Below are 72089 nucleotides of genomic sequence, written 5' to 3'. Positions count from 1 at the left end.
CATGGCATGTTCAAGTCTTGTGTAGAGGAAATTCTTTCAGGATGAACCGTGAGTGTTGGTTGACCTAACAAATCCCATAATTCGTCGAGGGTCATGAGATTGTGTTCTCATGTTGGATAAAGTTGTGCTTGAGTTGTGATTTTATTGAAAAGTTCCAATCTAACTAGAATCCTAAGGATCTTTTTAGTAAGATATGTTGGAAGTTCCAGCTTCTCTAAGGTCTCTTCCTCCCATAATAGCAATTGTACAATGCTTGCAGGAGTGTTCAAGGCGACTATTTGCATGGATTCATCAATTGAATACAACGAGTCACGTATCCATGTTCGACATCATACTCAAGGAAATCTAGGATAATATGGAATGTAAATTCCACATCTCCATCGATTGTTTGAGTAGCATAGCTAAAGTAACGCGAGAACTTCAATGTTTTGTCCATTGGCTCCTCTTGCAATACCATTGTCTATAGGGATGAGTTTAGGTTGTCCCAATGACACCCAAGTGTCTATTGTCATCATGATGTTATGACTAGCTCAAGGGCTAATCAATGCGCATTTGCGCTTAACATCATTGCGTGTAGGGAAATCCAACCATATCATGATAGAATCTTCAAGAGGAACCATGGATGTTTCAGTTTCTGTTTCAGCTTCTTCAGAGCTCATTTCGATTTCATATTGCCATTCACTTTCGTGCTCTTTTTGGCTCTCAGCTTTTTCAAGAGTACTCAATGTGTACAATGGCACACTTGGTCCTCTGACAATTCTAAATGAGGTCTCTTTGGAAACTTGTGAATTCTCACAGTCTTGTTCTATGGAGCTCTTTGTGTCTTGGTATAACTCATGTTGAGCCCTCAAAGGTGCAAGTGCTGATGTTATGTTGGCTTCACCATGAGAGAAAAGCATTTCTCCAAATGAGGTTTTGAGAGACTGCTTTAATTTCATAAGGGATTCATCGAATTCCTAACATGCTTTCTCAACTGCATAATTCATGCAATCTATCTCTAATGACTCTTCTGTAGAGAGTATGTCTTCCTCTTAAAAGGAAAAGCGGTACTCCTCTGGGTTGCTCTTGAAAGGGAAAGTGGCATTATTAGGTGCAATCACAACCGCCGGTGATCTTGTAAGACACTCAACCATGCTCTCCTAAGTTTACTTTTTGCATTCCACATATGTTATATGATCATGATTTTCAATTTGGGGTGGTTGGGTGGGTTCTAGCTTCTGCATTGGTATGAGAAGTGCAATGAGTGAAGAATCAGAGTTTGTTTCATCCTCACTTAGCGACGTACTAGAACTTGTTTCATCTTTTGACTTTCTTTGAATCGTCAGTTTTTCATTATGTTTGCCCATATGCGACGAGATCGAATTCTCTTTTAGGCTTTTGTATCTTGTGTTGCCGCACATATGGGTCTTGTGGTTTGTGTGTGGTGGCTTTTGAGGTGGATACTTATGCATCATGTGTAGCTTTTGGCTCTTTTAGGTTTATGTCCCCTTTTAGGTTTATGTCCCCTTTTGGATTTATGTCTTCCACACAGGCTCCTTTTCCCTATCCCCTTTTTCAACCTTGGTTCCGATAGTTTGTTGTCCCTTGTTTTTCTTCAGTTTAAAGGGTCTTGTTTTTTATTTTGGTTTCCAGTTTAAGGCATGTTCTTTTACCCATTTCGAAATGTTATCTTTTGTATTATTTGTTACTATCTCTCATGCCTTGGCTTGTAAGCATGTAAGCACATTCAAGGACATTGTGGACAATTGCACATTTTGTACACTTAAGATTTGTAGAGTTGTATTTTGTGACACAAGTTGCATTGAAGCAACTCATCTTGGGCAATCTTGGAACATGTGATCAATGCCACATCGTTCACACCGCCGCGTTACACTACGGTTACTCGTCCCTCCTCTCATCTCACATCACTCACACAAACTCACTAGCATGCATTAGGGAGAGAGATTAGCAAGAGCAAGACTCTATTTCACAATGCGAGAGTATGTTGTATTATGAGAGAAATTCACTTATATACATGGCCATAAGTGTTCATACTCACTTAAACTATGGTTGGCTGGGCACTTTAGGCTCAGAAGAGGCCTAATACTATTACAATGACTACTCTCATAATATATCCATGAAGTACATCACTTGGGACTTCATCCTAAGTTGCTACCACACCTTCTTGAAGAGAGAATCGCCATAAATACTCTGTCACACCATTACGGGCCTGTCCAAGTTGTAGCTTTGGACACCATTGCTTCATATCTTCAATGTATGACCCTTTGGTGTATCTACCTTGACTCCTTGATGTAAGATAATGGTGGTAGTTCTTGTTAGCCCTAGGAATGGGTTAACATTTTCCCCCTCATGAGATGGCGATCGCATCCTCGTGATCGCGTTGAACACCTTTGTGTGGGGAGAATGGACAAACTTTGTCGATCGCTTTGATGTTGAGTGACCTTCAATGGTCTTTGTTTCTCCGGAAGGAATAAGAAGGGCTAGTTAGTAAATAAAAAGGTAAGTACTTTATTGGGGAACCATTTTCGGGCACCTGTCCAAGTTGTAGCTTTGGACACCATTGCTTCATATCTTCAATGTATGACCCTTTGGTGTATCTACCTCGACTCCTTAATGTAAGATAATGGTGGTAGTTCTTGTTAGCCCTAGGAATGGGTTAACATTCCCCCCCTTCCTGATGGCGATCGCATCCTCATGATCACGTTGAACACCTTGTTGTTGTGGGGAGAATGGACAAACTTTATCGACGGATTTGATGTTGAGTGACCTTCAATGGTCTTTGTTTCTCCGGAAGGAATAAGAAGGGCTAGTTAGTAAATGAAAAGGTTAGTAGTTTATTGGGAATTCCTAACGGAGTGGGGGATGGGGTTTTTTGCGAATGATTGCATTTTTATATTTGTGTGAGCATGTTTTTTTGTGAATGATTGCATTTTTATATTTGTGTGAGCATGTTTTTTTTTGCCTACTTATTTTTAGCAATCATAAGCAAGGTTACATGTGATTTGTGTTAGTGGGGATGCTGAGAGATATTAATAATGGGAGAGAAGATAGGGAAGGATCTGGAGAAACCTAGACATAATTATCAGAATGAGATGGTGATTCTTAGTTCCTCATTTGATTTATTGAAGCGACATTCATCATTTGAAGAAATTGGTCTTCGATGAAGAAATTGGTCTTCGATGATGTCCATTTGTGTGGGAAGATTCTTGTCATATGTTGTTGAGTAGGACTTGTTCCTGCATGCTTCTTCCCATGTGCTTTTTATGTTTTTATGTATATTTGAGTGCTCTTATGAAGCACATATACATGAAGTACAAGAATTGAGTCAAATAGACTCTTATTAAGGTGTTGCTTTTAGTTGAAGTAGCCACTCGTTGGCAAGGATTGAAAGAATTACGTCGACTTGCGAGGCTAATATAGATATCTTCATTAAGGATTGAAGATTGTTGATTTGTGAAGATGGTAGAGTCATTCGGAGAGGTTTGTAATTTGAAGAAAAATTCTAGGCGACGGGTTGTATCATTGACCAAGCTTTCGCCCACCATGGCCCCCCATCCAGAGATGTACCTGGATGTTATCGATGGTGAGGTTTTGGTGTAAATGTCCTCTAGTGCATGAGTATGTATATGTACTCATGGAGCAGCCTGCTAATATAGCCAAAAGAATAGTAAGCGATAAGCTTAACAAGAATAGTGCATGAGTATGTATATGTACTCATGGAGCAGCTGCTAATATAGCCAAAAGAATAGTAAGCGATAAGCTTAACAAGATATTGAAGATCCTTGTGAGTTGCCATATACGTTACTTCCTTGTTTTTGTGTGTTTTTTTTTAACTACCACCTTGCCAACAAAACAGGTTCTTGTGGCTACTCTCCTTTTTAAGAGAAAAGATTATTATGTCTGCCACATAGCTTCTGCACTTACCCTTCACATCCAGAGGGGTGAAAAGAGTATCGTGAGTTTGTCTTTGATGTGCTCATAAGTGTCCATTACATACGTGGGAATTGAGTCTTGAATTTTTGGCCCAAATGTTGTCGAGGCAGTAGGTAAGATTGCTGGTTGGTTACCATTGGGGTTGCTTGAACACACAAGCTCTTGTGTAGGTGCTGAATGCACGAGAGTGGTTGAGTGACTTGTTTGGGTTTCCATTCTTGTCAAACTTTAGGTGAAGCTGTTGGGGTTAAAGTCGATGGTGGGACTTTCTTCACGTTGTTCGACTTTGGCAACCATATGATGGTATTACCTTCATAATATCCTTGTTGTTAAAGCATGTGCATAGGCACCCATCTTTGATGAACATTATAAATTGGTGGTGGCTGATGCTTTTGGTGATGAGGTTTCCTTCTTTGTGCAGGCTTAGGGGACTTTTTGATGTGCTTGGGAATCCAAGCTTTGGTATTATATTGGTAGTACTCGTGCTGGTAGTAATTTTTTTAGTACCCACTTGTTTACTTGGTGGAGTTCTTTGAGGAACTCGCATAAGCTTTTGTGGACGGTGTTGTGTACTTTTATTTTTCCTTGGCCTGTGAGAGTGCTGCGTTGAGGAAGAGGCTTTAACTGTCATGGCACCCAATTATCATTGGCGTCTTCATAGTAGCCTTGAGCTACAAGTAGCTCTTTCTCCACCCACATCTTGATACCATTAAGATACCTTATTTTTGGTTGTCTTGGTGGAGTTTTCTTTTTGGTGGAATTGGAAGGTTTTGGGACCTCCTTCACATTGGTTGGCGCTGAGGCTGCAGGTTTGAGACTCATGTGCATTCTTGATGATGATGAGGCTAAAGTATCTTATGGAGTGGCTATTGATGAGATGAGGCTGTCAAGCATGCGGTTGTCTCCTTTGGTGAGGTTTGTCGATGAAGAGGCGTAGGCTCCGAAGCTTTTCCTTTGAGTTTCTTAAATGGTTGCACGGGGGGTTTCTTTAGGAATTGCTATTGATCGAGGTTTTGGCATCAAACTTCATTAGTGAGGATGGGATTGAATGAGCAGATGCTTTACTGGAGACGGTCGTTGTTGACACATATGGTAGGTAATGGTGTAGAGGGGTTTTTGTGGAAGAGGCTTGTAACTTTTTGCATTTAGCATCATAATACTTCGTCACACCATTACGGGCGCCCATCCAAGTTGTAGCTTTGGACACCATTGCTTCATATCTTGAATGTATGACCCTTTGGTGTATCTACCTTGACTCCCTAATGTAAGATAATGGTGGCAGTTCTTGTTAGCCCTAGGAATAGGTTAGCATTCCCCCCTTCTTGATGGTGATCACGTCCTCGTGATCATGTTGAAAACCTTTGTGTGGGGAGAATGGACAAACTTTGTCGATGGCTTTGATGTTGAGTGACCTTCAATGGTCTTTGTTCCTCCGGAAGGAATAAGAAGGGCTAGTTAGTAAATGAAAAGGTTAGTGGTTTATGGGGAATTCTTAACGGGGTGGGGGGTGGGGTTTTTTGCGAATGATTGCATTTTTATATTTGTGTGAGCATGTTTTTTTTTTCTTGCTCACGTATTTTTGGCAATCATAAGCAAGGTTACTTGTGATTTGTGTTAGTGGGGATACTAAGAGACGTTAGTAATGGGAGAGAAGATAGGGAAGAAATCGGAGGAATGCAAAAATAATCATCAAAACAAGATGGTGATTCTCAGTTCCTCATTTGATTCATTGAAGCGACATTCATCATTTGAAGAAATTGGCCTTCGATGATGTCCCTGTGTGGGAAGATTCTTATCAAATGTTGTTAAGTAGGACCTATTCCAGCATGCTTCTTTCCATGTGCTTTTTATGTTTTTATGTATATTTGAGTGCTCTTATGAAGCACATATACATGAAGTACAAGAATTGAGTTAAATAGACTCTTATTAAGGTGTTGCTTTTAGTTGAAGTAGCCACTTATTGGCAAGGATTGAAAGAATTATATTGACTTGTGAGGCTAATATAGATATCTTCACTAAGGATTGAAGATCATTGATTTGTGAAGATGGTAGCATCGTTTGGAGAGGTTTGTAATTTGAAAGAAAATTCTAGGTGATAGGTTGTACCATTGACTAGGCTTTCACCCACCATGGCCCCCCCATCCAAAGATGTACGTGGAAGTTGTCGATAGTGAGTTTTTAGTGCAAATGTCCTTTAGTACATGAGTATGGATATGTACTCATGGAGCAGCTGCTACATTAATATAGCCAAAAGAATAGTAAGTGATAAGCTTAATAAGATAATAAAGATCCTTGGGAGTTGCCATATGCGTTACTCCCTTGTTTTTGTGTTTTTTTTTAACTACCACCTTGCAAGCAAACAGGTTCTTGTGGCTACCACCTTGCAAGCAAACAGGTTCTTGTGGCTACTTTCCTTTTTGAGAGAAAAGGTTCTTATGTTTGTTGCCTAGCTTTTGCACTTACCCTTCACATCTAGAGGGGGAAAAGAGTATTGTAAGTTTGTCTTTGATGCGCTCATAAGTCTCCGTTTGCAGATGTGGGAATTGATTCTTGAATTTTGGCTCAAATGAATTTTTTGTCGAACTTTAGGTGAAGCTGGGGTTGAAGTCGGTGGTGAGGCTTTCTTCACGTTGTTCGACTTTGGCAACCATATGATGGTATTACCTTCATAATATCCTTGTTGTTAAAGCATGTGCATAGGCACCCATCTTTGATAAACATTATAAATTGGTGGTGGCTGATGCTTTTGGTGTCGAGGTTTATTTCTTTGTGCAGGCTTAGGGGACTTTTTGATATGCTTGGGAATCTAAGCTTTGGTATTATCTTGGTAGCACCCTTGTGCTTGTAGTAATGTTTTTTGTACCCACACTTGTCCTCGACAGGCGGAGCCAAAAATGTTATAGTTCACCCTAACCCCTCTTGAAACACATATAACAAGAGATTACCTCATAAACCGTAACTGTCGTGATGATGAGGATCTTTCCAATGGTCGAGCTCGTAACCCTTGAGGACTCCAAGCTCTACAATTCCTTGGCTTCATCATAGATCGGGGCTTGATGAAGTCTCCCTAAGCTGCATTCTTCGGTTCCATGTCCGTGATTCCAACACCTCGAGCACCAAGTGCCTTATCGGACTTTGGGAGGGGACTTTGCTACTTCACTAGTCAACTCAGCCATGGCTGCAGCTAGCTCCTTGGTTGTTTTTCCTACCTTCTTGCTCTGTAACCTTGATTTTGCGATATTCCTCCTCTTCCTTCTTTGATTCCTCACTTGAAGTTGAGTCATCGGAATCATCATTATCCTCCTCCTCCTCCTCCTCCTCCGTTGAAGAGTCGGAAGTGGACCTTTTTTACTTCCACTTGCTTTTGCTCTTGATAGACCCCACCGATACTCTCTCGGCCCTGAGAGCTTAATCAACCACCTCCTTCATAATCATTGTTGCAAGATCGGGCATTAATCACTGTCCCTTTCAATTGCTTACCCGATCCCTTCATGAAGTAGGAATTGAGGATTTGTTCTGCTAGCTGCATTCACTCGTCGTCAAGAAGCTTCCGAAACTTGGCGGTATAGTCTACGACCATGGGTTCATCCGGCATAGCTTATCAAGCACATGCACGGGTGTTTTATCTTCTTGGAATCTTTGAAGAAAGGCATCTCTAATTGCATCGTATGTTGGAAAATGAGCATACTCATACTGAGCAACCCAAAGAGTTGCACCCTTTTGTTGTAAAGTTGGTACAAAACTTGTTTTCTTGAGGTTCTGATCAACATGCCCAGGGACATTCACCCACATGCACTGTCAAAGAGAAGGATGTGGGCATCTGAATCCTCCGAGGATTTTTGAAAGAATTTTGGATACTTCACTGTGACAGCTGCTTGTTGCTGAAGTAAGTTGTAATTGGGGAGGGAGTGGTGGTATGAACAGTGGTTGTTGTGAAGTTACCAGTTCTTCATCTTGTGATGATTCTGAGCCGGAGACAGCAAACTAAAGTTCCCAAGCTTCTAGTTGCGCAGTTCATGTGTAAACATGAATGATTGACTCAAACACAAAGGAAATCAAACAACAAGTGAAATAGGCAACAATAAGATGCATTATGGTCGCTAAAGTGTTGTCGGGTGACCGCTACTGGATAATCTACTGAGTTTCTCTGGTTATGTGCATAGCAATACATCAAATTGATACAGAAAACATAATCGGCTTACAAGAAATGCAAAAATAAAACGATTACGCAAGACATATCAACCCGTATGTACTGCCCGACTAGGAAAAAAAGAAGACTTAAGAGATGGATATACAGAATGGTAGATTTCCATTACAAGTTTATACTGCTTAATGTGCTATTATGAAATATAGGAGATGGCATCGTGCTATGAGCACGACTGAGCTACATCCATGATGGCCTATTAACCAGCTAGGCTGTTATCTGTTACCCGACTGAGGCACGACTATGGTGTTAAATGTGCCTAATTGGGCCACGACTTTGGCATTCCAGATTGTCGAGTGTACGCCCCCAACAATGTGTGCCAAAGTGCATTTGATAAACTTAAAACACCATCAATGCCTTATTTGTCAAAAGATTAAAGATGCAAGAGTTAAATTACCTAGGAAATTGCATCTCTTGGATATTCCAATGATAAAATGGGAGTGCATTAATATGGATTTCATTACCAAGTTGCCTTCTAGTTTTGGATATGACTCCATATTCATAGTGGTTGATAAAATGGGAGTGCATTAATATGGATTTCATTACCAAGTTGCCTTCTAGTTTTGGATATGACTCCATATTCATAGTGGTTGATAAACTTACCAAGGTTGCACATCCTATACCACTTAAGAAGACCTTTACTGCCTGAGATATTTCCAGGATATTCTTGCAAAACATATTGCCAAGGTATTCTTGCAAAAGATATTTCCAAGATATTCTTGCAAAAGATCTTTCGCTTACATGGATTACCTCACAGGATTATGAGCGATAGAGATGCAAAATTTATTTGTCGATTTTGAACATTGTTCCTCGAAGTAGTTGGAACTTCCCTTGAGCTTAGCACAAATTATCATCTTGATGAGTGCGATGGTTAAGAGTTAATTAAGGTATCGAAGACACCCTTAGAGCTTTCTGGGACGTGAGTGAAGAAGATGGTTGAACTACTTACATCTGGTATAATTATCATCAAAGTATTGATATGAGTCCTTTCATAATCAAGTACAAAACCCTAAACTCTCCCTTTATGAGCATGAAAAATAATGTACCTTTGAATAGCAATAACTCAATGATGCCCAAGAGATTTGCCCAATGTGATGAAGGGGCATGTAATAGCAATATATTGGCATGATTTTAACCCCCATAAACCATGATTAATTATTCTTTATCATTGATTAATCAAAAAAATCAAAAAACAAATTTCAAACTTTACCCCAGGCGTGAAATCAAGTTTTGGCGTTGTTTTTTTGCTGAATCTGAGTGCATAGGCATGTTGGGAAGGTTGCGAGGCAAGTTTGAAGCCGACTGCTGTGCCGTATTTGGCCTTGAGCTGCTCGATGCAGAGGAGGGGACGCAGACGAAAGCGAAGGCCAAGTCTTCAGAAGGGCCCGGCCTAGGGGCAAGGGCCTCACCATGGCTTTCATAGGAGAGTGTTGGATAAGGTGAGAGGAGAGGGCCTTCATGAGCTCTAAGGAAGGATGAAGCTAGATGTTAGCCATCACGTGCTCCTAGTCTACGTCTTGCTTTTTCCCATGCTGCCTCTCTCTTCTCGCCACCAGCCACACACCAAGGAGATGGCATTGCTTGTCCTCTTCTTCTGTAGTTCTTGATACGCTCCCATGCAGTGGTCGTTTTATCCCACATGACGTTTTCAAGGTCTTGCGCAAGACGTATAAGGGAGAAACGCGGGCCTCTTCATAATTGTCTCTTCAAGAGACATCCACACTTCGCTAGGTTGCCGTGTGTTGTGTCGTTCATTATCGGTCAGTCATATTTTTGGTGGCAGGTTTTATGGTCTTGTGTTGGCCCTTGTTTGCTGGTCGGCTGTGGTGTTGTGTGGTTGGTTCCTTGTTGTTGTCGGCTTGTTCCCGCAATGACGGTGCATTCGCTGATGCTCTGTGAGATAATCGTTGTCCACGCTGGTTACTTGGGATTTGTGTTATTGTTCTTCAGGTCCTGGGCTGTCTGAGTGTCCAAATCATAAACTTTTTTGGCATAGCGTACCCTGGGCGCTCTGATACCGTTGAAATGGGAAAACTCGAGACCTTGGGAAGCGCACACACATAAAAATATAGAAACAAAATAGAGCACCAAATTGGGTCCCAACTTCCCCCACAAGCGTGTGCCAAAAGCATCCCCGCTTGAGTATTTTTATAATATTTTATTCCATTAAAAATAGATTACATGGCTATTTTTATCTCAAGCTTGCTCTACAAGATTTCTTTTTACAAAAAATTGGATAATAAAATATTTCAAAAATCTCACTCCCGTGACAACTATGGGTAGTGTGGCCAAGGAGAAATCAATAGTTCCTTTGGGTGGTGAGACTTGGTTACAATGACACTCTTAAACTCTAGTTCCTCTAAACTAATCATCTCAACTATAGTAGTGAAGATGCTAGGGTATGTAGGGAGGCTAAGTGTATGGGCCAACTCATCCAAGTCATCATAGGTTTTTCTTCTCTTTCTTGATAAAGTCGATACTAATCCATCAATTCTTTTTCCAAAAAGTGACTTATACCTTTGATATCTTCACCACGCATAGCCAAAGAATTGAAACAATTCTACAAAGGCGCACTTCCAAGCCAAAGGCGCACTTCCAAGCCAAAGGGGTCCCATGCTTCTCTCTAAGGTGATATCTCTCCATGCATAGCTAGTAGAAATTCATCACTTGGCTTGGAGGGGTCTACATCATGTAGGTTGCTCCAAGGTGATATCTCTCCATGCATAGCTAGTAGAAATTCATCACTTGGCTTGGAGGGGTCTACATCATGTAGGTTGCTCCTTCAATACCTTCATTAGCCCCTTTTTTTAGTGGGAGGAGCACAATCCAGTCATCGAAAGTCATCCAAAGGCATCAAAGACACTCCCTTTTTCTAGTGGGAGGAGCACCATCCAATCATCCAAAGCCATCAAGAGGCACCAATAGATTGTATTGAACCCAACCATTAACCACTTTAGGGACTTGTAGAGTTGAGGTTGACCAATCACCATCTTATATGCCCCTTGGGTAGGGGGAAAGTCTAGAACCATAAAATTAATAAAAATGTTATTCTAAAAATTGTAATAGGAACATGGCTTACTAGGCCAATAGGTGCATTACCTTCATTTGGTCAACTCAGATGTCAAGGGGAGATGGATCTATGATGCAAAGGCCGAGGATACGTATATTCATCTTTGACATGATATTGAAACCAGAGCCATCATCTATTATGAAATTGAATTTTTGGGTACACTCCACATAGAAAATCACCCTAGGACTTTATCGACATGAAGCACACTCAATCTTAATGAGAGGAGAGGGGGGGCTAGAGGCTTGCCAAACTACTAGGTACACTCCCACCTTAGACTCCAATATCCCACAAGCTTATGAAGCTCCTATACAACTTGGGGCTATGAACACACAAATGAGAGAGGGGGACTTGACGGTTTTCCATCCCAACTTATCAAGGTGGAGGGAGGTGATGCAAGCTAGAAGGGTCAGCTATACAATTGGTGTATTAGAGATCATTACAAGATGTGAAGAGAAATGGTTGATGGGCTTCATGGGTGGGATATGTCTCAACTTAATAGTTCATGCATTGCATCTCAATAAGCTTGTATTTATAGGGGAATCTAAGGGGTCTCAGAAGAAGGTTTTCATGCACCTTGTGATCATAGGGGAATCTAAGGGGTCTCAGAAGAAGGTTTTCATGCACCTTGTGATCATAGGGGAATATAAGGGGTCTCAGAAGAAGGTTTTCGTACACCTTGTGATGATAGAGGAATGTAAGGGGTCTCAAAAGAAGAAGGTCTTCGTGCACCTTGTGATCATAGGGGAATGTAAGAGGTCTTAGAAGAAGGTTTTTATGCACCTTGTGTGGTCAAGTCATCACTACCACCATAGGCACTTTATTATTTGATGGGGGAATCACCCCCATAAAGTTGGGGCTACTAGAGCCAAATGGATCTCAAGGCCTCCTCATGGATGGATTACCATCATGTGAATTTCACACCAAGAATTGGTACCAACCTATAAGCTTGTCATTCTACTAGTCTAGATTTAAACTCATATAAGGTTATGAGCCCATAAAGTTGGGGCTACTAGAGCCAAATGGATCTCAAGGCCTCCTCATGTATGGATTACCATCATGTGAATTTCACATCAAGAATTGGTACCAACCTATAAGCTTGTCATTCTACTAGTCTAGATTTAAACTCATATAAGGTTAACTCAATGCATCAAGTTATGAGCCCACCCCTTTCTTATATAGGACTAGGGTGCTATTTTTATCCATTCATGTATGGGATTATTATCTAGCACTCTCAATAGCAAATTGTTTATTTATTTTCATACTCCCTTGGCCCATAGGGTATCAGCCATACTAACAGGCACACAGTGTGTAGGGTGCAAGGCTCACCATTTTAGTGGATTTGGACTCTAGAGTCGTGGCATGTGTGGATGGTTAAGTTGCTTGTGGATAAACTGGCTAAGCATAAGAGAGAAAGAGAGTTGCAAGACATGCTTGAAGATCATTGAGAAGTATTAAAACCTTTTTTAACCAATCAAAATAAGGATAATTCATAGCATTAATTGGTTTTTACTATGCAAATGTTTTATAACTCAAATTGATTCCTTAAAATAATTGCTATGAAAATCCTTGGATTGTTCTCTAATTCTAGATAGTAAAGTACACTATAATCCCATTTTTTCTCTCCTAGCACTACTAGGAAGGCAACAAAGGCAATAGAATATTGCCATTATGGCACTATGGCATAGGTGGATATTGATAAAGGTTGATGTTGTGGTCTAACTCATAGAGCAAGATGTCAAGTACAAGGCACATCAAAGTTGGTTGGTGTGCCTTTTTAAAAACACCATTTGAGAGTAAGTAGCAAGTATTGACTTACCTTTATAATCCTTTAAGGAGTACCACACAAGTTTGTGAATGTGTACGAATGGTAGGTTGACTCTCTCTCTCTCTCTCTCTCTCTCTCTCTCTCTCTCTCTCTCTCAACAATGCCAAGAAAATAATATATATCAAAACTAATATTATTAACACACACACACAATAAAGATACATATACACATATATATACTTACTATAATTATTTAAAAAAGTTACAATATATATGTATATATTCACACACATGTGTACGCACATACAAACATACATATATACATACATACATACGTATGCACATATGTATATACACACATACATATGTATGTACATACATACATACATACATACATATGTATGTACATACATATGTACATACACACGAACACTCATGTGCGCAAATGCGCACACATATAAATAGTTAGAAAGAGAGAGAGGTTAAGAAAACTAGAGAATATTAACAAGCTAGAGAGAGATTATTATTTTTAAATCATTTTATGACCTGCCCACTTAGACTTGCTCCCCAAAACTAGATAGATAGAGAGAGAGAGAGAGAGAGAGAGAGAGGCTTAGAAAACTAGATAGATAGATAGATAGAGAGAGAGAGAGAGAGAGAGAGAGAGAGAGAGAGAGAGAGAGAGAGAGAGAGAGAGAGAGAGAGAGAGGCTTAGAAAACTAGAGAGATATTAACAAGTGAGAGAGATAAAAAATTTTGGTTGTCATTTTATAATCAGCCCACTTAGACTTGCTCACCAAAAAAAATTCCACATAGGAAATTAATTTTTTGAATCACGAAGAAATTTAAATCAATTAAGGTACACATTTCAAATTACTCCCATTAAGTGTGCTTATTTGAAACATATGATACACAAAGATGTCACTTTCATTAATACTAAGAATAATGTACCCCATACTAAAGAATGTCCAAGAAAGTCAATCCTTTTTTTTTCTTAAAAGAAAATGCTTCATGACATTAGAGCTAGATCTTATTACGTACCATTTTCACTAATGTGGGGTAAAGTCACTAGTATCAAGACATTACAAAATATTAATAGTTTTGAGGTGCTTGACTTGGCCCACATGTCGCTATGAAATCTGTGTGTTCCACTAAAATTGAATCTAGTCTCATTTGATTGGCCTAATCCCCTAGGTTGATAACCTTTTATATAGAAGCATTACAATACTAGCATCGCAAACTCACCACCACTACCTTGATTGCATAAACCATGGACAAGTGCATTTTGGGTGGCGTTAATGAGTTCCTTAAGCACATGGTCCATGCCATCAATTTCCCCTTATTAGTGAGCTGTCATCTCATTGATGACATTGTGAAGGGCTTCACCTATAGTTTTGAGTGGAATTATCACATCTAATACTTCGTTTAGCAAAAGCAACATGATGTACTTTGATTTAGTCTCTTCCCAAAGTCTCTCTCCCATGACTTCGACCTTCAAAAGTTATTTCACGTAATTCCATGAGTCCTCCAAATGGAACAAGTGGAAAATAGGATACTTGTTTGGAAACACCATTAAAGCAAAATTCATAGGAATACATAGAAAGACTTAGAATAACATGATCATGACCTTACAAAATTTCATAAGAACAATACCATTAAAGAAAAATTCATAGGAATACATAGAAAGAATAACATGATCATGATCTTACAAAAATAGACTTATCTTTAATTCATGTATTAAACTCAATCTGATGTACGGGCAGGGTAATCAACAAGGTGGAACCTCATTGTAGCTTCATTTCACCATGAAATACTATGTTGTTGCAAAATAACCCAAACTTTGTAGTAGGCTAGGGTGCTACAATCATGCACCACTCTTGTCCATATATCAATGGATCTTCAAGAAATAGGAGTAATATCGTGCACCACTCTTGTCCCTATACCTACTGATGGATCTTCAAGAAATAGGAGTTAATACTTGAATATTTTACTTTTAGCTTGATTTACATATCACAAAACACTTTAATAGAATCTTTAACAAAGACTTTAGAACATCACCCTCATAACCACATTTGCTATGGAAGCGTATATTGTAAAGTTATTTTTAAGCAATTTGTTGTAAATGAACTTAAAGCCAAAAAGGGTGCATAACCATGTTTTCAAATTTTCAAAGAGCACCATGATTGTGCCCGACGACAATTTACATCCATGATTAAGATAAAAGTTAAGAAGCTTTATTAGATTTATGTGAAATGTTAGGTGATAATGTATATAATTTGCTTGTTCTAATGAATTTCCCATGGTGAATAAGTTCTCGTGGACATATTTGAAAGTAAAACTACATGAGCTCCATATGAATGCTTTTTGTGCCGCTTTATGTTTGTATTAGTTAGTTGCGGCATCAACCTTACATTTTGCCTCTATAAAAATTTCAAATGTAATTAACAACTTTCTTATGTGTACTTTGGAAAGTTTTGGATTAAAAATGTGTAATTGTTAAAAAACTTTTCTATTTATATATATATATATATATTAAAAACGTTAACTAACATTAAAACAAACACGAGAAGTGCACATATGAAAGCTGTTTTTACCTTTTTACTAAAATAAGCCCTAATCTTAATCCATATATAATGACTTTCCTTATTTGGTTTATTTGCACATGACAATGTGTGTATAACATCTTCCTTGCAGTACGGTATTGTCAACTTTATCGTTGACCATCATGATGACCCTATCGCTGGCAAAGCACAGTGGTGCTTGGGTAGCAATAGTCCATTTATGCCCCAAGATCACATCTGCTTCCAACACATACTCAACCCACAAAAAACTTACAAGTAAGGGGGGTTAGATTTTATATACGTTGTATGTTCAAAGTACCCCAAACATGGCATGTTTATGTCTTTTGTGAAAGGAATTTTCTCAGGATGAGCGTTGAGTATTGGTTGACCTAACAAATCCCATAGCCCGATGGTCATCAGATTGTGTTCTCGTTGTGGATAAAGCTGTGCTTGGAGTGTGGTGATTTTATTGTGAAGTTCAAATCCAGCCATAACCCTTAGGATATTCTAAGTAAGATATGTTGGAAGTTCCATCCAAGGTCTCTTCCTCCTGTAAAATAGCAATTTCATAATGCTTGCAGGAGTGTTCAAGGTGACTGTTTGATTTGCCAATTGAATACCACGAGTTTTGTTTTCGCTTCTGTTCCCGTTTTGGTTTCATATTCCCATTCACTTTCATCCTCTTCTTGGCTTTCAGTTTTTTCAAGAGTGCCCAATGTCTACAATTTCACACTTGGTCCTTTGACAACTTTAACTGAGGTCTGTTTGGAAGCTTGCTAATGCGTACGTAGAGTCCTGTTCTATGTAGCTCTTGATATCTTGGTATAATGCATGGTTAGCCATTAAAGGTGCAAGGGCGGAAGCTATGCGAGCTTCACCATGAGAGAAGATCACTCCTCCCAACAATGAGGATTTGAGAGATTGCTTAAATTTCGTAAGGGATTCATCGAATTCCTCACATGCTTTTTCAACTGCACCATTCTTGCAATCTTCCTCTGATGACCCTCCTTGGTTTGATGAGTTCGTGTCTGTAGAGAGCATGTCTTTCTCTTGAAAGGGGAAGCGATACTCCTCCGGTTTTATATTGTGGTTGTTTTTTTGGGTTTGACATTATGAGGTTCAATAACAACCGATGATCCTGTATGACACTCAACAATGCTAAGTAAAGCATGCTCTCCTGAGCTTACTTTTTGTGTTTCACATATGTCATGTGATCATAGTTTTCAATTTGGGGTGGTTGGGCGGGTTCTAGTTTCTTGATTGGATTGTGAGGTGCACTGAATGACGATTCAGAACTTGTTTCGTCCTCACTAAGTGATGTACTAGAACTTGTTTCATCCTCTGGATCGTCACGTTTTCATCATCTTTGCCCATGCAATGAGAATGAACTTTCTTTCGAGATTTTGTATCATGTGTCGCACATGTGGGTTTTGTGGTTTGAGTGGTAGTCTTTGAGGTGGATGCATTAGCAACATATGTAGCTTTTGGCTCTTTATTTCAACCTTGGTTTCTACAATTTGTTGGCCCTTGCTTTTCTTGGGTTTAGAAGATTTTGCATCCTCTTTTTGGATCTGTTTTAAAACATGCTCCTCTACCCATTTCTAAGTGTATTCTTTTGCATTCTTTTTAACTGTTTCTTATGCCTTGGCTTGTAAGCGTGTAAGCACATTCAAGGGTACCATGGACACACATCGTTCACATATGGGTTGCAAAGTGTCAGTGACTGTGGGCATGGAAGTATTCCAAATTGTGCAGCCTGCCACTTTGTGCAGTCCATGACAATAGAAACACTGAAGTGTTTGCTTAACTACTTCCTGAGCAATTTTTCTACCCTTTGGACTATTTCTGTCTGGGGAATGGGAGATTGAGGTTTTGAGGTAACTGTAGGTGAATTAGGACATTACGGTGTGTCGTGACCAAAGGCTTTGCAATGTATGTAGTACAGAAAGATAGGTCTATTGAATGTTTCCGCATTGGATACAATAATCAAGTTGTGAAAGCTGTTTTGCTTTATGCCCATCATGAAACGTCTTTTCAATTGCGCATTGTTTAGTTTCTTCCATGGCTCACATCGTGAGTAAATCTCTAATGGTTTCGTTTTGTTTTCGCTCAATCAAATAGAGTTCTCTTGCTGCACTCCACCGATCACCTTGTCTTAAAAAGCCGTGGATAAAGGCTGTTTTCAAGGTCCTGAAGTTTGTCTTAATCATCGGCATCAATGTGATGAACCATCGACTAGTCTTTCCCATTAAGCAAAGATTCAATGCATGTACCTTGGTGGAGCAGTTTGGATTTCCAAAGGCTTCGCATCTTTGTTCAAACATTTGTATGAATTGAATAGGATCAGTCGTTCCATCGTACTTGCCCATGGTTTTGGCAATTTGTACGGCCGCGTTGTTGGATGAGTCATTGAGGCCGTGTGTGGATGCTAATGTGGTTAGGACCTCATTTAGTCCTTGGACAGCCCCCTTCCTAGATTAGTTAATATGTCCAAGGTCTGCTGACATCTAGGGGTTGCAAAGGGTTGGTATCTAGCACTTCTAAAGGTTTAGATCTTGTGGTAGTGCTAGGCAAGGGACCAAATCCTAGAGGAATTGATGTGACAGGGGATGTAAAACCCAATGTCACGCTTGTTGTCGACATGGCTAATGGTATTAGGAGTCACATTTGGGGCATGGATCTCAATGGATCTCAATGTCACGCTTGTTGTCGACATGGCTAATGGTATTAGGAGTCACATTTGGGGCATGGATCTCAATGGCTCGAAGATTTCAGCCATTAGGTTTAGTCTGGGTGTGGGCCTACGTAATTCCTCGATCATTACCATATTCTAATGTTGCCAATTGTCCCTTAATGAGCAAGCACACGTGTTTTTTTTTTGCTTTTTAGGTTTTCTTACAGCCCGTTTACAGCCTCAAGAGGCCTAGCGTACCCTTCTCTGGGTCAAAAGAGTGTCTATTTATGCGCTAAGCGCACGTGAACGACCTCTTAAGGATATTTTTTTAAAAAAGTATGTGCCACTGGTGTCCCAGATGAAAGCCAAGGTCTCAAAAGCACGTCAATGCCCTTAGGATGAACTTTTCCAAAAAAAGTGCAAGCCAGCAGCATCCCACATAAAAGAAGTCATCTCAAAACCTATTTTCCATCACTGTCTTAAGATGAAATGTTTTTCTGAAAAGATTTTTCCTGTTTCGCAGCCCATTTTAGAATGTGTTCCAAAAGGAATTTGGAAAAATACTGTACGCGAGAGTAGTTGTATTTTTGGAGTACTACAACTTTGTCTGTCTGAATTTTTCTTGATTTCATTGTTTAGACACTCAAAAAGTAGTATGAATATGCTATGCAATATTTTCATGCTATTTTGGTCGATTTTGTGTTTATAAGGCCCTTTTTGCCTTGAGTTCCGGGTCGAATTTTGAACACTACTGATCACAGGCCAAAATGATGAATTTTTTCCTCGGACACTCGAGACCAATTTCGAAGACCTCGATGCCAACTTTTCGAGCACTAGAACGTGTTCATCGGACTCACGATCTAGGAGATATGAGCCTCCAAACAGGGCTATTTTCCATACTTTTTTTTTGTGCGTGCGGACTTGTTTCACGACGTGAACTAGCAGGTGCATTTCACAATGTGAAATAGGTGCTTCACGAGATTTTTTTTACGCGGGCTTGTTTCACGACATGAACTAGAATTGTTTCACAACATGAACTGGGTGTTTCACGGATTTTTTTTTCACGCGAGCTTGTTTCACGACATGAACTAGACTTGTTTCACGACATAAACTAGACTTGTTTCATGATGTGAATTGGGTGTTTCATGGATTTTTTTTTGCACGTGGACCTATTTCATGACATGAACTAGTAGGTGCATTTCACGACGTGAAATAGGTGTTTCACAAATTTTTTAAATGCAGGCCTATTACATGACATGAACTAGACCTATTTCACGACGTAAACTGCGTGTTTCACATTTTTTTTTTCACGTGGGCCTATTTCACGACATGAACTAGGCCTGTTTCACAACGTGAACCAGGTGTTTCATAGATTTTTTTATTATCACGCGAGCCTATTTCACGACGTGAACTAGACCTGTTTCACGACATGAACTAGGTGTTTCATGGAATTATTAATATTTTTTTTCCCGTGGACTTGTTGCACGACATGAACTAGGTTAGTTCATGGATTTTTTTACTTTTTTTTTTGAAGTTTAGTGGGAAATTTGAGTTTCCTTGTGTGGAGGGAGTATTTTTTGAATTTTAAATTGGAAAGATATGAGCATTTTCCCAAAAAGGTAAGTGAGAATAAAAAAGTCAACACTTTTACGACGCCCTCTTTCACCCTTCATAAATGACTCCCAAAATGGACAAATTGACAACTCATTGGTATCTTTTCATTTAATGCTCATTAGCCTTAATAGTTATGGAAAAAGGTGCTTAAAAATTAGTATAAAAATTAATCCTTCCACTAATCTTTTCCTCTTTTGGACTAATCAAGTCACTAATTAATTCACATCATTGGATAGGACATGAAATTGCTAAGCTATGTGTATCAACTAATGTGTAAATGAATTCATAATTAGAGATTAATTAAACTCTTAATTCTAGTCTCTTCTCTTTATGCAAAATTAAGTAAAAGATAGCAAAATTCCTCCAATTGACAAAGAAATTGATGTAATTAGGTATTTTGATGCACCTATATGCTTTTAAAACTCTTAAAAATGCTAATTTCGACCTCTTACATGATCAATTTTGACTTCAAAAAATACATTTTCTAGTTTTTTTGCTTCTTGAACTGGATTAATCACCCCTTAATGACAAAAACCAATCAATTAAGAAAGATCAGTCGATTTCAAGGGTTTTTAAGAGTTTTTGTGAAATTTTTTAAAGGATTAAGCTACTACTAATACTTGCTAACACAAAACACATTTTCTAGTTTTTTTGGCTTCTTGAACTAGATTAATCACCCCTTAATGACAAAAACTAGTCAATTAAGAAAGATTAATTGATTTCAAGGGTTTTTAAGAGTTTTTGTGAAATTTTTTAAAGGATTAAGCTACTCCTAATACTTGCTAACACTCTAATGCATACAAATCAAACAAAAAACACAAAAATCAAGCAAAAATTAATGATTCTAGTTCTATGTTTAACTCTAAAGAGAGCTAAACTCACTAAAAATTACATTCTATTGCATTTTTTGATGCAATGGAAGCAAACAAAGCCTAATACACTTTATGTGCACATCCTGGGAACATTAAAAACTAAATTAATAATAACAAATAACAATTTAAGCTAATAATTAAGCAAAATAGCATTCTTTACAAAACAAAAAAGAGAGCTATTCTTTACAAAATAGCATTCTTTACAAAACAAAAAAGAGAGCTATTCTTCACGAAATCACACACAAATCTCCATCAAAAGCACATCCTTTTCGTGGAAAATAACTAATCAAGAAAATGGGCAATGGGTAATGTGTAGATTGGAGAAAAACGATGGAAAAAGCCAAGGGATGATTCCCGACAACGGCACCCCCTTTGAAACATCCAACAAGAAGATTACCGGGTGAACCGCAACTATCGTGTGAGGATTTTTCCACTAGTCAAGCTCATAACCCTTGAGGTCTCCAAGCTCCACAACTCCTTGAGAAGTAATTCAACCGTGTCTCCTCCCAACGTTGTCACACCGCCACGTTGCACTACGTGTACTCGTCCCTCCTCTCACCTTGCTTCACTCATACACACACACTAGTATGGATTAGAGAGAGATTAGCAAGAGCAAAAATCTATTACACAATGGGAGAGCGTATTATGAGAGATATTCATACTCACTTAAACTGTGGTGGCTGGTCGGGAACTTTAGGCTCATAAGAGGCCTAATGCTATTACAATGACTACTATCATAATATATCCATGAAGTACATCACTTGGGACTTCATCCTAACTTACTGCCACATGCTCTTGAAGCGAAAATCACCATAAGTATTTCGTCGGACCATTACAGGGGTGCCCGTCTAAGTTGTAGATTTAGACACCATTGCTTCATATCTTGAATTTATGACCTTTTGGTGTATCTACCTTGACTCCTTGATGTAAGATAATGGCAGTAGCTCTTGTTAACCCTAGAAATGGGTTAACATCGTGTTCGTCTAGTGACGACATAACCTGTAAGGTAAACTCAAAGGTCTGAACATGGCTTAGAGGCTGATCAGGCAAGGCTCAGAGGTTCTTATGGACATGGAATACCATAAACAGACTCAAAGGTTCAGTGATCGAGCATGGCTGAGAGGCACAAAGGCATGGCTTAGAGGCTTACGTGAATATGAACTGCATCAATAAAACTCATAATGTGGCACCTAAATCGGTGACCCTCACACTCATCATCAAATCACAAATAATAATACAAAATAATAATAATCGGAGATGATATGATATAGATAAGATCCTCCATGTGCCACACGTGCACTGCTCATCACCTATCTCACAAACGTAAACACATTAGTTGTTCCAATTAATTGTCTTCTCTATAATTAATCCCAATATGAAATGTTAATAGGCATAAACACAACATACACTCACCACTTGTTACACTACAATGAGAGTATCATTATGCACCATCTCGCATGGTGTGTATTGCCACTTGTTACACTTCAATTAGCATGGCATGTCAATTTCATAAACCACTTGTTACACTTTAACCATGTTCAGTTGTCTAGCATAGTCTACTTGTTTCACTTTGACTATAATACAATTGTCAAGCATGGCACTACTTGTTACACCTCAACAACATACACCCGTCTCAACAAGCATGTTCTCAAGCTATACCAATAACACTAGGTAACTAGTATTTAATGTGGGGTCACCCACGATACCAATTCACTAAGATGGCACACTAGCATCTGGGTGTCCCTATTCAGCTATAGGGTGGACATTATGTAACATCGCTCCTACATGGATAAATAACACAATTGTGTGTTTACTTATGAGATCATTGTCTTATCATATACAAATTCTAATATCTTCTCTAATTATATGACAGATAGATATTGTATCAAGGACTTTTATGTGTAATAAATTATAGTGTCCCATAATATCACCAAAAATTATCGCACATATAAGTATGCATCGAAATCCTTCACACACGATTAATCTTTGTCCCATACCACAAGACTAATACATAGTGAAAAATTCATAAAGCATAGTTCAAGATGGACGGGTCAATTCCTCCAAGAAGTCTTTTGATGCATAAAAACTCTCCTTGTTGAAATTTATAAAAAGTCTTGAATAAAATTTATTATAAAAATAATCAAATGAAATGAATATTCTACCTCAAGAGTCAGAGTACTTGTCGTAGTAGAAGTCTTCTTCATCACATCAAATTTTAGTACTTTTTTATTTTAAATTAATTTTTAAGATGGTAATTTAGAATTTATAAAAGTAACAAACTTATCTGATTTTGGAGTGACTGAATGTGCTTTTAAATGGTAGGGGGTAGAGGATTCATGATAAAATATGTGGAAAGATAAAGGTTGTAAATTTTAAATGTAGAAAAGAAATTTTGCTGAAATAATAATACTTAGCTCATCTAAAGCGTGATCGAGTCATAAAGTGTCGCCGATGTGCTTGAATTTGTGAGGAGTTGGCAAAATATGCGAAGTAGACTTTGAATGTCAAAAGATAAGTAGCAGAAAGAATTTTATTGATGCTGAATAATCAACAAATTTTATTGAATGGCCGCCAGCACTTCTATATTTTTTCGCCGAATCCCTTGTCGGCTGGCCGTCGCGTGGAGAGAAGCGAAGAAATAAATAATTTGAAGTCTTGATTTTCTCTCTTAAAAGAGATTAAATTTTCCCGCCATGCCTTGAGAGTTACTTTACTCCAAGATTAATTATACTCTAAAAGCCAATAAGTGCTTTTTCTTCAAATTGAGTTATGGACTAATCTCCACTTTCCCTTCTAGGTTTTTGCGGTTTAGTAATATGAAAATTGGGCTTAAGCCTCCTACAATAGGTGATTCAATCCATCTGGTCGCGGATCCTCGAGAGGCTAGGAATTGAGAAAAACCACTTTTGATCAAGAAGGGTGGTTTTGGGCTTTTCATAAGTGGTTTTTAAGGAAAAGGTCACAATCTCTCTTATGCCCTTGATTCCAATCTTGATAAGATGGCTTTGAAATTTCTCATAAGCTTTGTCCAAGAGTTCTTGAGCATTTGTCTTCTTTATCCTTTGGATTCTTCTCCCTATTCTTCAAGTCCAAGTACCCATGGCTCTGATTCCAATGTCACAAAACCTCATGTACTTCTTGAAGAATTAATCAAAACTCACATATACATCAAGGATTAAAGCATAGACTTGAATTAAAAGCATAAAATAAAAACATGAGATAGAGTAGACATCAACACACTATTAGGTGCAATCTCTCTCCCCTCCCCCCCCTCATTCATGTAGGTCCACTTCCACTACATGAGTATTTAAGTGTAAATAACCATATGTGCTAATAATATAGCAACGCCACGTACAAGCATGCATAAATAATTTGTACAATCTTTTGGCACGTGGCCAACAAAAATAAATCATAAAATAACCTTGTGCACACTCACTCATAAAATAACCTTGTGACATTCCATTTATTAAGCTCATTTCTACACACAATTAATCAAGCATATTGATTATTGTGCATAAAAAATGTAATAAAATATATACCTATAAATATCTTTTGTTTTTCAAATCTCAACCCATGACTTGAACTAGGTCAGAACAGACCAAGTTATAACATCTCAAGCATATCAGAGTAAGAACAAAACCAGTGTGGGTAAACCAAAAAGCTGAATTATCAGTAGGTTTAAACCAAGTGGACCTGCAAAGACTAAAACAGAAAAGACATGAGAGCTGACCCATTAAATCAAAAGGACCAGCTCATGACCATTACAATAAATACACAAGAAAAAAAAACATCAAAATCCAACCAGTTAGAAGAGAGAAGAGCTGAATCCTTAAATCAAAAGGACCAGCTCAGTAAATACATGGAAAAAAACATCAAAACCCAACCAGTTATTAGCAGGGGTCTTCCTGTCCCAAACAAAGCTTCTTCTATGCACACCAAGCTGCTCTGAAACACAGCCAATAGTGGATTAGGCCAGCAAGTGGACAAGCCTAAAACAGGAACTGAATTAACAAAGAAGTTGCACCAATAAAACCTAACTAGTCATCAGGTTCTTCTAAGCATAACAAAGTTTTTTCTGAGCATATCTAAAATTCTCCAAAATACCAATAAGCAGGTAGACCAGCTCAAACCAAGGACAACAACATTAAATGGGCTGAACTTTTAAGTCAGTAAATAGTCCAAACAAAAGTCTAACCATCACAATAACGTCAATCTTCAATAGGGTCTCTAAGCATAAACATATATTCCAAAAACACCACCAACAATGGATTGAGCTAGCAAATGGACCAATCCAAAACCAGAACAATCAAATGAGCAAAGGTATTAAACTTGACATAACCATCCAAAAATCTAAAAGAGTATACCAACCCAACAAACCATAACCAGTAGAGTACTTGTGTAGCATGGTATAGGTATCAACACCACACAAAACTACAATCGGACTAAGTGAGTTAGAAAACTCACCTGAATATAGGAGATATATAGCTTGCAGATGTGCCATAGTAGATACGATCCCTCCATGCAAACACATGTTCCTAGCAATAAATCCCCATAGTAGAGGTCATCTACCTCACAGTTAGTTAGCCAAACCCGAAAACAAGAAGAGAGTGAAGGCGATTAATAACTCTGCTTAGTAGAGGTCGCAGTTTTCAAAGTCAGGCAAGTAGACCCAAAAATAGAAATATTGAAGGAGGCCACCAACCATATAACCAAAATATGAGTGGTTACAACTCAGTATAAAGCTATCAAATGAATATTTTATTACATTATAAGTTTTTAGCCTAAACCTTTTGTAGTTCATATAATTTACAAAATAAAGCTTTAGTTTTATGCAAAAACTAGAAAAGCTTAGAAGATCAAAGTATCACCCAAGAAGTAAGTGTAAATATATACATAAGTTAATTCAAGTGTATTAGTCCAAGATGTATTAAAAAAAGGGCTAAAAAACTATTCAATTAAAACCAATTTTGAAAGTAACAAGTAACACACGATGTGTGTGTGTGTGTGTGTGTGTGTGTGAGAGAGAGAGAGAGAGAGAGAGAGAGAGAGAGAGAGAGAGAGAGAGAGAGAGGAGTGGTACAGAAATAGATATTCGTGGAGCATAACATTAAAAGATACCATAACAGGGGGAGATTTAAGATGATTAGCAATGAGCATGCAAGTATTCTAAACGTTGCAACCAAAATGATTCTAAGAGTTTTGTTGTGTGAAGGGTTTTTACAAACAAACTGGTTGGGGATGGGGTGTAACATGTGCAAGATTACATGTTTTTACAAAATGGTTGGGGATTAAACATGTGCAAGGTTACATGGCCATAGTGATTTGATGATGGTCTTTGGAAATGGTAACAAGGGTGGGTAAAGCCCCAAAGAGCTAAACATCGAGATAGTTGTTCTATTATTGTGCTTTTATTTTTGCGAGGATTGGGTATCGAAGGACTTCTTTGATCGGGCGGGGTGAGAACCCGGGCCTCTCAACTCGAGAGCCAATGGGATACACCAACTCGCCCTGACGGAGGCACCTTACAATTATGCTTTTCTAGAGGCACCCTACTACCCTCTCATTCTTTTCTTTCAAGTGTGCAAAAGTGGGAAGAGCTTGAAAGATAATATACTGATGGGGCAAAAGTTATTATTTCTTTCATTTTTTTTTTGAGTTTCCAGGCGGGAGAAACGCTCTTCTAACGGTTCTCTCACTCTCTCTCTCTCTCTCTCTCTCACACGCGCGACACACGAACGGCACGCGCACACACACGTGTGGGATGTATATTTTAGACCTCAATTTAGCAGGTTACTTGGATATTTTTAAAGAAAAAAACCCACAAATTAAGCCTCACTTTTTTGCTCTCCTAATGAGATATCGCATCATGGGATTCCTTGTGTTCCTGCCTTTTTTCTTTAAAAAGTTCCAAAAAAATTAGAGGCACGCGGGTAAAGTTTCTCTCAAAATTACGCAATAGAATAAACGTTTCTTATTGATACCTTAAAAAGAAACAAAAATTCAATTGAGTGGTTCTTTTTTTCAAAATTTTGCCAAATTATTATTTACTGCATTTTTTTTTGGCGAAAATACAATTTTTATTTGGTTCTTTTTTTTTCCAAAATTTGCCAAATTATTATTTGCTGTATTTTTTCTGGCGAAAAATACAACTTATAAAATTTTTACTTTGGTGGCAAAAATTCATTGTTTTTAATTTTTTGGTAAATTATTATTTGCTTTTTTTTTTGGCGAAAAATCATTTGGGTAATTCCTTTTATTTATTGACAAATGCTTTGTCTTTTTCTGTGGGTGGTTAGGTGTGGCAACAGTTCTGGTTTATTTTTGGCTTTTTCCTTCTGCCAATCTCCAAATAAAAAAACTCATCAATCGATATAATTATTTATTTTACATATTCTGCAGACGTTCTGAATTTCTGATAAGATTGGTTTTAACTATTTCCCCCAAATCTGAGTTCAAATTTTTTAATCTGTACAAAAAAAACATTGAAATAATTTAATTTGAAAAAATCCGTGTGTCTTTTATTATTCTTGGCCAATAGGAATTGATTATTAGACAATATATATATGAATTTTAAATAACTAATTTGTACTATTACAGAATCAAATTAATTACTCAACAAACATATGGAATTTTAATTAAGCCAAAGAAAACACCCAAGAATAGCCATTTCTTCACCCAACTGCAAGAGGTGTGCTGCAGCCATGGCCAGCCTTCTTGTTCTACAATTGCTGCAGCAGCAGCAAAAAGCTCAAGAGGCTGCTTACAAGTCGCCCTCTATCATCTAGCGTTTCCTTCAAAAATGGCCCAAGCCTGCGGGGGCAAGGTTAAACCCTGAAAGTAGCATTAATAGGAGCTAGGGTTCATTGGCAAAGGCAGGGTTTCCAGGCCAAAATTAGGGTGCCATCATGCTCTCTCAGAGCCATCCTGATGAAACCCTAGAGGTGGCCCTCTGCAGATCCTTCATCTTCTTTTCTTTTTGCTCTGCTTTGCTTGAACAGTTTACTTCTTCTTCTGATTGCAAAGTGTGTTTTCCAGGAAGCAAGTTTCTGTCTAAAGAGCGTAACTGGTTTCTCAAACTTTCTGTGTGTCTTTGCAGTGATGGTCGATCATGCAGAAGGGGCATGTGAAGTTCTTTCACAGACAGCAAGCCCAGTAGCTATGCCCTGGGCCAGGTCAGATCAAGTAAGGCATTCTTTCTTAATTCTTGCTAATCAAGTGTTTGTTACTCATCTTGCAATAGTTGATATAATTTCTAGGAGTGGGAAAATTCCATTAGCATAATTAGACATACCATGGCTTAGTGAATAATGGGCTAAATTTCCTACCTTTAGTCTCTTCTATAAAGATTGAATCCCAAAGATATCCCCAGGAGATTGTGCATTTTCCATATACACATGGGGAATGGTTCCCCCCCGCTTTCTTCTGAACTTATTAATTTGCAGGTGCAAGGGATTCACACAGCAGTAGCAGAATCGACACCGAACATCGCCCCTCATACCCCGATGCAGTCGTCTGTTGCATGGCAGAAGCCTCAAACTCATGAAACACCGGAGTCTACCCACTCTTTGCCTTCTCTCTCTCTGGGTAGAGGTTCTTCAGAGAGAAAAAAGGTGGCGATGTCCATGCCAAACTCACAGCAGTCCCCTGTGCAGCAGCAGATACCACTAAGGTCTGGACAAGCTGGGGCACTGGCACCTTTCAAGAACTACAGCAGGATTCAACTAGAAGTTCAGAGAGAGGGACCCGAGCTCCACAAGGAGAATCTCTCATTTCTCTCATTATCGAAGCATGAAAAGCGATATCGAGACAGGCAAAAGCCAGACCCAGCCATGGCTCTGGGCCATCATCCATCTCTGCACAGCATACCTGCAACGCCAGGGTTTTCAAAGGTGTTACCTGCTGAAATGCTCACCTCTCCACAGGGATCCATCATACAATCACCTCAACATAAAGAGGCTCTCCACAGTAGATTTACAGTGTTACCTGATAAGAGTCTTCTGCTGTCACCAAACCATGTTGAGAAATCCTCTGGTTTACCAGCATTATCAGGGAGCTGCGAGTCTGGGTCCAATGACTCAAAGTTGACTTCTGAGCTGGAAAGTTCTACCCTTTACTCTCCAGTCCCAGGTGAGGAAGCTAATAATGCTTATAGGCTTTATTCGGAGATGTTCCCACCAACATGCACTGCTATAAGTGTGTGTACATTATCATCCTTGCAAGTGGAGCAAGGCTTGGATCTGCCCAATCCAATGCTGGCAGAGCATGTGGATTTCATGCAGTTGCTCCCTGGTGCCATTTACCAGCAGCACTCAGTAGCCAGTGGCAAAGGCAATCACGTCGATGATCGGATTGACAGAGGGAAGAGGCTCAAGTATACTTCAGTTAAGGAGGAGAACACATCCAATAGTCTTATGGAACAAGCTCCTTCCTCTGTAGTGGATGCCACAAACACCTGTGCAGCTCAAAACTCCCTAAGCCACATGGATACATGTCACATGTGCTCGTTGAACTCCACATGGAAAGAGTGCATGGAGCTAGATGGTGAAACCTCATACGCAGATTGCACTGCTTCAAAGCCCTCTCCAGACCAACCACAGAGTTGTTCAACAATGCTATGCTCACCCAAACCGAGCAAAGGGAATAGCGACTCGTGTGCTCCTGTTGTTGCTGGATACTCAGCTTGTGTTCTGTCCGGTACAGCAGAGATAGTGAATGCACAGCCAGTTGTTGGACTGAAGCTTTTCACCACCTCTGCATATGCCCAGATGCCCAAGGCTTTGTTAACTTTCTCTGCAGGAGAGCCTTCCCTCCCTTTTTGCTTAGAATCTTCTCCAAGGCTGCCAAACATTGGATCTGGGAAAACCCCTGTCCAGGGAAGTTCTTCTACTGATGCAGATTGGGGTAAATTTCTTGCCCTCTCAGCTACACCTGTGGGGAACACTGCAGAAACTGCTGCTGCTAGTATGTTGCCGTTTCAACAACGTTTCAAGCAGCTGCAAGCCTTCCTAAAGCAGTGCGATGAGGCTGATCAAAATGAGTGCATGCAAGGTAAGAAAACCATGTCTTGTGGAGAGCCCTTCTTCTTCATATTCTCATCACAAGAAATTCATTGTGGAAATATTTATTGGCAACAGCATTGAGGTCGCTTTCAGCAGCAGCAAGGAGTGGTTATGCGGTGGAGCTTGAAACGAGGGCCATAAGGCTATCTTTAGAAGAAGGTACCACACTTCCTGCAGCAAATGTGTTCTCTTGCCACACATGCAACTGATGTGGTAGAGAGGCTTTGAAACTTGATACTAGCTACTACCGTTAATCAGTGTGGAATTGAGGTGACTTCTTATTTTGCAGGTAAAGAAATGAAGAGGATGAGATTACTCAATGTGCTGGGCAGAATTTCAGAGAGGAGTGTTGCTGATGCAGGTGTGACACCGCATGGACCAAGGCTGCCTGCTCCTGGAGCTACTTCGAAGCTCAAACATGTACCCTGAAAGTGGCGGGGCATCTTTTCCCGCTTCTTTCTGTTATGCACAAGCAAGTTTTAACTCTCTTATCCTTCAGAAAAGCTAGGGCATTGGAAGAACTCCCCTGCCTTACAAATTGGGTTGGAACACCTGTGTTACTGGGGACTATGGAGCATTCTAAATTGAGCTGTTGTAGTATATCTGTCTAATCTTTGAGCTCTCCAGGAATGACTTTGTTTGCCAAAGGGTAGCCGGTGTTTATTGACTTGTGTTGACACTCTTCAAGTGCCATCTTCTTTTGTTAGTTGAAAATTTTATTCAATTTTCTTGATAAGGGTTAACCCCAAGTGGAAGGGTGTTTGCAATTGCAACCTTTTCAACTTTCAAGGTATCATTTAGAGGGAAGGCTTCCTTATTGGAAGCTCCCACTTAACCTAGTTCACTGGATACCAAAGGTATGACTCAGTCCAGCATGTTGGCATTGTAGTTGTGGTGGGCTCTCCATCCGTCTTGGTGTTCGTCTTATTAGCTAACATGGGTTCTTGCTCTGCGGGCTACTCGCCCCCGAGTTGCTCCGTGCTTTGAGCAAACCAAAATATTGGTTTTTTTACAAAAAAACAAAATTCAATGCTTAGACTGTTTATCCTTTTCATCTTTTTGGGCTTGCCATTTCAAAGGCAAGACTTAGTGATGTATTGGAATTTTGGCCATTTTGACTTACTGTAAGCTTTGTTTAGAAATTAAAAAAAAAAGCATTTTTAGCATCTTCTTCTGCCTTGGCTCTTCTTCATTTCTTCCCATTTAGTAACCAAGGCAACAAGCCAGTCATCGAAAATTCCCAAATCAAGTGCATTGTATTTTAACCCCTCGATGAGTAGTGCCTTTTTCAGAAAGGAAAGGCCGGATGATTTTGGCAGTAGTTGAGGATCAAGGGAAGCTCAGAAGGAGAAGGATGGGGCAGGCTCTTGTTGGAGAAGCAATTGAACGAAGAGGAAGAGGGGGAGGAGTAACTTGAACAAGTTTTCATCTCTACACTCAGGCTTCTTTGTAGATGGTTTCCGGAATGTGTCAGCTCTTATCAATACGTGCAAACTCTGTTCTTGCAAAAGTCTTCTCTGTGCTTCTTGCTAATGCTAAGGCAATCAAGGTCTCCTGTTTTCAGCAGCAATCTTGCATGTGGGTGTTGCATGTACACCTAGACCCACAGATGTTTGGTGTGCGATGAGATTGCTTCCCCCCCCTTCTTCTTCTTCTTCTTCTTCTCTCTCTCTCTCTCTCTCTCTCTCTCTCTCTCTCTCTGTGTGTGTGTGTGTGTGTGTGTGTGTGTGTGTCGCACGCCCACGAGACAAATACCTTTCTCTCTCTCTCTCTCTCTCTCTCTCTCTCACAGAATGGGGTCCCTTTGTCTCGATCAGTAAGGAGGCAGAGCCTGATGGTCCCTTTCTCTCTCTCTCTCTCTGTGTGTAACTCTCGATTAGAATGAGCACAGCCCCACGGGCCTAAACCTGCAGCTCTCTAGGCTTTGTCCTTGAACCGTAATCAGCCTAATTTCTCTATCTTTAATTGCCTGTGCTTGCATGACGAGTCTTGTGCTTGCTAGATCGGGCAAACAAACGGGTGTTGAAGAGAGAGGATAGGAGGGTGTCTATTGTTAGAAGTCATCTCCTGTCCAGTTTTATACACCAGGGCCTTTGTTGTGGGTGTGCCCGCCCTTATGAGGTGTTTTCCCATTTTTCCCCACTCTCCGTATTTTTTCCCCCATTTTTTCCCATTTTTCTGAGGCTTGGGAGGGCTGCCAGATGATGCCAGGAGCACTCTGAAGCTGGCCGACTGGATCTACATCAGTCGTGGGCTGTCAGAGTGCTGGCCGACTGCTATTTTCAGCAGTCGTGGACATTTTTCTCAGTCGTGGGCTTTCTTTATGCTGGCCGACTGCCCTTCCAGGGAGGTATATATTGGTCCTCAGCCCCCATACCTCATTTGTATCATATCTCGGGATCTTCTTCTGTATATAGAGCAGAGTTACACGCCTACATCTGTCTCTCTCTTGTGCTGTTTTTCTGCCTGCGTTTTTTGCTCTTGTGTTCCCAGATTTGGTCATCATCTCCGCTGCATATTCTGACATGGTATCAGAGCCTAGGCTCTAGATAGGTCTTGGGATTTGTGTGAGCAAGAGGGGGCTGTTTTGTGGCTGATTGGTGGACTGTTCTGGATTGTTCGAGAAGAGGAGAAGCAAGAGGAAGGCGGGCTGATATGCTGGACAGCCACTTGTTGCAGGTATCAGTTCTTCTTTGTTCCCACCCAGCCACCCTTTTCAGAGTACATCCCCGCGATGGCAGATCTGTATGAGATGGCCGAGAGACATATGAAGATCCCGACACTCCCCACGTTCCCGATGGACCGTCAGTTGGACGGGAGCAACTACGGCATATGGAAGGTGATGATGGAATCTGTTTTGGAGTCTTACGACCTCGCCGATTTCGTCGTCGTTGGTGTTCCACGGCCGAAAGTAGAGGAAGGGAAGTTACCGTCAACCCGAAAGGACCAGGAGGCCCAGACACTGATGTGGGATCGTGTCAACGCCAGGGTCCGTTCGTTTATTTTCCCCAACTGCACACCACAGGTAATCAATCATATAAAGCATATGACGCTGGCCAGAGGTATTTGGCAGCATTTGGCCTCACTTTACAACAGGGTATCGCCCATGAAGAGGATTTCCTTGGAAGTACAGATGCGGGTTATGAGCCCTGCAAAGTCGTCGACGATGCGGGAGCATATTAACAAGCTGCAGGCTCTTCAGCAGGAGGTTCTTCAGGCTGGGAAGAAGATATCGTCAGAGGACATGGCCATCACGTTGCTGTCACATTTGCCCTCTTCGTACTCAGCATTCTACTCGTCGTTGATTACCAGTGTGGCAGGCTCAGCACCATCACGTGGGAGGAGCTTGTGCCCATGGTCTTGGACCAGGAGGAACGATTCACGAACCCTCCTCAGGGTGGAGGTTCGGAGGCCTTTACTGGCCAATGGTCGAAAGGCCGTAACTCGGGCAAGGGGAAGGCTTCATCGGAGAAGTCTTCTGAGAAGATGTCTGACGCTGACCGCGAGAAACTGAAGGCAGAGAGGACCTGTAATGATTGTGGCGAGAAAGGCCACTACTGGAGGCAGTGTCCCAAGCGGAAGACCGAGAAGGGTGAAGACTCCTCATCAGCAATCACGAAGACTCCGGCTTTTGTGCACCTGGAGGTGATGGACACAGATGCTTCATTTTCTTCAGGCAGGGAGGAGATTGGAGGACTCTCCGCAACGGATACTCGGGAGTGGATTCTCGATAGTGGTGCTTCCAGGCACATGACTCCTTCCCGTTCCGGTTTACAGGATCTCTGCAGGTGTTCTGGTCATATTCTTACTGGGGATACGTCCACTATCCCAGTTCACAGTGAGGGCAGGATGGAGATAGTTTCCGATGGCAGAGGGGGGAAGCATTCCTCCCAGGTGTTGTATGTTCCGGCACTCGGTTTTCATCTGTTGTCAGTGCATCAGGTTTGCAAGACTGGCGTACGGGTGGAGTTTGATGAGCATTTTGTTGCTCTCCGGGACAAAGCAACAGGCCAAGTGGTTTGGGAAGGTGGATTGGAGAATGGAGTCTACAGGCTTTCAGCACTCTCTCTCCCAGGTCCTCAAGATTGTGATGAGTGGCAGTGTGGTAATAGCTACTCAGGTGTGGATACGCTGCAGGTACAGGCTTTCCGAGACCAGGTGGTGGATAGCTTACCAGTAGATGGCAGCAGTTGGCAGGAACTTTCCAGTACTGATGTTGGTAGTTCTTGTGTTCGTGAGTCAGAGGAAGCTGAACAGGTCACTTATGCTCTGATGTCTCGTCGTGTTCGGGACATAGAACTTCCAGTAGTTGAGGATGTTCTTTCCACCGGGACCTTTCGGAAAGCCAGGCAGGTGGCAGGTGCTTACTTGCAGAAGGAGATGGTTTCTCCAGGCTTTGTGGTTCCGGATTCAGAGGGGGTGGTTGACAGGTTTCATCAGGTTTCCAGGACTTGCTTGTGCACCGTAACAGGTGTTGATCCTTGTGAGCAGTGTGATGTCTCTGTGACTCAGAAGCTGGATGGTTCATTGATCTGGTTGATGGACACCGGATTGGACGGGAGCTTCCTGATGAGGCAGTTGAGCTCTTGGTTGCAGATGTCTCTTTGTGAGGCAGGATTGCGTTTCCTGTGGTTTCTGCGGCATGCGAAGGATCATGGACTCTTGTACACAGGAGGGGGATTGTTGGATGGAGTCCGACTCCGCAGTTGGAGTGACTCGGTTTGGGGAGGAGATTCGGACACGAGGGGATCTACTTATGGCCCAGGAGCAGTTTTACGGAGCAGGAGGAGGTTACATGGCAGGTTTGGGCTTCCACTGGAGGAACCCATGGTCATCCAGAGGCACTTTGTTCGTGAACAGATCGTTGCTGATGACATCTTGCTGGAGTTCTGTTCGACGGAGGACAGTACGGTGGACCTCTTCACTCACGAAGTCGCTCTCAGGATTTGCTCAGGCGGCGCCCCAGCTCCCAGTGGTTGGTCACACAGCCAGGAGCTGAGAGGGGGTGTTAGAAGTCATCTGCTGTCCAGTTTTATACACCAGGGCCTTTGTTGTGGGTGTGCCCGCCCTTATGAGGTGTTTTCCCATTTTTCCCCACTCTCCGTATTTTTTCCCCCATTTTTTTCCATTTTTCTGAGGCTTGGGAGGGCTGCCAGATGATGCCAGGAGCACTCTGAAGCTGGCCGACTGGATCTACATCAGTCGTGGGCTGTCAGAGTGCTGGCCGACTTGTTCTGACTAGGCGTAGGCATTTGTAGCTGGCCGACTGCTATTTTCAGCAGTCGTGGACATTTTTCTCAGTCGTGGGCTTTCTTTATGCTGGCCGATTGCCCTTCCAGGGAGGTATATATTGGTCCTCAGCCCCCATACCTCATTTGTATCATATCTCGGGATCTTCTTGTGTATATAGAGCAGAGTTACACGCCTACATCTGTCTCTCTCTTGTGCTGTTTTTCTGCCTGCGTTTTTTGCTCGTGTTCCCAGATTTGGTCATCATCTCCGCTGCATATTCTGACATGGTATCAGAGCCTAGGCTCTAGATAGGTCTTGGGATTTGTGTGAGCAAGAGGGGGCTGTTTTGTGGCTGATTGGTGGACTGTTCTGGACTGTTCGGGAAGAGGAGAAGCAAGAGGAAGGCGGGCTGATTTGCTGGATAGCCACTTGCAGGTATCAGTTCTTCTTTGTTCCCACCCAGCCACCCTTTTCAGAGTACATCCCCGCGATGGCAGATCTGTATGAGATGGCCGAGAGACATGTGAAGATCCCGACACTCCCCACGTTCCCGGTGGACCGTCAGTTGGACGGGAGAAACTACGGCATATGGAAGGTGATGATGGAATCCGTTTTGGAGTCTTACGACCTCGCCGATTTCGTCGTTGTTGGTGTTCCACGGCCGGAAGTAGAGGAAGGGGAGTTACCGTCAACCCGAAAGGACCGGGAGGCCCAGACACAGATGTGGGATCGTGTCAACGCCAGGGTCCGTTCGTTTATTTTCCTCAACTGCACACCACAGGTAATCAATCATATAAAGCATATGACGCTGGCCAGAGGTATTTGGCAGCATTTGGCCTCACTTTACAACAGGGTATCGCCCATGAAGAGGATTTCCTTGGAAGTACAGATGCGGGTTATGAGCCCTGCAAAGTCGTCGACGATGCGGGAGCATATTAACAAGCTGCAGGCTCTTCAGCAGGAGGTTCTTCAGGCTGGGAAGGAGATATCGTCAGAGGACATGGCCATCACGTTGCTGTCACATTTGCCCTCTTCGTACTCAGCATTCTACTCGTCGTTGATTATCAGTGGCAGGCTCAGCACCATCACGTGGGAGGAGCTTGTGCCCATGGTCTTGGACCAGGAGGAACGATTCACGAACCCTCCTCAGGGTGGAGGTTCGGAGGCCTTTACTGGCCAACGGTCGAAAGGCCGTAACTCGGGCAAGGGGAAGGCTTCATCGGAGAAGTCTTCTGAGAAGATGTCCGACGCTGACCACGAGAAACTGAAGGCAGAGAGGACCTGTAATGATTGTGGCGAGAAAGGCCACTACTGGAGGCAGTGTCCCAAGCGGAAGACTGAGAAGGGTGAAGACTCCTCATCAGCAATCACGAAGACTCCGGCTTTTGTGCACCTGGAGGTGATGGACACAGATGCTTCATTTTCTTCAGGCAGGGAGGAGATTGGAGGACTCTCCGCAACGGATACTCGGGAGTGGATTCTCAATAGTGGTGCTTCCAGGCACATGACTCCTTCCCGTTCCGGTTTACAGGACCTCTGCTGCAGGTGTTCTGGTCATATTCTTATTGGGGATACGTCCACTATCCCAGTTCACAGTGAGGGCAGGATGGAGATAGTTCCCGATGGCAGAGGGGGGAAGCATTCCTCCCAGGTGTTGTATGTTCCGGCACTCGGTTTTCATCTGTTGTCAGTGCATCAGGTTTGCAAGACAGACTGGCGTACGGGTGGAGTTTGATGAGCATTTTGTTGCTCTCCGGGACAAAGCAACAGGCCAAGTGGTTTGGGAGGTGGAGTGGAGAATGGAGTCTACAGGCTTTCAGCACTCTCTCCCAGGTCCTCAAGATTGTGATGAGTGGCAGTGTGGTAATAGCTACTCAAGTGTGGATACGCTGCAGGTACAGGCTTTCCGAGACCAGGTGGTGGATAGCTTACCAGTAGATGGCAGCAGTTGGCAAGAACTTTCCAGTACTGATGTTGGTAGTTCTTGTGTTCGTGAGTCAGAGGAAGCTGAACAGGTCACTTATGCTCTGATGTCTCGTCGTGTTCGGGACATAGAACTTCCAGTAGTTGAGGATGTTCTTTCCACGGGGACCTTTCGGAAAGCCAGGCAGGTGGCAGGTGCTTACTTGCAGAAGGAGATGGTTTCTCCAGGCTTTGTGGTTCCGGATTCAGAGGGGGTGGTTGACAGGTTTCATCAGGTTTCCAGCACTTGCTTGTGCACCGTAACAGGTGTTGATCCTTGTGAGCAGTGTGATGTCTCTGTGACTCAGAAGCTGGATGGTTCATTGATCTGGTTGATGGACACCGGATTGGACGGGAGCTTCCTGATGAGGCAGTTGAGCTCTTGGTTGCAGATGTCTCTTTGTGAGGCAGGATTGCGTTTCCTGTGGTTTCTGCGGCATGCGAAGGATCATGGACTCTTGTACACAGGAGGGGGATTGTTGGATGGAGTCCGACTCCACGGTTGGAGTGACTCGGTTTGGGCAGGAGATTCGGACACGAGGGGATCTACTTATGGCCCAGGAGCAGTTTTACGGAGCAGGAGGAGGTTACATGGCAGGTTTGGGCTTCCACTGGAGGAACCCATGGTCATCCAGAGGCACTTTGTTCGTGAACAGATCGTTGCTGATGACATCTTGCTGGAGTTCTGTTCGACGGAGGACAGTGTGGTGGACCTCTTCACGAAGTCGCTCTCAGGATTTGCTCAGGCGGCACCCCAGCTCCCAGTGGTTGGTCACACAGCCAGGAGTTGAGAGGGGGTGTTAGAAGTCATTTGCTGTCCAGTTTTATACACCAGGGCCTTTGTTGTGGGTGTGCCCGCCCTTATGAGGTGTTTTCCCATTTTTCCCCACTCTCCGTATTTTTTCCCCCATTTTTTTCCATTTTTCTGAGGCTTGGGAGGGCTGCCAGATGATGCCAGGAGCACTCTGAAGCTGGCCGACTGGATCTACATCAGTCATGGGCTGTCAGAGTGCTGGCCGACTTGTTCTGACTAGGCGTAGGCATCTGTTGCTGGCCGACTGCTATTTTCAGCAGTCGTGGACATTTTTCTCAGTCGTGGGCTTTCTTTATGCTGGCCGACTGCCCTTCCAGGGAGGTATATATTGGTCCTCAGCCCCCATACCTCATTTGTATCATATGTCGGGATCTTCTTGTGTATATAGAGCAGAGTTACACGCCTACATCTGTCTCTCTCTTGTGCTGTTTTTCTGCCTGCGCTTTTTGCTCTTGTGTTCCCAGATTTGGTCATCATCTCCGTTGCATATTCTGACATCAATAGGAGAGAGAGAGACTCGTGGGCTCTCCACATAAGTGACAGGTGCCCCCCAAGGTGAGGAAGAGCAACAAGTGTACTGAGGTATACAACTAAGGTATCTTAATTAAATCGTTCGATCTAATTAATGTGTCCAAAATAAACTTTGAGTGATATATATGAATAAGTAAGGACCCAATTTGATTTTTTTTTTCCCTTGGGGGCCCATTGATCCGGATCCAAAATCGAGACCTTAAGTTTTTTTAAGAGAAAGTTGACCTCAAATCTTCTTTTTTGAGAAGGTTTTAAACCTTAATTCAAATATTGTTGGGAAAGATTTTATGGGATTTGTTTATCTATACTCTTACCATACACAAGCTATTCCCCTTTCCACGTGGCCCTTTTCACGTGGCCAAAGAAGAGGAGGGAGAGGCTAAGGGAGAAAGGGAGCGATTCACGATGCCCCTTTCTCAAGTTTGAATATTTTCATCTCAATTTTGATTTTTTAAAAGAAGAGTTATCCCTTCTTAGACATCTCTCTTTCTCTCTCTCTCATTGTAAAGAAAAGACAAAAGACATGTAAGTGTAGGTGTCTCTCTCATTGTTGTAAAGAAAAGACAAAAGACATTACATGTAATTATTATTATTTGGAGGTGAGCACACCTCACCACTCATCCCCACCTAATTAAATTTAATCTAATTTTAAATTAAATTAATTAAAATGATGTGTATGTGTTGTGTGACAGATAGTCCAATTCAGGCCGCCCAAGGCTCTCATTATATTACCTCAAAAACCTTTTCTGTCTGGTTGGTTTTTGGTTTGTGCTGCCCGACTTCTTGCGGTATATAATCGAGTCCCTCAGCGCATCAACCAAGACTCCAACGAGGCGGCGCTATAGCATGCGCATGCACACAAGCAGCTACTCAGCAATCATCAACTTTGATCAACCAATGTGATCAGCGCACACAAGCAGTCGTTGGCTCCAGCACTGCAGCAGTCGCCTTCATCAAAGCGGCCATCATTGCATACACGTCAACACGTCAACCAACTAGCCGGTGGTACAGCTTCCGCAACACACACTGCACCAACGACCAACTCAACGCATCCAGCGCATCAATAGACTGCAGGTTGAACCTTCTTCAACGCATCGAGCAGCGTTTTCAGCCTTGCGCATCACTTTCAGCCGGCTCCACCATAGCAGAAGGCTGGCTGATCTACGTGCACATCTTCATCATCCGCTCTACTCCTACAGCGTTTCTGGCATCACTATTCAGCAGCACACCTGCATCTACTATAGTCCTGAGGTTGCAGTCTTGTACCTCTACTTCCTGATGGTGCCACCGCTATTCTCGACACGAGCCTTTGTCACCGACAGACCTCACTTCATCTTTGCTTTTCGTCGGTCTACCACTTAGAGTCACCTCACATCAGAGGGACTCTTGTACTGGATTACTTCATCATTATACACACACTTATTCATCCATTTCATGCTGTGTTGATTTGCTCTGATCTCTGGCATATATGGTCCTTTCGTCCTTTTGCCCTCACATGGTATCAGAGCTACCATGAGCAAAGGGATTGAAGACCTTGAGAGCACACATCATGGATCGTCTATCCATGATTCCGGAGGACCAGCCTTTGTCACCAAAAGTTGATTCTCCTTACTCAGATTTGGACCACATGGAGGATGTGACTTCTTACTCATTGGAGAGCCCCATTCGAGGTCTTACGTTAGGAGACGAGCAGCCTATCTATACCTACTCACCCTCTACACCTTTGGCATCTTGACCTTCCTCTCCGAGCTTATCAAACTTTGCTTCCAAAGGGGAATACATGCCTACAAACAGTGTGGACCCCGATATCCAGCCTCATATGGAGAGCCCTGTTTCACAGCCTAGCCGACAGCCTGGACTTCAGTTTGGGACATTCTCATTCTCTCAAGGAGGACATGTACCATCATGGTCGTCTGGAGATCCATCATCATCAACTCAGCCGAAGACTATGTCAGGTTTGTATGTACCATTAAGTGCTTATGTGCCTAACACTACTTGGGTGTCTTCGTCTCTGTAGCACAGGTTCAACATATGGTACCAATGACTACCCTTGATCCCTATGTCAGGTTTGTATGTACCATTAAGTGCTTATGTGCCTAACACTACTTGGGTGTCTTCGTCTCTGTAGCACAGGTTCAACATATGGTACCAATGACTACCCTTGATCCCTAGAGTAATGCGAACCCGAATAGAGGAGGGTGTAGGAGCAGAGTACACTCCTAGACTATTGGTGTACAAGGAGATAACATTGTTTTGTCTTCTGGTTCACCTTCTATTTTCCTGCTCCTAATGTGTTTTGGAATACTGCACAACCACAAGTACAAAACCCTCCCACCCAACCCATGTTTCTTCCTATTGTTGGCGTTGGCATATCCATGCAGCCATTATCGGCCACACCTCCACAGGGACTTGCGTATGGGTTTTACCCAACATAGGGATCTCTCAGTACTATGCCTACCAGAACTCTCGCTACCCAGCATTCTGGGGTATTAGGTAGTTTACCAATCCAGCACAAGCACTACACTAGTACCAGCTTATGCGCCTACTCAAGGATTTGTGCCTCAGCCAAGTATTCCACATGTGCAAGTGCCCAACCTTATATCCCTTCTTATGGAGTACCCTCACTAGGTCCTACACATGTGCCGGGTATTAGTGGTTATTCTGGAGTACCACCTAACCCTCTACACTCGGGATATGGGTACCAGCCATCCTAGACCCCACCATCTCCTTCCCTCTATGTTTCTATGTCCAAAAATGCTTTCACGGAAAAGACTTGTTTCAATGGGTCTAATTACATCACTTGGACTAACCTTATGGAACATGTTTTCACTTCCCAAGGTTCTTGGAACCTGGTGAAGGCACTTGAACCAAAACCCCACCCCTCACTAGCACCTCATGAAGTCATCCACTATTGGGAAGCTACAAATGTCCTTGCCATAGTGGAGCTCATGTAAGGCCTTCTACCGGAGTTTCATTCACAACTTCAACAATTCCCCTATGTCTCTCACATATGGGCACACCTTGCAGAGAGATATGCAGCATGTGATCGCACGCATCGCATTGATCTCGAGCATCAAATCCAAAAATTGTCTATTAAAGAGGGGGATGACCTGAAAGTCAAGGGGCCTTAACGCGGAGCACGCCACCACTAGCTCCACCAAGTCATCACATTATTAAACAAGTTGCCACCTAGTTTCTTTAAATTTGTCACAAAAACCAATAGTTTAGAACCTATGCCTAACCTGTATGAGTGTGAGTACCAACTCCTGCACTTTGCTCGGCTGCATGACCAGTTTCACCCCAAGAGGGGGACCTTGTTTCCAATACCACCTCTACCCACAAAGGGCAGCAAGGGAAGGGGAACAACAACCCCCCAAGTAATCAAAGCAAACCTCAAGGCAACAACAATGATCCCAAAAACCCTACCTCAACACCACTCACTCCCTACTAGTAGAATATTCCTAAAATGAATAGATACTGCTCTCATTGTTAGATGTTTGGACATGTTGATGATCAGTGTGGCATATTAAAGCCAGGGAAAATAGAGGTAACAACCCTAGCACCAACAACTTGAATCACCAAAACAACCAAAGTGGCAGCAATGGCCCAAATTGGTGGTCGAGAGGGGGTAATGCTCTAGCACCTACTCTACAGGGTCCCCCACCAACAAGGAACAAACAACAAGGCACTAGTACGAATTGGCCTCGATTATCTCCGTGGCGCACCACTGGTTAGGATGTCTAATTGGTCATCACTTACACCTCATCCCGACCCCTTGGCCAATGTCGCTCAGGCCACATCTAAGTTAGACTCTGGCCACTCTTCCGAAAGGAAGAAGAAACCGGGCTAGACGAGGTAATAGGCGTATGGAAGCTTCTTCCCTCAATCAAATCTATCAGTTACCTGTATACCAATCATCAAAGCCCACCCAACTCTTCCATGTGGCCATTCGGTCACTTGGATAGTCGACAGTGAAGCTACACACCATATATCACGCAATGTCAAAAAAATTTCATCTCTCAGTGTCTTGCTAAGGGTGAAGTTTGATGTGGCAACAATACACTAATTCCCATCAAATTTTTTGGCAATGTTTTATTTGACACCACCACAAGCCCCAACCAGGCAACCTTGGACAATGTCTATCTTGTTTCTAACTTGGGCCTTAACTTACTTTCTATATCCTAGCTCACCCAACCCGATTGTGGAGTTTACTTCAACAAGCGAGTTGTTGAGGTGATTAATGAGACTACCAGTCTCATTGTTGCCTGAGGTTAAGCACATAAGGATGGCTTATACTGGATGTCTACCTTTCTATATGATCTTCTGAGGGTTCTAAGTTTCACTGCGTTCATGGCTATGTGACCAGAGCTCCTTCGAACACTGAACGACTATGGCACTATCGCTATGGTCACCTTCCCTATTACATGCTCTATGCGTTTTCTAGGGGGACTAGTTGGTTGAAGGCATACCCCATCTCAAACTGACCAAGGATGTCTGCCAGCCATGTCAAATGGGTAAGCAGCATCGTACACCATTCCCACAACATGCTACTCATCGTGCTCAAGGTATCCTCAAGTTGATTCACATCGACTTGAGTGGGCAATGCTCAACCCCCTTGTTGAACGGGTCACTCTACTACATGCTAATTGTAGATGACTATTCGAGGTACATTTGGGTGTATTTCTTGAAGTTTAAATCAAATGCCTTCCAATACTTCACCATGTGGGTTCGGTTAGTCATTAACCAAATGGGCATCTTGATTGGGATTGAGCACTCACAGTGACAATGGTGGTGAGTTTATCTCCCATTGATTTTTCGAGTTCTTGCAAGAGCAAGGCATTCAATGCTAGCTCACCTCCACCAACTCTCCCTCACAAAATGGAGTGGTCGAGCACAAGAACCATACCATTATGGATATGGCGTGCTCCATGCTCTTTGTTGCAGCAGAGCTGCCTGAATACCTTTGGTCAGAAGCGAGCAACACTGCGGTGTACCTTCTAAACCGTTTCCCTATGGTTGCTGTCCCTCATAGGACCCTATTTGAGGCATTTTATGGTGAGAAACTGACTGTTTCCCATCTCCATGTCTTTGGGTGTCGTGGTTACACACACACTCCGAATGACACGAGGGGCAAGCTTGAGCCAAGGAGTGAGTTGCTCCTTTTTTGTGGGCTACTCTTTTGAATCAAAGGCCTACAGAGTCTTTGATCCAAGATTGAACAAAGTCTTCGTTCGTCCAAAGATTGTCTTTGATGAGCGAGACTTACTTCGACTCCCACTGCCCATATCACCCAAACAAGAATCTCCGACTGTGTGATGAGGCTTGTTCGCTATCTAGCGGAGTACCTATATAGTCGTATTTCACTTTAGTTGTGGGATAACCCTACGTGGTTACACGGATTCTGACTGGGCCGGTGATATCGATTCTTGGCATTCTCATGGTGGTTATTTGACTCATTCGGATCTGGCCCTTTCTCTTGGTCTAGCAAGAAGCAAGTACCGACAGGTTCTTTTGTTGAGGCTGAGTATCGGGCCCTCTATGATGCCACCACTAAGGCTATGTATCTCCATCAGCTTCTTGAGGAGATGCACATTCTCATGGACACCGCTACTACCATCTTCGTTGATAGTCAGAGTGCGATTGCCCTCGCCAGTAATCTTATTTTTTCTAATCGTACCAAGCATGTTGGTGTTCATTTTTACTTTACCAAGGACCAGGTTGAGCTTGGTACCATCAGGCTCCAACACATTCCTATGACGGACAACCATGTCAATATCCTTACAAAGTCCATCAATCGGCCCATCCTCGAGCGTCTTTGCGAGCGGATCGGCATCGGTCACACCATCACCCTCAGCATCTTGAGAGGGGAACCATCCTCACCATTTGGATTATTTATCATTGTTCTAAAGGGCGCATGAGTAAGTGAAAACCCCTTGAGGACACTGCTCATGTGAAAACCCGCTACATAGCATTTACCATCTTGCATTCCCTTTGCATCATATTCCCTTTCCATATGGGCATTCATGGATGTGAAAACCCTTGCATTGTGGCATGGATTGAGTACAACCGAAACTCAAAAGACTCTATAATAGATGAAGAGCCGCGTCGGCTCCAGCATTGCAGTAGCCGCCTTCATAAAACTGGTCATCATTGCATATGCACCGACACGTCAACCAACGAGCCGATGGTATAGCCTGTGCAGCAGCAGCAGCCCGGCGAACTCAACCCATCATACGACTCTAACCTTCATCAATGTGCATTCAGCAGCATTTTGAGCCTTGTGCATCACTTTCAAGCCGTCGGCTCTACCACAGCAGAAGCCTGGCTGATCTACGTGCACACATCTACTATAGTCGTCGTGAGGTTGTAGTCTTCTACCCAGGCCTTAAATTTGATGCCTAATGTAAGGCTTCATGGAAAAAAAAATGAAGCTTTGGAGTCCACAAATGGGCTTCAAATTGCAACCTTATACAAAATTTTGGGATTCATAATCTCTCTCTCTCTCTCTCTCTCTCTCACACACACACACACACACACACAACAGATGCATACATGTTCTCTTACACTAAACATGTTCTCTTCTTAATGACTTCACAAACTATACATTACATGCTTATGCTATAGGAAAAATAAACAAAGAGCATTTCATGAATGATTTAATCTTAGAAACATAGAAAATGGAACCATTCATAATTTATGATGAATATGAAAGCTCAAAAAATACAAGAGGAAAGATCTATCCTCTTCTTAATGAATTCACAAAATTAGAAATTAAGTTCTACTTAGTTGCATCAAACTTGGCATGTTCTTCTAGCTTTCACAAGCTCCCATATTTTATACACTTCCTCCCACTCAATGCAAGTGGAATCTGGCGGTCCAAGTAATGACACTCTCATGAGTGCTTCCAATGTTTCAACTTTCAAGCATTGACGTCTATTGCTCTTGATAAGGTTTTGCTTGGAAAAGCCCCTTTCACAAGCCACTGATGAAATGGGAAGCACTAAAATTGCTTGCCATAATCGCACCATGTTAGGAAAGGCATCACATTGTGATGTACATGAAAACACTTGCCATGCATCCTTGAAAGGCATTCCACCACATCCAATATACATCCTGCTCACAAACTTTGAAAGCTCCTTTTTGCATCCCTCTGCATTTACTACATTGTCTCCAAGTTTTGTTAACAATCTTGACAACCAAAGAGAAGTTATCTCCCCTCTAGTCTTTTCATTATGAGGATAATACACAGGACTAAATAATTTAGTCGCATTAAAAAAATACATGTCTGGAAACCTATCATTAATGCAATCAATCAACTTTTGCACAAATTCTTTTGCCATGACAATACATGCATCCTTAGTGCCATCTGCCACATCCAATGCATAACCATCCTTATCTTTCCCAGGCATACAATGATACAAGAGCATATGCACATATTCTTTTCCTTCCTCATTTGTGTGACATAACACACCATTTCGAGTTCTTTCCATGAACCCTTTTACATGCTTTGTGTCTTTGCCAAAATCTGTACCCAAAAACTTTGTTTGGAGAGAGGATATTGTCTCCTCAATGTAGGTGGTAAAAGAAGAGATGTCTATTGTTTCTTTCTGAAACTCTCTATTAAGAGCATCCAAATCCAACAATACATCAGCAAGCATATGAATCCAAAATAAAACTTTGTAGACTCGCAACTTATCATACCAAGCCTTGGCACCTTCCTTCCAAAAGCTCAAGATAGCAGGAATCAACTTTGTCAATCGTTTCATCACTGCACCTCTAGCAAGCCATCGTACCTCATGAATTTGCAAAACCTCTAGCACATGAATGTTCATTTCATGAAGAAGATTTTGAAACTTCTTATGCCTCACACTAGAGGCACTAATCCAAGAGTAGATTTTATTTGCAATTTTATCAATATATGACAAGCATGGAAAGCATTTACAAGCATCAAGAACCGCCAATGCCTCTCTATGTGCAACACAATGCACGCTGAGAATATGTGGTACAATTCCTGCAAGCTTAGCAACAAGACCATCACGGCTTCCAAGCATTGAGCTATCACCATCTGTAGATATGCCTACTAAGCGTTGCAAATCAAGTCCAGCATGAGAAAGTGCCTTTATGATTACATCAAATTTTGTTTGTGCACATCCATCCTCAACCAAAAGAAGTCTCATAAACTCAACTTTACATATTCCCATCCCTTCATTTCCCAAAAATGCAACATAGATAATCAAATGTTTCTCTAGTCCCCTATCTGTAGTCTCATCAACAGTGAGAGCATAAAAGGGGCTAGACAAGAGCTCACGCAAATGAAAATCATGTAGATATTGAGAGATAGAGAAAATGAACTCTTTACCTGCCATAGTGTTGGTGTAAGTACCAAACAACTTTTTGGGTGGCATATTGTTCACTTCCAAATCATGGGCAAGTTCACATAATGCTTCAAACTTCATGATTGCCAAATCTTGTTTTGCAATAAAATATGCCAATTTCATGCATGTTATAACCCGATTTTTGGACTTACCTTTCATCACAGTAATATGCTTAGGCATCTTAACATTGTTTTCATTACACCATCTCGAGCGTGAAAAGCCATGCTCCTTAGAAAGGTGATGCTTATGGATAGCACCAAGCTGAATGATTTTGCAACCCTTTCCCCTACCCCAAGGTCCCTTTGCTCTATACTTTTCACACCATATGCATTTCATACGCTCTATGTCTCCATCTACAATGAGTTTCAAAAATTTGTAGGTACCTTCCCATTCTACTCTATACTTACGAATACATTGCTTCTTGGTTGAGGAGTCTCCCTTGTTCAACTCTATTGATGGAGGTGAGGTTTCATTCAATCCAAACATTTCCACATCATCATGCAGCTCATCCTCTCTATCCTCAATCTCTTCATTGCCCGCATTATCATCACTACAACTAGGTGTCCCAAATACTTCATACTCCCATTCCCTCCCTGGGGTAGAAGAACATGCTTTAGCCTTAGCTTTAGGGGGTAGTTTAGGTTGAGCTTGAACTTTCGGTGGAGCACGAGGTAAGCCTAGAACTTGGAATAATGTAGGTTGATTCATTATTGTACTACACCAATATTAAGAAAGCTTATTTAGTATATGCTCTGTAATATGAAATTTAATTTGAAGTAAGCAAAGTTTAATAACTTATAATAAACATACATTTCAATATGCAATATATGGTTATAGATGACTTACATGCCCAATCAAATGTTCTCCCTTGATGTGTATGGTGACTCTTGAGAATCTGTCCCACCTCAGCCGGTCAGACGCAGACACAGTCCGACTCCCAGACTCCCATTCTTTTCCTTTGGTGTGTCGCGAAATCCTGCAGCGGACCCTTTTTAACCATGATGACGATGCCCCATTGCCCGGTCTCTGCAAAGACTCTGCACAAGAAGCTTCACAAGTTCACACGTGACACAACTGTGGCACAGTGGCAGCCGGGCGTTGGAATCTGTTATTACAGTGTGGGCACTGGGCAGGAAACCGCCCGCCGCGGAGAGATGTGCACAGATGGTTAAAGGCACAGGTTTCGCACGAGCCTGCAATGAGGGCGAAAAGGGGGAATCAAGTTTAAACAGAACTGGCAAAGGCCAAACAGATTCCAAATGATTAAGGGTTCCTCTTTGATAGCAGAAAAGCTGCTGTGAATACAGGAGAAGGCCGCCAGAGCTTGACCTTGTAGACTGTCTGTCTCGTTGCTGCTGCTGCGTGCGGGTCCTGCGGGAGCGTGGCCCTCGCGGTGGTGTTGATTGATGGGCTTCAATAGACGAGAACAAGAGAAAAAGCAGCTCTTATGTGAGGTGGGCGAGCTGCCGTACTGTGCGATGGAAGGAGCGAGCGCCGAGCGCCGAGGAGAATCGAGATTCGAGAAAGACTCCCGACTCCCGAGTCCTACAGGCTACCGTCCACGTATTCATGATAAGATTCAATGGTTTATATTAAAATTTTATAAGATATCTAAACTATAACACTATAATATATATACTATAATACTATATATACTATAATACTATAATACTATATATATATATATATATATATATATATATATATATATATATATATATATATGCACTGTATTATATATATATACTATATAGTATATATATTATAATTTATATACTATATTTTTTTGAAGCCTTGGTGATTTAGGAGGGCTTCAATTTGAAGCCTTGCATGAAAAATTGGGCTTCATGGTTGAAGCCTTCAGAATATTGTAGGGCTTCATTTGAAGCCCTGCACAGCCATTGAAGCCCAAAACGGGCTTCAAATTTAAGCCCTGCTTCTACCTCTACTTCCTCACGGAGTGCCATTGATGTCCCCGACACGAGCCTACGTCACCGACCGACTTTGACTTCGTCTTTGTTTCTTCGCCGGTCTACTACTCACAGTCACGTCACATCAAAGGGTACTTCATCATTATACACACACTTATTCATCCATTTCATGCTCTGTTGATTTGCTCCACACCTGGTCCATTCGCCCTTTTTCCCTCACATGTGTGTGTATATATAACTACACATATATGTGTGTGCATATTTTTATAACCCCACATATATATATGTGTGCATATTTATGACCACACACATATATATATGTATAGGTATATGTATCTCAATATAATAAAATATAATATTATATTTAATATATATTTATATGTGTGTGTGTATGAGAGAGAGAGAGAGTGTGTGTGTGAGTGAGAGATAGAGAGAGAGAGAGAGAGTGTATGTGTGTGTTTACTTGCATGTGCATGCATGTCTAAGAGAGAGGAAGAGTGTGTTTTTTATCTACATTTAATAACATATCTACAACCGAACAAAAAGTTTGATAACCCAATCAATCTTGATAAATGAAGTGTTTAACATGATTACACAACAATAATATTGTTTAAAATAATCATGTTATAAATGAAAGGGGACTGTGTCTCAGATAGTGAAATATGTTGTAAAGCTTAATACTGCAAGACATTTGATAGGGTAGATCCTGTTACCTGTATCCATCCAAAATAGACAAACAAATTGTTGGCCTGCATGTGTATTACAGGTCTCCTAAGATCTACCACATGTTATGGATGTCACCCAAAGATCCTCATATAATTAAGCTATAGTTGGGTCAACTACAAAGCAAATGGAGTGAATCCATTAGGTTGTAAAGTTAAGGCCTAGGCTTTGGGCAAAGACTCGGGACCCCCTTACTAGAAGTCATTATTAGTACACATGTGATTAGCATATAGCCAAGTATTCAAAAGATTATGTGGCTTACAGTAAATGCAAAAAGGCACAAAGGTAGATGCTAATTCAATATCCCAATGGATTTTTTTCGCAATGGGCTCAGCCATAATGTAGATGTCTATGGTGCCTCATAAGAGTCTGATCAAAGATCTCACTACAATATACCAATCTCAAAAGGTTATGTATAAGTTCCAACAAGAACTCTCAAGAATGGGTTCACTAATCATAGAGAATTATCCCAGTGCTGGTCATATATCAATTTAGCTATTGCGGATGTTTAACAATAGCAGATGTTAAATATCTGTTGCCAGATATGCATTAGGTAATAAAAATGGCTATTACATAAGTTAACAATCTGTTGTCTAATATGCAATAATGCTTAACAGTAGCCATGTTCAGAGTAGCAAATCAAAAGTTTTTTTAAAATTTTTCATACGGGTCACCAACAACAGATGCATATGTCAAAGCATTAACACCCAAATAAATCATTACAATCATCATCCCATAGACACCCAGCCATAACCAGAGTCGCCGTGCAAAAATCAGAGAACCAAGACCATCACCGAGTCAATAGTAGCAAGATGTGTATGCCCTTAAGGCCACCAAGCAATATCAATAATAACTGATGTAAGAACCCTATGTTTATGCACTAATAGGGCAATCAATTCCCATGTTCAGAGATGTAAGAACATACAGCCAGAGTTTATACGTGAGCAACAAGATCCAAATGCTCTGAATTCTCAGAGCCATCATGTTGGTAGTCTGTCACCACCAAGGATTCAAGAATCATTATCCAAGGGTCCATTAGAGAAGCGAGAGCTTAGCCTTTCATCAAATTATAATGTTCATACCCCAAAAAAGCATTAATATCTTCAAAGTTTACATGCAGGATGTAGACAACAAATGTATATTCCAGGCATTAATCTCCATTAAAAAGCCCCATTAAATTGGGATTCAGAGACTCATTATCCCATAAAACTCCTAATTAGAAATAGAGTAACAATATTCAGTCATAACATTTAGAGAAACAAGACCATAGCCAAGGCATGCAATAACAAGATATGTATACCCTAAATTACAAAACAACCGTTTTTGGAAATCACCAATGTTAAAAGAACCCTATCTAGACATGCATATGTAATGCTAGGGCAAATATCCGCCGTGTCCAGATATATAAGAAGACAACCAGTCATGCAAGCAACAAAGTATCTATGCCCTAAACTCTCATAGCTTACATACATGTAAATTGTCAAAAGGATTCAGGGAATATAATATCCCATAATCCATCAGAGAAGTGACAGTTTATCAAAGCAAGTTGTGCATGCCAAATTAAAGTGTTAACCCATAAAAATCCATTCGCCGCTCGGATTCAGAAATTCAATATCTCATAGAAAACCTGCTATTGTATAGCGTAAAGAGTGTAAACAAGCCATAGCTAAATGAAAAAGACCTGAGAGGATGAGCTCCCGACAGAAGCTAGAACGAGAGACATGCTAAACAACACCCGTGATTCACAGTATAGGCTAAGTGAGTCTAAGTCACCAAGATGAAGCCCCTTTTATAGTCGGAGCCGAGAAGAGAAAGATAGCTATCACTACCATGGTCTTTGATGAGGAATCTGCAAAGAGATCATCTGTAGAGTGGCCCATCGCATGCAGCGAGAGTAGTATGACAATGCTATTGATTATGATAGAGCTAAATTGTATGTGGTTGGTATTATGATAGAGCTAAATTGTATGTGGTTGGTATTAAGGCCTTTAATAGCAATTACCCAAAAAAATCTAGAGTTCCTCAATGTCGTCTCAAAAAGAACTAAGTGTGAATGTGTGTGTGTGTGTGTGTGTGTGTGTGTGTGTGAGAGAGAGAGAGAGAGAGAGAGAGAGAGAGAGAGAGAGAGAGAGAGAGAGAGAGAGAGAGAGAATTTCTAGTTGTGAGAGAGTGCATGTATCGAGAGAAAGTGTGTGTTTGCATTAATGCATGTGCGAGTGTGTGTGTGTGTGTGTGTGTGTGTGTGTGTGTGTGCGAGAGAGAGAGAGAGAGAGAGAGAGAGAGAGAGAGAGAGAGAGAGAGAGAGAGCATGTGCATGTGTGTGCATGTGTGCATTTGTTTTTTTAAAAATAGAGAAGGAGAGACACAAAGAAAGACATTACATGTAAGATGCATTTATTTTTTAGAGTGAGCACACCTCACCACGCATCTGCACCCATTAAAATTTAATCTAAATTAAAAGTTAATTATTTAAAATTATGTGTATATATATGCACGTAAAAATTTATTTATGTTAATAAATACACATATATATGTATGTATAGGTATATGTGTCTAAATATAATATATATTTGCATGTGTGTATATGTGTATATATGTGTGCATGTGCGTGCGTATGTGTGTGTGTGTGAGAGAGAGAGAGAGAGAGAGAGAGAGAGAGAGAGAAGAGAGAGAGAGAGAGAGTGTCAGGACCTTTATGACACTTGGGGAAGAAAAGTCTATTTTCTCAACAAAAAAATTAGAGCATAACATATATTTGCATAAATCAGGAGGATAAACCTTACTAAACAAAATTAAATAAACAAAAGAGATGGAAAATAAAGTAATGATCATTGGCAACATAAGATTGGGTTGAATCTCCCCTGGGATGAGTGTAGCCCTTGTACCACTCACCCATATTTATATGTATTAGAAAAAACTTGCTTTCCAAAAAGATAATTCCAAAAAAAGCAAAGTACAAGCGCTTTTGATTTTATGAGCATGCAAGCTTTACAAAACTATAGCAAACATTAATATAAAGTCTTGGGCCTACCAAAAGTATAAAATACTATTTGGTATGTACAAAGGTATGAGGCCTCAACCTTACAAAAATATTCATGCCTAAATATGAAACCATAAAAGGTGTTCACGTCTTCCAAAATATCTCATAGTGGTCCAACACATGTTCCACCCGCGACATAACCTACCACTCAATCATTGCCTTCATCCAAAATAATATTAGTCAATGCACACAGCTGATTAAACACATTAATCTTGACCATATCATACCAGCGCACACAATTGATTAAACATATTAAACCTGGTAGACATCATACCAACACACACAACTTGACTAAACACATTAATCTTAGAAGATAATATAAATAAAATGTAATAAACTGCCAAAGGACTATGGGCGTTGGGCATGGCCCAATATGGAGGCCAAGGTATTAATAGTTGTGAAAAGGGGCCAAAGGTATATAAGACAATTATAAGGTGAAGTTGTAAATAATCACTTTTATCACTTTTATTCAATATCAACCAGGCCTTGCTCATGAAGGCTTTCATGGTTGGTGACCTTCACCCATGTATAGACTCCATGTAAACGATGTCTCGTATTCCCGACTCCATGTTAATGAGTCTCTCTCTTCCCCCTAATCTTTCATTGGTATCAAAGCCATGCCTTTGATCCATTTTCAGCATTTTTTAAAATTTCTCACTATTTCATGGTTGGAAATTTTCTTGGCATGGGAGGGTGATGGAGACCTTGGATTGAGTCTATTTTGGTAGATTTTAGTCAACTTTTGGTAGATCTTGGCTAAAATTTGGGCTATGCACAAAATTTGGACCAAATTTGGGATACCCAAGACCAAAATTGGAGGAAGAATTAGGGAAATTTTCACAGGCTCACGTTGTTGCTCTTCTCCCTCTTCTTTCTTGGTCTTGTGTGGGTTGTGGTGCTCCAATATTAAGCTTTAAGCTTGCCAAAGCTTAGGGTTATGAATGGGGCAAGTAAGGGCTTCATTTTCAGCTCACATGGAGGCCGTTTTGCTCACGATTTGCAGCGTTAGTCTGCCATGGATGTGTGCCATTTATTTGGGTTTTGAAGAGCATGGTGATCAAATTTGGGTACTCCAATGTTTGGCAATGACTCTCCAATGTGTAAGGTTTGCATACATACCTTCAATATTTCAAGTTTCTTGGCATTAGGGTTTCTCATGAAAATTAGGGTTTCACTTCATATTTTGGAACAATTGCTTCAAGATTCTTCTTCTCAATACTTTGCTACACTCATACATGTGATTAGTGATGCAAAAGCATGGTATTACATGAATTTTGGCCTCTTCTTGCAAATTAGGGTTTCTTAGAAAATTAGGATTTTCACTCATACTTTTGGGGATCCATGGCATTAGACTCATCCATACACTTATTGCACAATAATGGGAAAGAAATTAGTATTTTTTGACAAGAATGGGATTTTTGGGAAATCTTTAAGATTAGGGTTTCTTTTGGGGGTTTCATTGAAGCCAATGCATAATCTCATTCCTCTCGATCTCCTTAATCTTTCCATATATTGCTTCATGTCTTGAGAATATCATACATGAAGCTATGATCATTGAGGCCAATTTCTATTGATTTTGGGCATCTTTATGCATAGTTGCATGGGAGTTTTATTTCAAATGTGCATCAAGTGTCCTTGAAGAAGACAATTGAAGAGATGAACAAAGCAATGGAGTTGAAGACATGCAAGATGGATGTGAAAACCTATTGAACCTCATCAACAACATTAAACTCTTGTATTGGATTTTCAATTGGGCATGAATTATAAGTGCCACATGTAAGCAAGCTTAACAATCTTTCAATTGAATCTTACACATCTCACACACATTGTTCCTACACATTCATTTGTAGAATCTAGATGTGCGTGAGTACCCTTGGCATCGGAGGAGAGGCCAAGGGGGAGTGTGTCATGAAATTTCTGTGCCATGAGTGCCATGGGAAAGTCGTACGGAAAGGGATCTATGTACAAGGTGGTGATGAAGACATGGCCTCAACCCTTGCCTCGGATTGAAACTCGGTAAGGGGGTGAGAAGTGCTTGGCGAAGAGATCGGCAAGCATCGATGCGCTACATCGAAAGGATTGGGAATGGGCATATACATGGTTTTGCGATGAGAATTTGCTAAGATTGGGAAAATTTGTGATAGTGGTCGGATGCATTTACCATAGGCATTGGATAGTCTATGATGCTATGATTTTGGCTATATTATTTGATGCTTTGATTCATTGAGATTTGGCAACAAATACAAAGGAGGTTATGCCAAATTTTTGACAATTTTGATAGTTTCTACTACAGTAGCACAAAACACTAATTCAGTCCAAAACACTAATTCAGTCCAAAACCATTGGGGCTGTTTTAAAGTGGTTCATACACACTTACTCACACATGCTTATAGACACATACACATGCATAGCTACATACACACATGCACACTTGTATATGCACATATACATACAAGTAAAAACTTCATGCCGTAGCAACTTGCGAGTCACCTACTTGTAGTTTTAAATTAGAATCTATTGAAACATGCTTGGTCTTTTAAGCCATGATGAGCATCAAGAGCTCTCTCTCTCTCTCTCTCTCTCTCTCTCTCTCTCTCTCTCTCTCTCTCTCTCTCTCTCTCTCAAAAAAGTCGACGTAAAGCGACTCCGTCTTCGGGTGTGTGTGTGTGTGTGTGTGTGTGTGTGTGTGTGTGTGTGTGTGTGTAAAAGAGGACATTCTCACTACCTTTCTGCCACCCATCGTGGGGTAGAAATGGCTAGTGGAATTGCCCTTGGGCATGAACCCACCTGGGTTCAAGTCTCTCCGTCGATTGGTCTCTCTAGATTAAAAAAAATCGACGTAAAGTGACTCCGTCTCTCTCTTTGCAAGCTAGGCAGGGTACCACCTCTCTCTCTTAGGTTCACACATGGAGGCAAGCAAGGGCCTCGTCTCTACCTCCTATGTGTGTGCGAGACAAGTGTGAGAAAAGAGAGAGTGTGAGAGAGGGTTGTCTCTCTCTCTCTCTCTCTCTCTCTCTCTCTCTCTCTCTCTCTCTCTCTCTCTCTCTCTCTCTCTCTCTCTCTCAAAAGCTAGACCTCATCATAAAATTCCAAGAAAAGGAAAGAACAAAGACCTAAAGCTCTACCTTTATCACTTAAAGAGTAGCTTTTGATTTGCTGATGCACTCTCTAATAAAGACTTGCTCCTCTCAAAGTAGTGCCCAAGTTTGTGCTTATCTTATCGCCCTGACCTCCTCAAGTTTGACTCTCCCCTTTGTTTGGATTATTTTGGTGTGAGATTTTATGGTTGTGCACTAATGGATTCTAGATTTCTTAAGGATGTTTGTCCCCTATTTTCATGTGAGATCTTATGGGTTTTGCACCTTTGGATTCTAAAATGCTCAAGGATGTTGGTCCCCTATTTTGGTGTGTGAATTATGATTATAAACTGCTATGAAGCTAATAATGTCGATGCCCCAAGTGTGTGTGTGTGTGTGTGTGTGTGTGAGAGAGAGAGAGAGAGAGAGAGAGAGAGAGAGAGAGAGAGAGAGAGAGAGAGAGAGAGAGAGAGAGAGAGAGAGAGAGAGAGAGAGAGAGAGAGAGAGAGAGAGAGAGAGAGAGTATGTACAAAATTAGGTTAATACTATAAAAGCTAAGCTCCTATGAACAGATGAAGGTAAGAAACATAAATGAAAACTACCCAAGGGCACAAATTTGAACCTTGTTGCACTCTACAACTGCAAGATGTCTACCAAAAAGGCTTAATTTTAGTGCCAAATCCTTGCCCCAAAAGAAAAACATAAATGAAAACAAAACATGGGAGATTTAAAGGAAATTTTTAAAGGCTATATGTGGCTAAATTTTGTCAACTAATTTAAAAATGCCGGCTATTAGCTTGTATATAATCTTTGGAATAAAAGTTGGAATAAATAGATTAACAAATACATGTAGGCATCCAACAATCTTCATTTTCTTTTATTAAGATGCCTCTTTAGGATGATTTACTCAAGGTTATGAACCACGTCTTTAGTTCTCCCACATGAGTGTCTTCCATTGGCTCTTCATAGTCTTTGAGCCAAATCAATCATAAGATCTTTGGCATATTAGAAATCATGGCACACAAATTAACAATGGGTGGGTTAGTAGATAGCTTATAGGAGCATTCTCACCTTTACTATCATTGGAGAAACATTATAAAGTAATGAAAATTTTAACAATTACATTCAGGTTACTACAAAGGTGAGGTGTTACTATATATACTTTTTTTTGCAATCACTATATAGTATGGAAGCGGGTAGATTCAAACTTTGTACCTTCCTTTTGGGAGGAAAGGACATTATTGCTAGGATAACTCTTGGGATGAGGGTAAGAGAATGGTGGAGCATCAAGGAAAAAAAGAAAAATGTGTATTATTATTTCTTATTACTATTAAATCTTGCTCAACTTGATAGCACATAGCTGTTTTATATGTGCCTATGTTTGTTTATTTATTTGTGAGTGTGTGCACGTGTGCATGTGTGATGACTTAAGGTGAACAGACTTCTTAGTGACTATATGTGATTGGGTTTAGCCTAGGTTTACTAATGGTATTACTCATGCTAGAGTCCATTTTTATTGGCCACTTGTTATCCAATTAAGAATAACGATTCTCAACCCCTCTAGCTTCAATAATAAAAGAGGTTGTGTCACCTTAAGAGCATCATTGAAACAACCACAAATATGTAAAGCCTAGGTTTATTGATGGTATTACTCATGCTGGAGTCCATTTCTATTTGCCACTTGTTACCCAATTAATAATAATGATTCTCGAATCCCTACAACTTCCCAATAATCAAAGAGATTGTGTCACCTTAAGAGCATAGATAAAACAACACATGTATGTAAAGCCTATATTTCAGACTACGTCCACTATAATCAATACATTGTCATAAAAACATAAATACCAATTTTCACTACAATGATCCTTCCTTTTCGATGTCTCTCCCTCCCCACACATGGCATGAAGTAAGTAAGTGTGTGTGTGTGTGTGAGAGAGAGAGAGAGAGAGAGCTACAACAAAGATTCTATATGTATGTATGTATGTATGTATGTATGTATGTATGTATGTATATATATATATATATATATATATATATATATATATATATAGAGAGAGAGAGAGAGAGAGAGAGAGAGAGAGAGAGAGAGAGAGAGAGCTACAAAAAAGAGTCTATGAAATTATCCCATGCATAGATGTGGACATATTAACCCTCTGTTTTGGCTAGGTTTTTAGAGCCTTTTTTAAGCATTAACTATCCTATTTATGGGTTTCTATCCAAGAACCTAGCAGACATTAATCAAGTGGTTTTAGGGCCGATTCCATGAGCCTATAAATACACTAGAGTAGTTTATATATATATATATATATATATATATATATATATATATAGAGAGAGAGAGAGAGAGAGAGAGAGAGAGAGAGAGAGAGAGAGAGAGAGAGAGAGAGAGAGAGAGAGAGAGAGCAAAGATTCTATGAAATTTTCCCATGCACATATGTGGACATACTTAACCCTCTATTTTGGCTAGGTGTTAAGAGCCTTTTTAAGTATTAACCATCATATTTATGGGTTTGTTATATCCAAGGACCTGGCTGACATCAGTCGGGTTGTTTTGGGGGGCAATTCCATGAGCCTATAAATAGATTAGATCAGTTTATAGTGTAGTCATTCAATATCCCAAGTTTGTGGGATAGGGCATAGACATAGGAGTTTCCTTTTTGGAGGCCAGGATTGGCCAGGATCTATGTACATCTTGATACATATATATGGAAAACACTATTTTCCAGCAACATCTCTCTCTCTCTCTTCTCTCTATTCATCTTTGCATTTTTACATAGTTCTTAAGATGTTACATTGGTATCAAGAGCTTGGTGAAAGTCCTAGACACGTTAAATTGGTGCAACACACTATAAAGCTGGTTGTTTTTTGTCTAGACAAGAAAGTGCAACTAAGTGGTTCTTCAATATTAGGTATTTTGATGGTGCCAGAATGAGGATAGCCATGGTGTATAAAAAACCAAATGCTCGGCCCGGAAACCATGGTACAAAGATGAAGGGAGGAACAAGGGGTTGCATGTTTCCAAGAAGGGATCCAGCTCTCAGCCCAAGAAAGGTACAAGTTTTCAGCCCAAGGAGGGGACAAGAAGGATAGGTTTACATTTCTTGATGTAGAATAGAGAATTAGATCTTGGAGCAATCCAAGTTTATAGTAGAAGGTCTCCAGGACACAATCCAAGTGATCAAGAGAGCCTCAAGTTTTGGAAGTAGGATGCCAAGCATGGAGTTCACATGGAATAAAGGGATGATGTTAGTCAATCTAAGATCAATTCCCATCATCATCAAGCTTAACGTGTGAGGGGATGTCACATGCACAGATGTGAACATACTTAACCCTCTATTTTGGCTAGGTTTTAGGAGCCTTTTTAGGCATTAACCATTCTATTTATGGGTTTATTGTCCAAGGAATTGGCTGATAGCAGTCAAGTGGTTGTATGGGAAATTCCATGAGCCTATAGATAGGCTAGAGGAGTCATCTATGATCCTAGGTTTGTGGGATAGGTCATAGGCATAGGATTTGGAAGCCATTAGCTAGGATCTATGTACATCTTGATACATATATATGGAGAACATTGTTTTCAGCAACATCTCTCTCTCTTCTCTTTGTTCACCTTTACATTTTGCATAGTTCTTAAGACAGGCATTTCTTCCACATGTTACATAAATAAAATCAATCATGAAGTAACTATATCATAGAAAAAGATGCATCAAATTAGCTATAGTGGAACAAAACATTCATATGAGAAATATAATTATAAGTGGCCATGTAGTGGTGCTTGGTAATGTATTACTTTTACACGTATGGTAAGGCACGAAAGACTTTTAGCAGGCACTTCTATCACTTGAGATTTAATTGCTAATCATTCCAATTCTATCTCACTACTCCTGCACATGCTAATTCCCCTCCTTGAATTGAGGCACCTAGAAGACTTTTAGGAGGCACTTCTACCACTCTTGAGCTTTAAATGCTACTCATTCCACTTCTATAACTACTATTGTGCATGCTATTACCCCTCCTTGGTTTGGTAGTGCTTCAACCACAAATCCCCTTTCCAATGCCACCCTTGCTAGTAAGTGCACATAAAAGTGAGTTGACACCATTGAATACAATGCAAGGATCTACATCAAGATCAATGGTATTGTGGTGAATAGTGCTAGCAGTAAGAACTTTTGAATGTGATCTTGTTTATGTATGCATGCCAAACGTCCCCATCACATACAGATGCAATATATAAGTATAAATGTCAAAAAAATTAATACCTTTTATAGCTTTAATCTCTTTTTTAAATTGATTTTAAATACTCTCAATTGCAAGAATTAAGAAGGCCAAGCTAAGAACCAATGCTTGCATAGCTTGATAGAGTATGGGACTAGATTGAGTTACCACACAAAGAGGATGTAACATTAGAAGATTAGCTCCCATGAATGTATTGTTATGATCAATGTAGCCCTTTGACAAATTTCCCATGACACATGTTAAAGCAAGGTAATGGTGTGGGTGCTTAAATATTGGGCTTAATAACTTTATTACCATTCCTAGAAATTAGTCTTAGGTCTTTTGACAAATTTCGCATGACATAAGTTAAAGCAAGGTAATGGTGGGTGCTTACATATTGGGCTTAACATCTTTAGTGCCATTGCTAGAAATTATTCTTAGGCCTTAGTCTTTCTATAGAGTGGCTATTTCAACTTCTTGGAGATTACCCAAATACCAATGCAAATTAGTGGCTTGCCATGAAACTTATGTGGTTTTGAAACTTTGTCTTAGTGTCGATGCGTTTTCTATCTAGATAAGTAGGGAATAGTGCTTGGGAAATGCAATTACTTATATTAGGTGGGATTTTTCCTTTTTATTTTTTTTATTTTTGATTGTGTTCATTTTCTTCAAAGACCTGCAAAAATTAATAAACATTGGTATATTAGTCTAGTCTTTCCTAAATTTAGGTAGTCAGTTAGGAAAATCATATCATTCCAAACTTTCATTAGTTTAGACTTTCCTTAATTTAGGTATTCAGTTAGGAAAATCATACCATTACAAACTTTCATTAATCTAGAATCTCAAGAAACCCAAAAACCATGCCAAAAACCCTAATTTTGTTTCGTGAAACTCCACACGTAAGTTTTAACTTCGCTTGCCCAAAACCCTAATTTTGTTTCGTAAAACTCCACATGTAAGTTTTAGCTTAGCTTGCCAAAAACCCTAATTTTGTTTCGTAAAACTCCACACGTAAGTTTTAATTTAGCTTGTTAAAATAGACATGAAGACCTACCCTCACGTACCATATTAGTATGTTAGTATGATGGTACACTACCAATTAAGGATATTAAAATTACATTTAGACATATTGCATTCTAAATTAAGACCCCATTTAACAAAAACTATCTAATAGAGTTTTGCCACATGTCTTCTTAAAATGGGTTTCTTTGTAATCCACACTACCTTAATATACATGAGCTTCTTTGGAACCCATAAATTTTAAGTTGGCAAAGGTTTTTGTTTGGCTTGTGCTAGTTTCTCTAGAAGAGGTAATAGGGTACCCTTTTTTCTATATTTCTGAGATTTACATTGCATGGGTTGGCAAGGTAGCCAAATTGGATTTCTACCCTTATAGTAGACTTAAGCTAGAAGCAATTATTTTTCCACACATCTTTTGATAACTTGAAAATGATTTACGTGGTGGATATACCTTTTTGATGGAGCTAAAGGTTTGGTACCCTTCTTGGCATTATCTTAAAAGGAAGTAGCAATTTTTGTGGATTTGGGTAGCTTAGGTCTTCAATAGCGGGGTTGCCCAGGGTTGTTGATGATGTCCAGGTCACATTATAGGTCACATTATGTTGGAATTAGGGTTGCAGGAATGCACACACAACTTCAAGAAGATGAGGAAGCTTGAGCACAACACAGTAGTGTATTATGAGTGCCAAAAATGAAAGATAACAAGCCCTAGAAGATAATGGGCGTATATACAATGCACGGGGGAAAAAACCTCCTAGTGAGGGAAAAAGTGCCCCGGCGGTCCTAAGTGTGTTCACACACATCACTACTATAATATGGTAACAAATCCCCCCTGGAGTGATGCGGTGAACAAGAGCTAGCACTCATGTATAGGGAAGTGTCTAGCTATGTGGACGAATCCACAAAAGGGAGTAAGCCCAAAGCTTTGCGAAAAGCTTCAAACTTCTCACGAGGCAGAGCCTTTGTGAAAAGGTCTGCAAGGTTATCCTGTGTTGGCACATAAGCCAAACTGATCTCTCCTGCAGAGAGTCTCTCCCTGACATAATGGTAGTGCACCTCAATGTGCTTCGTACGAGCATGGAACACTGGGTTCCGCGCAACTGCCAATGCGCTCTAACTGTCAGTGAAGATGGTGGTGGCAGATGGCTGCCCAACACCCAAATCAGCCATAAGGCGTCTGAGCCACACACACTCAACCGTAGCTGTGAAAGCTGCCCTGTACTCAGCTTCACAACTAGAAGTGGCCACAGTAGGCTGCTTCTTGCTCAACCATGATATGCATGAGCTTCCAAGCATGAAGCAAAAACCACTCGTGGACACGCGTGTGTCATAACAACCAGCCCAGTTAGAATCTGAAAAAGCATGTAAATCTGGCGGCAATGATCCCCCCTTGGGATAAAACAACCCAAGATGCCGAGTACCACTCAAATAGCGAAAGATACGCTTCACTGCCTGCCAATGCTTAATGCCTGGGCTATGCATAAATCTGCTCACCTGTGAGACTGCAAACTGAATGTCTGGCCTCGTAATGCATACATAAATGAGGCAACCAACAGCTGTCTGATAGAGTGTGACATCAAAGTGATCTCCAGCATCATGAAGACTCAACTTCAAACCTGTCTCCATTGGAGTAGCAATAGGCTTGCAGTCTTCAAGGCCAAATCTCCGCAACAATGTTTCAATATACTTTGTCTGACACAAAGCAATACCTCCATCACACTGCTTAAATTGTATCCCCAAATAATGATGCAAATGCCCCAAATCTGACATCTCAAAAGAGGCATTCAAATCAGCCTTAAAATCAGCAATATGACTCTCATTTGGTCCTGTGAGCAGCATGTCATCGACATAGAGAGCAATGATTAGATGTACACCATCCACACGTTTAACATACAAAGTGCTTTCTGTTGGACTATTCTGAAACCCATGTGCAGTCAAATATGCATGTATTTTTTCATACCAAGCTCGTGGAGCTTGCTTTAAACCATATAAAGCCTTTTTTAACCTGCACACTTTGTTTTCCTGCCCTCTTTGAACAAAACCACGAGGCTGCGATACATACACCTCCTCATGCAAATCTCCATTTAAGAACGCAGTCTTTATGTCCAGTTGATGTACATTCCAACCATTATGAGCTGCTAATGCACAGATGCTACGAACAGTGGTCATACGACATGTGGGAGCAAAAGTCTCATCAAAATCAATGCCCTTCTCTTGAGCATAACCTTTTGCAACAAGCCTAGCCTTATGGCGATCCACTGTGCCATCAGGCTTACGCTTCAATTTGTATACCCACTTAGTGCCAATGGCCTTCTTGCCAGGGGGCAAGTCACATAAAGACCATGTACCATTCTTCATAATAGCATCGTATTCTGCTTGCATAGCAGCCATCCAATTTTCTGAACTTTGTGCGTCATCAAATGAAACAGGCTCACTTTCATCGCACATACTAGAAACAGCCAATGCATAACAATCTGACGCATAAGAGGCACCATGAGAGCCAGAACGAGTGCGACTAGACAAAGGGGCATCCAACTTGCTGTCACGCAAAGTCTGCACCAGCCATCTAGGCATATTCCTAGAGCCCTCAATCTCTTGTCTCTCATCCTCAAGTGCATCATGCACATCTGCATCAGATATAGGCTGATCTGTGCCATTATTTAAAACGTGCATAGGCTGAAAAACTGCCTCATGAGGTATTGCACTTGACTGTGCACCACTGAAAAGAGGCAACAATGTATCATAGACATCACGTGAGCTGATATCTGTCTCCTTAGTACATGAAACCAAGGGCTGAACTGCATCTTCCACAAATACAACATCACGGCTAACCAAAATGCGCTTTGTCTGTGGATGATACAAACGATAGCCTTTGCTCTCAGCACTATATCCAACAAAAATACATTTGACAGCTTTGTCATCCAATTTTCTGCGATGTTGCACAGGCACTAATGCATATGCCAGGTAACCAAAAACACGTAAATGGCCAACAGATGGCTTGCGGCTATGCCAAGCCTCATATGGAGTGACAACCTGTAATGCTTTGGTGGGACACCTATTTAGTACATAAGTGGCACACATGACAGCCTCAAGCCAAAAACCATGTGGTAGACTTTGACTCTTAACCATACATCTTGCCATTTCCATGAGAGACCTGTTTTTTCTCTCAGCCACACCATTTTGCTGTGGTGTATACGGCACTGTACATTGGTGTTTTATCCCACGCTCAGCCAGAAATGCATTAAATTCTGAAGACATATACTCCCCCCCTCGATCTGAACGGAGGGTGCCCATCTTACTTTCTGACACATTTTCAGCCATAACCAAAAACTGTTTGAAGCACAAAAACACTTCGGACTTTGCCTTCAAAGGATATGCATGCCTGGTAAAATCATCAATGAAAGTCACGAAGTAAAGGTAGTTTCCAAATGATGGAGTTTGCATGGGACCACAAACATCACTGTGAACAAGCTGCAATCTGCGTTCAGCTCTCACTGATCCATCTTTGGGAAAGGAAGCACGCTGCATTTTACCCAATATGCAGCCCTCACAAACATGCTTGACAGGTGCCTCAAGCTTAGGCAAAGAAGACACCATTTCAGATTTCTGCAGGCGCAGCAAACTTGCAAAATTCAGATGACCAAAACGTGCATGCCACAGTTTTGCATTTGAAATAGCCTGCGTATCCATAATAGCACATGCTGAATCCTCTACACATTTGCCATCCATCATGAACAGTACATCTGTCATCCACAAATTTTACAACCAAACCTGTTTTGGCAAATGCGGAGACTGACAGCAGATTCTTTTTGATCCCTGGCACATACAATGCATCAAAAAGTGTAAAGGTGTTGCAATTTGCAACATTCAGCACAATCTGTCCAACTCCTTTAACGGGATAAGAGGAGTTATTGGCACAAGTGACAGTATTCCCTGTGGGAGCAGACTCAAGGAAAGTGAATAAACTGCGCTGCGAGGTGATATGCTTAGTGGCACCACTGTCAAAGTACCATACATCTGAATCTACTGCAGACATACATGTGTCATGCAAAGATGGGTCATAACTGCACTGCGCATTGAATGCCCATTCTGTATCTTGCACAACATTAGCAGATTCATTGTTAGAAGGAGAGGCATCTGCAACAGCCATACCAGCCTCTTTCTTCTTAGCCTCTTTCGCAGCCAGCTTAGGACAAGCTTTGATGACATGATCATTTCCCTTACAGTACTTGCAAAATGTCTTCTGTTTGTCACCCTTCTTCTCATCTTTGTCTTCCTTCTTTGGTTGCGCAGCATTTGCAGATTTCTGCTTACTAGAAGAAAAGCCAGCTTTACCTTTCCCGCTTCTCTGACTAGCAACGAAAGCTTGATCTGCGACACGCATAATATTCCTGTTTTGCCTTGACTGGTCTTCTTGCAGCAAAACAGAAACTAACTCCTCAAATGATAAGGCATTGGGATTGCCTTTCATCATCAAGCGAAGAGTGGAAGCAAAACCCTGATAAGAATCTGGTAGACCATTCAAAACAGTCTGCACAAGTGAACTGTCTGATAGGATTTCATCTGCAGAAATGAGCTGCTCTTTGAAATCCTTGATCTTTGTCAAAAAGCTATCCATAGAATCACCTTCGTTCATATGCTCACTCTCCAACTGTTTTCGGAGGTAAGCAACACGAGCCTCATTTCTTGCCTGATACAATGTGGCAAGTACATCCCAAGCATCCTTAGAAGTCCTGCAGGAGCGAATATGTGGGATAATGGTACGTTTGACAGACAGCGCAATCAAGGCATGAGCCTGCGCATCTCTACCATCCCAACGAATCTGCTCTGCTGAAAGTGGTGGTTCTCGAACAGCTGCTACAACACTTGTGCCTGCACCATCATCTACAGTACCTGTTTCTGATGTGTTTGCAGCATTCCCAGCCACAATAGGACGTGCATCAATACCCTGCACAATGTTCCATAACCCCTTTGCTACCAATACATGTCGCATCATATATGCCCACAATGGATAGTTGGTGCCATCCAACTTATCCTCAGCAGCCAACATGCGGAATACATCATTGTTGTCAGCCATGGCCAATGACTGTACTACTAGATGTAAATGCTGTCTGTAAGAGGTAAACCTGTATAAAATCGACCTGTGCTATGTAGCACAGCCCAAAACAGACGAATGGGCACCTGTCCTGCAGATTTTAATCTTGACAGAAAATCTGCACAGTAGGACGATTTTGCCTGCGCAGTACTTGGAATGCAAAAACGGAGGGCGAAATGACTTCAGATCAAAATTCTGAAACAACCGAGGCCTATGGGCTCTCCCACGGCATATACTAACCTGTAGACGCTCGTGAAACCTCGTCACAATCGGAGGAGATGAAGCGGCAGGTGCTGGTGATGCTGCCCGGGAGGAGGAAGCCTGCTCTGATACCAATTGTTGGAATTAGGGTTGCAGGAATGCACACACAACTTCAAGAAGATGAGGAAGCTTGAGCACAACACAGTAGTGTATTATGAGTGCCAAAAATGAAAGATAACAAGCCCTAGAAGATAATGGGCGTATATACAATGCACGGGGGAAAAAACCTCCTAGTGAGGGAAAAAGTGCCCCGGCGGTCCTAAGTGTGTTCACACACATCACTACTATAATATGGTAACACATTAGTGGATATACTTGTATCAACTATAGTGATGACCTTTGGCGTTGTTATCAATTTCTTAGAGATATTTTCAAGACAAGTTGTTATGAGATGAAGTTTTGATTATAAAAGCCTTGCTGGTCGAAGTGGACCTCTTGGAGAGTAGAGAATTGATCATGGGATAGTGATAACATGGTGGTTGCCAACATAAAGGATGTATCTTGATCATCAATGGTAGTTGTTTAAGATGCTATACAAGAATCTATTGCCATCATTGATTGATTATATGGAACTACTTTTGAAAGAATAAGATTACGTCATTATTATTGGTGTTTTGGACATCGTCACAAGAGTGGCTGTGTCAACTGGGAGGTTGTGGAGTTAGAGATAGGAGCAAGATCACAGCACACGTCTTGAGGCTCACATGTGTTGACTCATGTCTTTCTTTTTTGTAAGACTTGGGTTCATGTCTTGCAACCCTAGAGATGCTTTGGCCTAGTTTTTGTTTTGTTTTAGATTTTTTGGACTTGATGGTGGGGAGTGATTAAGATTCCTAATCCTAATTCAAGATTATATAAGCGATCAATCATTTTTTAAATGATTTTTAGTGCTTTAACCTACCAATTTCAATAATGCATGAAAAATAAGAACATGGTGCTAAAGGAATAGAGGGTTCATTGTTGGGAAAAGATGGTGTATTCTATTGACATGTCGAGGTTGGTTATTCTATGGAGTCACCTTTGTAAGAGTAAGATTCTACTGTTGTTGCTTATGTCCACAAGTTTTGAAGGATTGTCAAGAGTGGTTGCTAGGAGGTTGTAAAGTTGGAGATAGACATTGTCTTAGTGTCATAGATGTTGAGATATCGAGCTCAACTAGTGCTATAGACATTGATAAACCACCTAGGTGATAGCTTTTGTACTTATACCACTGGCATGATTGGTGAGATTATGGTTGATATGCTGCCAATGAATGACATGCTGTGTGACAGCCACTTTGGAGTACTAGAGTTATGGCATAGTTATAGCGCCAGCTCATATAGTTTGATTCACACTATGGACCGATCACTGTATATTATTGTATTGTAGAAGAGTACTCTCTCTTTATGTATGTATTCTTATCTTTTAGATATAGATAAGAGAAGATGATAGAAGAAAACTTAGCCAGCCATCTCTCTGGTGTCTTGCACTCTCTTGTGTGTGTGTTTGTTTGTTACCTATACATGTACATATGTGTGCGTGTGTGTTTGCGTGTTACCTATACATGTACATACAGCCAATAGTCAGATCTGGTGACATACAGGTTTACTAAAGTACTGTAGCAACACATAAGATATTGATGTGTTACAAGTTGCATACAAAATTGTCTATTTATAGGTTTTTGATAATATCAAAGGAGATAATAAGGAGCCTCTAGAGTTGTCTAAAGAGAATGCCACTTGAGCAAATATAAAGGCATTCAAGGACTGGAATCACGGTACAAGGAAATTCATGTATTGGCTTTCGATTAGTGTCACAGATACAATGATAGGACACATACAAGATACCAACACTCCAACACAGTTACATGCCAAAACCTTGTGCAAATGTTCCAAACTAATATAAAGGCAAGGAAACTGAAACTAAAACAAGAGCTCCATACTATGGAAAAGAAAAGCATGTCTATCAATGATATGCTTTAAAAAGGGCATTGTTGAATCCCTTGGGTCTATCAATGTATCAGTGGAAGATGATGATTTAGTGAGTGTCTGTTTGAATGGGCTTAGCAAAGAGTGCAAGCCATTCAAGACCTCCATTGCAGTCAGAGAGAATGTTCCCAACTTTTGAGACTTGGTGTCGATGTTGATCATAGAAGAAAAGACTTTGGGTGAGAAATCTTCTTCACAAAGTAAGAACAAATCACAACAGGCCTTTTACTCTAATAGAGATAGAGGTCGTGGTCAAGGCCAAGGCGGTGGCCGAAAAGGAAACTAGAATTCTAGACAACTACAATCCAATGATTTGTAGCAGGCAGCAACAATCATACACAGGTAGAAAAGGCTAGTCTAGAGGTAAGGGGAGCCAAAGAGGCCGAGGTGGTTGTTAAAGAAATCAAATTGCAAATAGCATAGAGTGCTATTATTGTGGCAAACTAGGTCACATGGCAAAAAAATGCTATGACTAGTTATGGTGAGTGGTTTAGAGACATGTAGAAAATGGAAAAACTAAGTTATGTAGAAACATGTGATGATACTACACATCCCATTGCACATGTTGGTAAAGTGCCATTGTCTATGCAAGATGGCAAAATGAAGTACTTGGTAGATGTACTCCATGTTCCAAATATTACAAAGAACTTGGTTTTTTTTGGACAGATGGTTGAGCAGGGTCTACAAGTGAGGTTTAATCCTCAAGGATGTTTTGTAGAAGACTTCCAAAATCAATGTCGCTTGGTTGTAAAGGGTAACATAAATGGTTGGATATTTACTTTGGATGTGAACATGCTTGAGATAAAGCCAACCATGTTTGCGCATGAAATAGGTGTCATTGTAGATATTTACATAGCACAAACACATTAGTCATGTGAATATACAATGGCTAAAGTCTATGCAGGCCCAAAATGTTATTTTGTAGGTTTGCCAGAGTTTAAGGTTGATGGTATACATAAATTATGTGAAGCATGCTAGCTTGGTAAGCCGGGAAAACATGCTTTCTCATATGAAAAGCATATCAGTGAAAGGCCATTAGATGTTATACATTCAGATGTATGGGACCCACGCAATAGAATTTTGGGAAAACTGTCATTTCTCCTCATCCTCACAAAAGTGAAGGCCAAGGTTCAAGCCTAAGGGGTTTTAGGCCAAAACTCACTAAGGAGGTATTGGTCACTAAAAGCAAAACATTTGTAAAGACAAGCACTGCATTCTTTCCAAGTAGTAGCCTTATAGGCAATGGTCTTTTAGTTAGTGATGGAGACGTTTGGTTGAGACAAAGGTGCCTCTCAAATTCTGCTTTCCGCAAGGAGGTATTGGTCACTAAAAGCAAAACATTTGTAAAGACAAGCACTGCATTCTTTCCAAGTAGTAGCCTTATAGGCAATGGTCTTTTAGTTAGTGATGGAGACGTTTGGTTGAGACAAAGGTGCCTCTCAAATTCTGCTTTCCGCAAGTTTGTGGTGGATACTTATGTCCAAGTGTAATGGTGGACCTAACAACTAATTTTGAGGAAAAGTGGTGATGGCAGAGATGCACGTGAGACGTATATGCTGACTTTAACAACTTAACCATGCAAGTTGTTGCAACAACTCTATTTGGAGGATTCTCAAGAACAGGCACTTTTGATGAGATTGGGCAAGCAATCACTAGTGCTTTCAAGATATTCACAAAATGTGCCACCTCTATGTTTATCATTCCGGAATGGATTCCAACACCTAAGAATTTTGAATACAATATTGCAAGGATAGTGTTTTTTATGAGATGATCAGAGAAAGAAGATTTTCTTTAGCTCGTGCTAGTCTTGAGTCAGGGATGAGTGACCAGCATTTGCATGATGAGCTGGTTATTCTGCTAGTTGCGGTTATACTAATGATCTCTACCATGGAGCTTCCAACAATTTTCATCTCGACTTACACACGATAACTCCTCATCTGTAACGAATAATTACGTTTTCAGTTATTCACAAATTAAAATTAATTTCTCTATTTCTCTTAACCTTTTCATTTTTAGCCAACAATACATCAAGGTAAGACTCTCTTACTTTTGGATTTTATCAAGTTTTATTTAATATTTGTTATTTCACTTGGACTCGATGATGATTAAGAACAAGACTACCATGATGACTACTCCGACTCTTAGGGTAATATATTCATTTGTTTATCTTATAATAAATTTATTTAAGACTTTTTGCAAATTTGAAGCAGAGCTTTTATGCATCAAAAGTAAAACTTCTCGGAGGAACTGGTCCTTCCATCTTGAACTATACTTTATGAAATTTTCACCTATGAATTAGTCTTGTGGTATGGGACATGAGATTAATCATGTGTGAAGTATTATGTGCATACTTATCTCTAGATTTGTATGGGATAATTTCTAGTGGTATGGGACACTAGAATTTATTACACATAGAAGTCCTTGATATGTCTCTTTTACATGTCTATGATGAATACTTAGTGATATTTATCTGTGAACGGATAACTTATCACAAATTTAGTGTTGGTTGTGAGTGAATCCAATCAACTACTATGACATGTGTGATGCATGTAGGGGATGTGTGGGTTTGATAATCCGATCAACTCTTCTGAATTAATTCTTGATGAGGGTAACCCAGTGTGGTATAAGAATCGAGAGTGAGTCTGATTCTTTAGAGGGTGACCCTAGTTGGTTGTGAGTGAATCCAACTAGTTGTGACACATGTGAGACGTGTGGTATACCATGTAAATACATGTGATGCGTATGAAAACATTGTGAGTGAATCCAATGTAGGAGTTTGATTGTGAGTGAATATACGATCAACTCTAAGACGTGCAACACGTGTGAGGACTTTGGTTGTGAATCTAATTAATTATTGAGATTAAATCCAATTGATTATTGTGGGTGAATCCAATGTGGGAGTGAGTCCACTTAAATATGTAATGACATTATGAGTGAATCCAATGTGGAAACGATTAATGTGTTGATCACTCGTGTGTACTGATAGCTAATCGAGGAAGGTTATCTCCTAAACCGGGAGGACTGTCACACGGGAATGAGATTTTTGAAATATTTTACTATCCAATTTTTGGTAAAAAGAAAGCTTGTAGAGCAAGCTTGGGCTAAAAATAGACATGTAATCTATTTTTGATGAAATAAAATACTATAAAAATACTCAAGTGGGGATGCATTTGGCACACGCTTGGGGGGTAGTTGGGACCCAATCTGGTGTTCTCTCTCATTTATGCATTTTTATGTGCGCATGATTCCTAAGGTCTCGGGTTTTCCTATTTCAATAGTAAGAAGGAGAGTCAAGCTACTCACAAAAAAATTAAGGAAGATGGAAAAGATCAAGCTATTGAAAAAGTTAACTAGAGGAGCTAGCTTAGACCTGGCTTGAGAAGCACACAAGTGACTTCCTCTCGGAGGCCAACCCCACACTTGATCTTGTAGCCCCCTCCACCAAACCATCATGGGAGAAGCACCTCTTTGCTCTTATGCTTACCAAGATGAAGTCCAAAAAAGGGCCTTGCCCCAAGGGAATGGGAAACCTTGCTACTTTGGATTGTATTTATGCCGCCTTCTATGGTTACACAAGGATTTCCCCAAGATTCGCTTCTCCATAGAGACCCACAAAATTCCACTCAAGAAAGGGAACCATCTTACTACAAGGGCATCTATAGAAATGAACTTGTGCTATTTCAAGGAGATGTTCATGAAATAGCTCAACAAGATGGAGGAAGCAAAGGTCATTGTTCCTATCAAGCACTCTAAATGGCTCTCCTATCAAGCACTCTAAATGGCTCTCCCTCCTTCCAAAGAAGAAAACCAACACTCTATGTGGATTTTTGACCCCTCAACCAAAGTACCACCATAAAGGATGGTTTCTTCAATTAGAGGTTCTTGGAGGATTTAGCTAGTCATCTTTTATATTCTTTCTCATAGCCGCTATAATCTAACCAACTCAAAACTACCTTTGTCACACAATTTGGCTCTTTTGTGCATGTGATGATTCCCTTGTAGATTGTTCAATGCTCTAGCCTACTACACCTCATGGAAATCCCCAAGCAAGGGTGGATGCCCTAGCTAGCCCGAGGAATCTATGATCCCCAAGAAAA

The 72089-nt window shown here is 40.9% G+C and overlaps 2 protein-coding genes across 2 annotated transcripts; one reads left to right on the top strand and one right to left on the bottom strand.

Annotated features, from left to right (window-relative positions):
• The first annotated feature begins 27329 nt into the window (after positions 1–27329).
• Positions 27330–30484, top strand: LOC147605185 (uncharacterized). Its single transcript, XM_086793873.1, has 5 exons — positions 27330–27634; positions 27790–27875; positions 28136–29741; positions 29828–29911; positions 30042–30484. The coding sequence occupies exons 2-5, from the start codon at positions 27792–27794 to the stop codon at positions 30179–30181; spliced, it is 1914 nt and encodes a 637-aa protein (XP_086649999.1). The 5' UTR covers positions 27330–27634; positions 27790–27791; the 3' UTR covers positions 30182–30484.
• Positions 30485–45004: 14520 nt separating this feature from the next.
• LOC147605184 (uncharacterized) lies at positions 45005–47643 on the bottom strand. Its single transcript, XM_086794007.1, has 2 exons — positions 47513–47643; positions 45005–47381 (listed from the first exon to the last, which is right to left on the bottom strand). Exon 2 carries the CDS (start codon positions 47372–47374, stop codon positions 45083–45085), a length of 2292 nt encoding a protein of 763 aa, XP_086650133.1. The 5' UTR covers positions 47375–47381; positions 47513–47643; the 3' UTR covers positions 45005–45082.
• Between the last annotated feature and the right edge of the window lie 24446 nt (positions 47644–72089).

This window comes from Cibotium barometz, chromosome 60 (genome assembly GCF_041138505.1).
Source record: "Cibotium barometz isolate CiBa-2024 chromosome 60, ASM4113850v1, whole genome shotgun sequence".
Lineage (NCBI taxonomy): Eukaryota > Viridiplantae > Streptophyta > Polypodiopsida > Cyatheales > Cibotiaceae > Cibotium > Cibotium barometz.
The sequence above is the reverse complement of the archived record's forward strand: the minus strand, read 5'-3'. Positions and strand labels throughout refer to the sequence as shown.

Coding starts and splice junctions, on each gene's coding strand:
- LOC147605184 (XM_086794007.1), bottom strand. CDS start 47,374: ATGAATCAACCTACATTATTCCAAGTTCTAGGCTTACCTCGTGCTCCA.
- LOC147605185 (XM_086793873.1), top strand. CDS start 27,792: ATGGTCGATCATGCAGAAGGGGCATGTGAAGTTCTTTCACAGACAGCA. Junction 27,876..28,135: donor CCTGGGCCAGGTCAGATCAA/GTAAGGCATTCT, acceptor ATTAATTTGCAG/GTGCAAGGGATTCACACAGC. Junction 29,742..29,827: donor TCAAAATGAGTGCATGCAAG/GTAAGAAAACCA, acceptor TATTGGCAACAG/CATTGAGGTCGCTTTCAGCA.